The sequence below is a fragment of the Monodelphis domestica genome, chromosome 2 (genome assembly GCF_027887165.1).
Source record: "Monodelphis domestica isolate mMonDom1 chromosome 2, mMonDom1.pri, whole genome shotgun sequence".
In the NCBI taxonomy this organism is placed as follows: domain Eukaryota; kingdom Metazoa; phylum Chordata; class Mammalia; order Didelphimorphia; family Didelphidae; genus Monodelphis; species Monodelphis domestica.
The window spans coordinates 183,760,565-183,832,653 of NC_077228.1; positions in this window are offsets into that span (position 1 = coordinate 183,760,565).

Below are 72,089 nucleotides of genomic sequence, written 5' to 3' on the forward strand. Positions count from 1 at the left end.
CTGTTGTTAGGGGGTATAGTCTAGGGGTTGCTGGGTAGATATAGTTGGCTAACTGATGAATCTCTGGTGAGGATTTTGCTCCAGGGCTCTAGTGCGTATGAAGTGAGTCATGGTTCATTTGTTCTTTCTGATTTTGAAGGCTACAAGTCTTGGGTGAAAATTTGTGCTCTATTGTTGTCAGGTAGTAACATTGAGTAAATCACTTCATTTTTCTGGGCTTCAGTTATATCATGTGGAAGTAAAAGGATTGGATTAAGGGATCTCTTAAAGCTTTTTCCAACTTGAAAAATGTATGATCTCTGCAAAGAGGCTATTACATATGTTCTTCATTCATAGGGAGTGTCAAGGAGTGAGACCTCCCAGGGCCCTTTCTTTTCTTGTAACTCCAACTGCCTTTCCTATATTTGGTAAATTAATTGGTTCTGACTTATGCAGTTTCATCCTCATGCCTGTGCATTAGTTTTGAGAGGCATAAGAATACTCACCTTGGGAGTAAAAGGACTAGACTCAAGTCTCTGCTTTGCTCTCCACTATGTGGAATTTTACTTTCTACCTCTTTGTTTAGTCATCTATAAAATGGGATGATTACTCATCCTACCTTCCTCACAGCACTGTTGTGAGAAAATCCCTTTGTAAAATGTAAAGTGTTATAGAAATATGAGTTATTACTAGGGTTTAAGTAAGAATAATCTTATAGCCTCTGTGTTAACATTTGTTAAAGGTCTAATATATTATAGACCATGTGATAAATGCTAGAGATGTAAAGAAAGGCAAAAGGCAGTTTGCCTTTGATGAGCTTACAGTTTAAGGGAGGAAAGAATGAGAACAAATGCGTGTAAACAAGTTACATGCGGGATAAGCAGGATATATAAAATTTCCTTCACACAGATCAGTTCACAACTCCACTAGCAATGTATTAGTATCCCAATTTTGCTACCTTTTATCGTTTTCCTTTTTATCATTTTCCTTTACTGTCATATTGGCTAATCTGATAGATGTGAGATGGTACCTCAGAGTTGTTTTAATTTGCATTTCTTTAATCAAGAAGTATTTAGAATGTTTTTTCATATGATTATTGATAGCTTTGATTACTTCATCTGAAAACTATCTATTCAATGTTCTTTTACCATTTATCAATAGGGGAATGAGTTGGATTCTTTCAAATTTGACTTTGTTATATATTTGAGAAAGGAGACTTTTATGAGAGAGATTTGCTATTAAAATTTCTCAGTATTTTGTTTTCTTTCTAATCTTGGTTGCATTAGTTTTATTTATATAAAATCCTTTTAATTTAATATAATCAAAATTATTCATTTTATATTTTGTAATGTTCTTTATCTCTTGTTTGATCATAAATTCTTCCCTTCTCCATAGATCTGACAGGTAAACTAGTCTATGTTTCCCTAATTTACTTATAATATCACTCTTTAAATTTAAATCATATACCCATTTTGACCTTATCTTGGTACAGGGTGTGAAATACTGATCTAAACCTAATTTTTGCCATCATGTTTTCCATTTTTCCCAGCAGTTTTTGTCAAATAGTGAGTTCTTATCCCCCAAACTAGGATCTTTGGCTTTCTCAAACCCAAATTGTTGAGATAATTTATCCCTAGTCTATTTCATTGATCTACCCTTCTATTTCCTAGCCAGTACCAGATTGTTTTGATGATTGCTGCTTTTTAGAACAATTTAAGATCCAGTACTGCTAGGCCACCATCCTTCACATTGTCATTTTTTTCCCTCATTACTCCCCTTGATATTCTTGACCTTTTGTTCTTCCAGATGAATAGTTTTTTAGTAGTCAGATTAGTATGGCACTGAATAAGTAAATTAATTTAGGTAAGATTGCCATTTTTATTATATTAGCTCTGCCTACCTATGAGCAATTAATGTTTTCCCAATTGTTTAAATTTCATTTTATTTGTATGAAAAATGTTTTGTAATTGTGTTTATATAATTTCTGCATTTTCTTGGCAGATTCCCAAATATTTTATATTGTCTAGAATGATTTTAAATGGAATTTCTCTTTCTATCTCTTGTGCTGAGTTTTGTTGGAAATACATAGAGATGCTGATGATTTATGTGGGTTTATTTTGCATCCTTCAACTTTGCTAAAGTTGTTAATTATTTCAACTAGTTTGTATGTTGATTTTTCAGGATTCTCTAAGTATGCCATCATATTATTTGCAAAGAGTAATGGTTTAGTTTTCTTTTTGACTATTTTAATTCTTTCAATTTATTTTCCTTCTCTAATTGCTAAAGTTAGCATCTCTAGTGCAATATTAAATAATAGTGGTGATAATATGTATCCTTGCCTTGCTTCACTTTTGACCTTATTGAGAAGCTGTTTAACTTTTTCCCTGTTGTGAATACTTGCTGATGGTTTTAAATAAATACTACTTATTTTAAGTAAAGATCATTTTATTCCTATGCTTTCTAGTGTTTTCAATAGGAATGCAGGTCATATTTTGTCAAAGCTTTTTTCTACATCTATTGAGATAATCATATGATTTCTGTTGGTTTGATTATTGATATTGTCACATGAACTGATAGTTTTCCTAATATTAAGCTAGCCTTGCCTTCCTGGTATAAATCCCACTTGGTTATAGTGAAAACCCTTGTGCTAGATTGCTAGTATTTTATTTAAGATTTTTGCATTAATTTTCATTAAAGAAATTGATCTGTAATTTTATTTCTCTGTTTTTGGTCTTCCTCATTTAGGTATCAGTATCATATTTGTGTCATTAAGAATTTGGTAGGACTCCTTTGCTTATTTTGCCAAATAATTTGTATAGTACTGGGATTAGTTATTCTTTAAATTTTGATAGAATTCAGTTGTGAATCCATATAGCCCTGGAGATTTTTTCTTGGGGTGTTCATTGATGGTTTGTTCAATTTCTTTTTCTGAGATGGGTTTTAGTAGCCTATTTCCTCTTTTGTTAATCTAGTAAACTTATATTTTTGTAAGTATTCATTCATTTCACCTGGATTATTAGATTTATTGTCATATAATTAGGCAAAATAGTTCCTAATGATTGTTTTCATTTGCTCTTCTTTAGAGGTGAAATCACCCTTTTCATTTTTAATACTGGTAATTTTATTATCTCCTTTATTTTTAAAAATAAAATTAACCAATACTCTATCCATTTCCCCCCATAGAACCAGCTTCAAGTATTATTTATTAGCTAGCTCAATAGTTATTTTACTTTCAATTTTATAAATTTCTACTTTGATTTTTTGGATTTCCAATTTATTCTTTAATTGGGGATTTTAGATTTCTAGTTCTAATTCTTTTTCTTTCTTTCTAGGTTTTTTAGTTGTATACCCAATTCACTGATCTGCTTTTCTTTATTTTATTGATATAAGCATTTAGAAATAGAAATTTTTCCTTGAGTACTGCTTTGGCTGCTTCCCATATATTTTGATGTTGTTTCCTCATCATCATTCTCTTTAGTGAAATCAGTGATTGTTTCTGTGATTTGTTCTTTGACCCCCTGTTTTGAAGAATTAGATCATTGTTTCCAGTTAATTTTAAATTTGCCTTTCCATGAAACCTTATTGATTTTATTATTGCATTATTATCTGAAAAAGCTTCATTTATTATTTCTACTTTTCTGCATTTGATTGTGAAGTTTTTATGCTCTAATACATAGTCACTTGTATTAGGGTCACACAGCTAGGAAGTGTCTGAGGTCAGATTTGAACCCAGGACCTCCCATCTTGGGACCTGGCTATCAAACTACTGAGCTAACTAGCTGTCCCCTTAAATCTAACTTTCCTAAAATTTCATTCATCTTCTTTGATTCTTTCTTATTTATTTTTTGGTTAGATTTATCTAGTTCTGATAGGGGAAGGTTGAGGTCCCCTAGAATCATAGTTTTACTGTCTATTTCCTCCTTAAGGTCCTTTAGTTTTTCCTTTAAAAATATGGATGTTATTCCATTTGGTGCATATATGTTAAGTACTGATACTTCTTCATTGTGTATTTTATAAAGATACTTCCTTATCTCTTTTAATCAGATCTAGTTTTGCTTCAGCTTTGTCTAAGTTCATGATTGCTACTTCTGCATTTTTTTTGTCCCAGCTGAAGCCCAACAGATTCTGCTCCATCCTCTTACCTTTGCTCTGTGTGTGTCTACCTGCCTTAAATGTGTTTTTTGTAAACAACATATGGAAGGATTCTTTTTTTTATCCACTCTGTTATCTGTTTCTGTTTTATGAGTACATTCATCACATTTACATTCACAGTTATGATTATCAACTGAGTAATACCCTACATCTTAATTTTCTCGTTTAATCCTGCCCTTTCTCCTTCACTCTTTCCTTCCATACCTGTGTTTTGCTTTTAATCACTCCCCTTTCCCTGCTCCCTTATATTACTCCTTTTCCCACTGCCACCTTTCTTATTCCTCTCCTACTTTTCTATAGGGTTATTCAATAACCCCTTCCAACTTCTCCCTCCCTTGTATTTCTTCTTTCCCCACCACTCCCTTTCTTATTCCTCTTCTACTTCTTTATAGGGTAAAATAAGGTATAGTACCTCAGTGAATCTGGTTATTCTTCCCTCTCTGAGCCAATTCCAATGAGAGTAAGATTTAAGTATTACCCATCACTACCCTCATTCTCCCCTCCATTGTAATAGTATCCCCCTACATCATTATGTGATATAATTTACTCCATTTTACTTCTCTCTTTCTATTTCTCTTAGTACAATCCTCATTTTTACCCTTAGACTAAAAAAATTATTTAAAAATATTTTCCACGTTCACAATTCATTTTCTTTCCTTCCCCTCTTCCCTCCCCCCTCCTAAAGCCAACAAGCAATTCCACTGGATTTTACGAATGTTATCACTTGATACCTATTTTCATATCATTAATTTTTGCCATAGGGAGATATTTTAAAGCCTAAACCCCAAATTACACTCATATATATATATATATATATATATATATATATATATATATATATACATATATATATGTGTGTGTGTGTGTGTGTGTGTGTGTGTGTGTGTGTGATAAGTGATATCATATGTTCCTCTTTTGCATTTATACTCCCATGATTCTTTCTCCCAATGTGGTTAGCATTTTTTCTCCAATAAGTCCTCCAGGAGTGTCCTGGTTTGTTGCATTGCTACTAGTAGCAAAGCCCATTACAGTGGAGTGTTCCGCAATGTTTTACTTTCTGTGTACAATGTTCCCCCTGAGTCTGCTCATTTCACTCTGCATCAGTTCATGGAGGTTCTCTCAGTTCATATAGAAATCCTCCAGATCATCAATCCTTATAGCACAATAGTATTCCATCACCATCAGGTACCATAATTTGTTCACCCATTCCCTAATTGAGGGACAACCACTCATTTTCCAATATTTTGCCACCACAAAGAATGTGGCTTTGAATATTTTTGTATAAATATTTTTCCTTATTATCTCTTTGGTATACAAACCTAGTAGTGGTATTGCTGGATCAAAGGGTATGCATTCTTTTAAAGCCCTTTGGGCATGGTTCCAAATTGCCTTCCAGAATGACTGAATTAATTCACAACTCCACCAGCAATGCATTAGTGTCCTGATTTTGCCACAAGTTCTCCAACATTTATTATTTTCATTTACTGTCATATTGTCCAATCTGTTCAGTGTGAGGTGGTACCTCAGAGTTGTTTTGATTTGCATTTCTCTGATTATGAGAGATTTAGAACACTTTTTCATGTGCTTATTGATAGTTTTGATTTCTTATCTGAAAACTGCCTTTTCATGTTCCTTGACCATTTATCATTTGGGGAATGCTTGATTTTTCGTACAATTGACTTAGTTCCTTAAAAATTTGAGAGATTAGACCTTTGTCAGAGATTTTTGTTATAAAATTTACCCCCCAAATTTTTGCTTCCTTTCTAATTTTGGTCTCATTGGTTTTGTTTGTACAGAGAATTTTGAATTTATTATAATCAAAATTATTCATTTTACATTTTGTAGTGTTCTTTATTTCCTGCTTGGTCTTAATTTCCTTCATTTTCCATAGATCTGACATCTATACTATCCTATGTTCACCTACCTAGATTTTTAAAAAAATATATCATCCTAAACAGCTTACTACCACACCCATTGTCTATGTATACTTCTAAATACTATGATAATGATAACAATTTTTAAGAGTTATAGATACCAGCTTTTCATAAAGAAATATAAACAATTTGTTATTGAGGCCCTTAAAATTTTCTCTCTTTCTTATTTACCTTTTTATGCTTCTCTTGAATTTTCTTTTTGGACATCAAATTTTCTGTTTAAGTTTGATCTTTTCTTCAGGACTGCTTAATATCTTCTATTTTATTAAATTCCTATACTTTCCCCTGAAAGAATATAGTCAGTTTTGATGTATAGGTGATTCTTGCTTGTAAATCCAGTTCCCTTGCCTTCCAGAATATCATATTCTTTTTTTTTAAACATTATTTTATTTGGTCATTTTCACACATTATTCATTGGAAACAAAGATCATTTTCCTTTCCTCCCCCCCTCTCACCACCCCTCCCATAGCCGATGCATGATTCTACTGGGTGTCACATTTGTCTTTGATTCAAACCCATTTCCATGTTGTTGGTATTTCTACCAGGTTGTTCATTCAGAGTCTCTCCTCAGTCATGTCCCCTAAATCCCTGTAGTTAAGCAGTTGCTTTTCCTCGGTGTTTTTACTCCCACAATTTGTCCTCTGCCTGTGGCTAGTGCTCTTTCTTCTGGATCCCTGCAGAATGTTCAGGGATGTTGTATTGACACTAATAGAGAAGTCCATTACATTCGATTGTACCACAGTGTTTCAGTCTCTGTGTACAATGTTTTCCTGGTTCTGCTCCTTTCACACTGCATCACTTACTGGAGGTTGTTCCAGTCTCCATGGAATTCCTCCACTTTATTTATAGTATTCCATCACCAACATATACAATTTGTTCAGCCATTCCCCAATTGAAGGGCATCCCCTCATTGTCCAATTATTTGCCACCACAAAGAGCACAACTATGAATATTCTTGTACAAGTCTTTTTCCTTATTATCTCTTTGGGGTACAAACCCAGCGATGCTATGGCTGAGTCAAAGGGCAGACAGTCTTTTATCACCCTTTGGGCATAGTTCCAAATTACCCTCTAGAATGGCTGGATCCATTCATGACTCCATCAGCAATGAATTAATGTCCCAACTTTGCCACATCCCCTCCAGCATTCATTACTTTCCTTTTCTGTCATGTTAGCCAGTCTACCAGGTGTGAGGTGATACCTCAGAGTTGTTTTCATTTGCATCTCTCTGATTATAAGAGATGTAGAGCACTTTTTCATGTGCTTATTAATAGTTTTGATTTCTTTGGCTGAGAACTGCCTGTTCATGTCCCTTGCCCATTTATCAATTGGAGAATGGCTCGATTTTTTGTACAATTGATTTAGCTCTTTGTAAATTTGAGTAATTAAACCTTTGTCAGAGGTTTTTATGAAGATTGTTTCCCAATTTGTTGCTTCCCTTCTGATTTTAGTTACATTGATTTTCTTTGTACAAAAGCTTTTTAATTTGATGTAATCAAAATTGTTTATTTTACATTTTGTGACTCTTTCTATATCTTGCTTGGTTTTAAAGTCTTTCTTTTCCCAAAGGTCTGACATGTATACTATTCTGTGTTCACCCAATTTACTTATGGTTTCCTTCTTTATGTTCAAGTCATTCACCCATTCTGAGTTTATCTTGGTGTAGGGTGTGAGGTGTTGATCCAAACCTAATCTCTCCCACACTGTCTTCCAGTTTTCTCAGCAGTTTTTGTCAAATAGTGGGTTTTTGTCCCAGAAGCTGGGGGTCTTTGGGTTTGTCATAGACTGTCTTGCTGAGGTCATTTACCTCAAGTCTATTCCACTGATCCTCCTTTCTGTCTCTTAGCCAGTACCAAATTGTTTTGATGACCACTGCTTTATAGTATAGTTTGAGATCTGGGACTGTAAGGCCACCTTCCTTTGTATTTTTTTTTTTATTATTTCCCCGGATATCCTTGATCCTTTATTCTTCCAAATGAACTTTGTTATGGTTTTTTCTAAATCAGTAAAAAATGTTTTTGGAAGTTCAAGGGGTATAGCACTAAATAGCTAAATAAGTTTGGGTAGGATGATCATTTTTATTATATTGGCTTGTCCTACTTGTAGTTGTGTTCATATAGTTCCTGTGTTTGTCTCAGGAGATAGATTCCTAAGTATTTTATTTTATCTAAGGTGATTTTGAATGGGATTTCTCTTTCTAATTCTCACTGCTGAGCTGTGTTGGAAATATATAGAAATGCTGATAACTTATGTGGGTTTATTTTGTATCCTGCAACTTTGCTAAAGTTGTTGATTATTTCAATTAGCTTTTTGGTTGAATCTCTAGGATTCTTTAAGTAGACCATCATGTCATCTGCAAAGAGTGATAATTTGGTCTCCTCCTTGCCTATTTTAATGCCTTCAATTTCTTTTTCTTCTCTAATTGCTACTGCTAGTGTTTCTAGTACAATGTTAAATAATAGAGGTGATAATGGGCATCCTTGTTTCATTCCTGATCTTATTGGGAATGCATATAGTTTGTCCCCATTGCAGATGATGTTAGCTGATGGTTTTAGATATGTACTGTTTATTATTTTTAGGAAAGACCCTTCTATTCCTATGCTTTCTAGAGTTTTCAATAGGAATGAGTGTTGGAGTTTGTCAAAGGCTTTTTCTGTACCTATTGAGATAATCATGTGATTTTTGTTGGTTTGCTTGTTGATATGGTCAATTATGTGGATGGTTTTCCTAATATTGAACCAGCCCTGCATTCCTGGTATAAATCCTACTTGATTATAGTGAATGACCCTCCTGATCACTTGCTGGAGTCTTTTTGCTAGTATCCTATTTAAGATTTTTTCATCTATATTCATTAGGGAGATTGGTCTATAGTTTTCTTTCTCCATTTTTGACCTACCTAGCTTTAGAATCAGTACCATGTTTGTGTCATAAAAGGAATTTGGTAGGACTCCCTCTTTGCTTATTATGTCAAATAATTTGTATTGTATTGGGATTAGCTGTTCTTTGAATATTTGATAGAATTCACTGGTGAATCCATCAGGCCCTGGGGATTTTCTCTTAGGGAGTTCTTTGATGGCCTGTTGGATTTCTTTTTCTGATATGGGATTATTTAAGAATTTGATTTCTTCTTCTGTTAGTCTAGGTAATTTATATTTTTGTAAATATTCATCCATATCACCTAGGTTGGTATATTTATTGCCTTATAGTTGGGCAAAGTAGTTTTTAATGATTGCCTTAATTTCCTCTTCATTGGAGGTGAGATCCCCCTTTTCATCCTTGATGCTGTTAATTTGCCTTTCTTCTTTCCTTTTTTTAATTAGATTGACCAGTACTTTGTCTATTTTGTCAAAGTACCAGCTTCTAGTCTTATTTATTAGTTCAATAGTTCTATCACTTTCAATTTTATTAATTTCTCCCTTAGTTTTTAGGATCTCTAGTTTGGTTTTCTTCTGGGGGTTTTTAATTTGTTTGCTTTAAAGTTTTTTGATTTGCATTTCCAATTCCTTGATCTCTGTCCTCCCTAATTTGTTAATATATTCACTCAGGGATATGAATTTTCCTCAGAGTACTGCTTTGGCTGTATCCCAAAAGTTTTGAAAGGATGTCTCATCATTGTCATTTTCCTCAATCGAATTATTAATTGTTTCTATGATTTGTTCTCTAACTAACCAATTTTGGAGTATCATATTATTTAATTTCCAATTAATATTTGCTTTGACTCTCCATGTACCCTTCCTGATCATTATTTTTATTGCCTTATGATCTGAAAAGGTTGCATTTATTATTTCTGCTTTTCTGCATTTGTATGCCATGTTTCTGTGACATAGTGTATGGTCAATCTTTGTGAATGTGCCATGTGGTGCTGAGAAGAAGGTGTATTCCTTTTTGTCCCTATTTATTTTTCTCCATATGTCTGTTAACTCTAATTTTTCTAAGATTTCATTCACTTCTTTTATTACTTTCTTATTTATTTTTTTAATTTGATTTATCTAAATTTGATAGTGGTTGGTCCAGATCTCCCACTAATATGGTTTTACTGTCTTTTTCCTCCTTCAATTCGCCTAGTTTCTCCATTAGAAATTTGGGTGCTATACCATTTGGTGCATACATGTTGATTAGTGATATTTCCTCATTGTCTATACTCCCTTTTAACAAAATATTTTCCCTTCCCTATCCCTTTTAATCAGGTCTATTTTTGCTTTGGCTTTGTCAGATATCATGATTTCAACTCCTACCTTCTTTCTATCAATTGAGGCCCAAAAGGTCTTACTCCAACCTTTAATTCTGACCTTGTGTGTATCTACCAGCCTCATATATGTTTCTTGAAGACAACATATGGTAGGGTTTTGGATTATAATCCATTCTGGTATTCATCTATGTTTTATGGGTGAGTTCATCCCATTCATGTTCAAAGTTATGATGGTCACTTGTGGATTCCCTGGCTTTTTGATATCCTCCCCTAATTATGACCTTCCTTCTTTAGCTATAACCTTTTAACACCAGTGATTTACTTTAAATTAGTCCCCCTAGTCCCCTCACTTGATATGCTTCCCTTTCTAGCCCCTCCCTTTATGTTCCCTTCCCCTCCCCCCTCTTCTTCCCTCCCTTTATGTGTTCCCTCCCCTCCTACCCCCTTGGTTTTCCCTTCTCCCTTACCCTGTTGGATAAGATAGAATTAAAGATCCCAATGGATCTAGATGCTCTTCCCTCTCAGAGTTGATTTCACTGAGAGTAAAGTTCAAGTAAGAACTCTCTTCCTCTCCTTGTTATAGGCGAATTATTCCCCTCCCTTTCCCATGTGTATCTTTGTGTGAGAAAGATTATTCTATTTAGTTTTTTTCTATTTCTTGGAGTATATGTTAGTACCATTAAAGATTCCCCCCTCCCTTTTTTTCAACCCCCCTTTCTCCATATCGTCTTGATGCCCCAAACTTTCCCTATGTGTGATTCTTCTTACTACTCTAATGATGCATACAATTTTTGAGAGTTACACATTACATTTTCCCACATATTAATATATATATATATATATATATATATATAGTCCTTATAGAAGAGAGTTTGAATAAAAGAAATAGATAACATTTTTCTCCTTTTCCCCTTTCCTTCATATTTACCTTTTCATGTTTCTCTTGCTCTTTGTGTTTGGATGTCAAACTTTCCACAGAGTTCTGGTCTTTTCTTTACAAATACTTGGAAATCTTGTATTTTGTTGAATGCCCATACTTTCCCCTGGAAGTATATAGTCAGTTTTGATGGATAGCTGATTCTTGGTTGAAGACCCAGCTCTCTTGTCTTTCTGAATGTCATGTTCCAGTCCTTATGGTCATTCAGAGTGTAAATTGCTAGGTCCTATGTGACCCTGATTGGCATTCCTTTATATCTAAATTGTCTTTTTCTGGCTTCTTGTAAGATTTTTTCTTTTGATTGGAAGCTTTGGAATTTGGCAATTACATTCCTGGGAGTTGTCTTTTGGGGATTTAGTGTAGAGGGTGTTCTGTGAACTTTTTCCAATGCCTATTTTGTCCCCTTGTTCTAGAATCTCTGGGCAGTTTTCTTGGATGATATCTTGTATTATGATGTCAAGATTACTGTTTATTTCTGGCTTTTCTGATAGACCAATGATTCTCAGATTGTCTCTCCTTCCTCTGTTTTCCAGGTCTGTCACCTTGTCAGTGAGATATTTTATGTTATCTTCTAATTCCTTAGTCTTTTGACTTTGCTTCATTAATTCTTGTTCTTTTGCAAGATCACTGTCTTACAGTTGCCTGATTCTGACCTTTAATGACTTGTTTTCCTTTTCAGTTTGTCTGTGCTGCTTTTTCAGGCTTCTATTTGTTTCTGCATTTGCGTATTTTGGTCCTTCAGATTGCTGAGTTCCTTTTGCATTATGTCCCACTTTTCCTGCCAGAAGGCTTCCTTCTTTTTGATAATTTCCAATTTAAATTCTTGAAGAGCTTGTGGACAATTTCCATTTTTGGGGGGATGTTTTAGAGCATTTGTTTGTGTTTCCTCTTCTATTTCCTCTGTATCCTGTATTTTCACTCCATAAAATGTGTCCAAAGTCACCCCCTTCTTCTTGCTTTTCTTGGTGTTGGGAGGCTGACCCTGAGCACTGTTTGCCATCTCTATGGTTTTTTTTCTCCCCTTTCCAGTCAGAAATCTGAGTGATGAGGTTTAATGTGTAAGTGTTTAATGTGTAACGGTTTAATGATCAAGGCTTTAGCCTCAGTCAAATCCTCGGTTCTCCACAGCTTCTCTGTCTTCCTGGGGTAGCCCAGGGTCTGTCCTCCACTTCCTGCCAGTGTTTCTGGTATTACTGCTCTTAGGTGTAGGTCTTTGGTGGTCTTAGTTAACTCCTAAGACCTGTGGGTGCCCCTTACTCACTTCAGGGGATCCCTTTGTGTACTCGTTGATTATAGTGCACTAGTTCTGGGAGCCTGAGATCTGAGTTCCCCTTGCCCGCCTGCTGGGGTTTCGGGTTTTACTACTCACAGGAGTGGGTCCTTGGTATTTTCAGTCAGGTCCCCAGACCTGGAGCTGCCCGTTGTTCAGTCCTGAGGTGTCCCTCCCTCACTTGTTGATTCTGGTCAGTGCTGACTTAAACTCTGTCTCCATCGATGTGGTGCGTGGGGGTGGGTGGGTCAGCTTTTTGTTTTCTTATATTGTGGAAATGCTAGAGTCCCACCTACCTTCAGTGCCGTGCCTTGGTGTGAGGTCTCTCCATTCTTATGAGGATGGTTGTTTTTTTTTTGGGGGGGAGGGTCTTTTGAGGTCGTCTGTGTCATTGGGTCTGAGGAGAGAAATCCAGCCGCGTCTACTCTGTAGCCATGCTTACCCAGAAGTCCTCCAGAATATCATATTCTAAGCCTTCTGGTCATTCAATCTATAAGCTTCCAGATCCTGTGTAATCCTGAATGGGGCTCCATGATATTTGGATTGTTTCTTTCTTGTTCCTTGAAATATTTTCTCCTTGACCTGGAAACTCTTGCAATTGGCTATAACATTCCTGGGAGTTGTCATTTGGGGATTTATTGTAGAAGGTGATCTGTGGATTCTTTCAATATCTAGTTTACCCTCTTGTTCAAGAATATCAGGACAGTTTTCTTGGATAATTCCTTGTAATATGATGTCTAGGCTTTTTTATTTTTGCTTATGATTTTTTAGGTTGTCCAATAATTCTTAAATTGTCTCTCCTGGATCTATTTTCCAGGTCATTTGGTTTTTTTCAATGAAATATTTCATATTTTCTTCTGTTTTTCATTCTTTTGCTTTTATTTTATTGTTTCTTCATGATGTCTCATGGAATCATTAGCTTCTATTTGTCCAATTCTAATTTTTAAAGACTGAATTTCTTCCTTAACCTTTTGATCCTCCTTTTTTATTTGATTCATGCTACTTTTCATAGAACTCTTATCTTCATCAGATTTTTGTGCCTCTTTTCCCAGGTGACCAATTTTGCTTTTTAAGCTATTATTTTCTTTTTGAATTAGTTTTATTTCTTTCCCCCATTTTTCTTCCCATTTTCCTTTGATGTGTCTTATATGATTTTTAAATTTCTTTTTGAGTTCTTATAGGGCTTGAGACCATTTTCCATTTTTCTTTGAAGTTTTGCATGTGAATGCTGGGTTCTCACAGTCCTTTATTGACTCTGTGGTTTGCTCTTTGTCTCCAAAGAAATTTTCTAGGGTTAGATGTTTCTTTTGCTGTTTGCTTATTTTCCCAGTCTTTTTTGTTTTACCTGTAGACTGGGAATTTGGAAAGGTGATGGTTCTGTTTCCTCTGCTGTTGGCTTGCAGGGCTTGGCACAGTGAGTATTTTACCTGGGGGCTATATCTTCACCACATATAGGCTTGAAAGAGCCAAGCACTGTAGACTTCCAGACCTTACTGTGAACTGGTCTCAGGGCTTGGGATGTCAAAGGGTAGGTCATTAGTTCTCTATTTACCTCAGTTCCCTTATTTGTAAAAATGAGCTGGAGAAGGAAATTGTACATTATTCCAGGATCAATATTGCAAAACCCTCAAATAGGGTCATGAAAAATCAGACATAAGTGAAAATGACTTAACAACAACAAAGATGAGGTGAAACTTCTGAAGTACCTCCCAGCTCTAAATTTATGATCTTACAACCCTGCTAGCCTCAGTTTCCTTATCTGCAAAAATGAGCTAGAAAAGAAAACAGTAAACTACTCTAGTATCATTGCTAGGAAAACCCCAAATAGGATCATGAAGAATCAAACATGACTGAAAACTACTAAGAAAAAACAAAGATGAGGTGACTTCTGAGGTCTCTCCTAGTTCTAAATTTATGTTCTCACAATCCAATAATACTTTACTAAAATATACAATTTGTAAGGAATGCCAAGCCCTCCACACCCTCATTGCATAGTTGAATTTGGCCTTGGTACTACTCCTCAGTCAGTCAGTTTGGGGGCATTGCTGGACCACTGCCCAAGGAGCCATACCTGTGTTGCTGTGAAGAGTATTTACTGAAGGGTATTCTTTCAAAACCACTCCCTTTGCCTTGACCACTTTCGAGCATCCCTTCTCAGAACAGGAGCTCAGTTGCAGCCCTCTCTTATGCTTGGCTCAAAGACAACTCTTCCACTGTCACAGCCCTGTCTCCTCCATTGGCACAGAAATCCCCCAAGTAAATGAACTTGTTGTAAATCAGAAGAAAATATTGTGTCCTGGCTGGGCTTCTGTTGATTGCAACTCAGTGGTTTGATGATTACCACTGTTAGAGCCTGCATATTTCTCTACACAACCCCAGCAGCTGAGAAGGCCAGGCTGGGCTCCCGGCAGCCTTTTCATTCAGAATGCCCTTTAGTCCCTTCAGGGTGCTCTGTTGCTGACAAAGTACTGTTGATCAGCTTCTCTGATCCCAGAGAAGAGTTTAGTGGATGGCAAGTCTCCTTGGAGCAAGGAGGCCTCAGTAAGACAAGACACACCAGTATTCTATCTGAGAAAGCTTTGCAATTACCACAGACTGATGATAAATATTTGGCAGAAACAGCACCTGAGAGAAACTCAGAGATGGCACAGCATGCAGCCCCGTGCCTGGGCCTTGGCCTTGTGTGCTGATCACTGCTGGCATGAGTTGGTCTGTGGCTAGATTGGTACGCTGTGCCCAGCACTATGAAGGCTCTGAGGAAGACCACTCTGTGGAGGCATCTGATCAAAGAACTAATGATGCTTCTTCTGAGGCCCATGGAGGAATTTGTTGCTAGAGCTTTGGCCTGGGCACCATGTTGGTGCTTGACTGTGGGCATTAAAAGACCGGGGGGTGGGGTTTGAAAAATTTGTAGCCTAGAGTTCTATTTGTAGGGCAACTAGAGTAAGTACAACTAAATTTCTGGTTTGGACTCAGTGACCTTGAAGGTCCCCTTTAACGTTAGCCCAGGAATTCTTAATTTATTTTATGTTATGAATCTTTTGTCAAAGTCCATGAAGTATTCTCTCAGAATAATGTTTTTGAATACATAAAATGAATTACAAACAATTACAAAGGAAACTGGTAATATAGAAATATGGTTATCAAATTAAAAACAAACAAGTTCAGGGACCTCAGGTTAAGAATCTCTGATTTAGACCTATGAAACCATCAATAAAACACGTTTTGACATGGTGTCCAAGGAAGGTCTCAGGACTGAGTTGACCATTACCAGGTTTTTCCCAGGGTTTTTCCAAGTTCTAGGGCTGAGGTTGAATTTCCCTCCAGGTAGTGAGACATATGCCTACTGGTGTCTGGGGTAGCCCATGTTCTCTTTTTACAGTTGAACAGCAGGAGCCTGAAGGATATAGCCTTGTGGTCTGGCTTCCTGGATTAGCCTAGCTTGGTCTGGAGAAGGTCATCCAGTCTGGGATGAAAAGGAGACAGAGGTGGGTGGGTGTTTTAGAAGTGAAGAGAAACTTCCAGGTGAGACTTTGAGGCTAATTAATTTGACATGTAATTTAATTGAGGCAGCCAGATGGTGCAGTAGATAGAATGCTTGGTCTGAGTTCAAATCTGACTTTGGACCAATTGTGTGACCCTGGGCAGAACACCTGACCTCTGCCTGCCTTAATTTCTTCTGTAACATGGAGATAATAATAGCACCTACCACTAAGGGTTGTTGTGACGATCAAATGGTATGATATTTGCAAAGTGTTGGTATGTAGCAGGAGTTATATAAATGCTATCATTATTTATGGTGTCATTATTATTTATATTATTATCCTCCTAATAGTAGTACAAGAAGTAGTAACTCCTAGGATTTATTTAAATTCTTTAAATTCAATTTATTAAATTGATTAAAATTATTTAAACAAAATCTGAAATTAAATCCAAACTTTGTCACAGTCTCTAAATTTCACAAACTATATACCAAACATTATTTCATTTGTTCTTCACAATATCCTTTGAGGTAGAGTCTCTTGTACCCATTTTGCAGGATAATGAGGAAGCTGAGACTGGGGATAAAATTAATTTAAGCCTAGGGCCAAATAGTCAGTGAATGGCTGAGGCAGGATTCAAACTCAGGCACACCTTTATGGAGGAAAATGAGCTCTAGAGATAGAAGAACTGTGTTCAAATCCTATATCTGTTACTTGCCACGGTGTTGGAACCATAGAGGATTGAATTAACCTCTATACTCCCATACTGCTAATCAGGGCTGCTGTGAGCCAAGACAGTAGTGGAGCAATTATGAGACAATTTCATTTATGGAAGTGGATTGACTTGAGACCCATCTATAGGTCATTTGGGTAGGAAATATTTTTTATTTAAAAAATTAAGAAAAAACTCCTTTACCTTCTGTCTTAGTATCAATTCTAAGACAGAAGAGTGGCATAGGATAGGCAGTTGGAGTTAAATGACTTGGCCAAGGTCACATAGGTAGGAAGTATCTGAGGTCAGGTTTAAACCCAGGTCCTCTCAACTCCAGGTCTGGTGCACTGTGCTACTTTGCTGCCCCAAAAGTATTTAAAAACAGCCCTAGGACTGATAAGGAGTTTCTGAGACCTCAAGAACCTGCGTCATGGGCTGCCTTTTATCATTTAAAGTTTTCTTTTATGTCCTTGTGGACTTTTACTTGGGTGGTTGCTGAAAGTTTTTATTAAATAAATTACATATCTGAATTAATTCTCAGGCTTTGAGTGGTCCACTGCAATAGATATGAAACTATGACTGGAATACATTTGCTACCCATGTGGCCATGGACAAGTCACTTAACTTTCCTGGACTTCAGTTTTATCATCTAAGATGAAGAGGTTGGACAACAGGCCTTTAAGGTCCCTTCCAGCTCTAGAGGAAAGATCTAGAATCCAAGCACTGTCCAAGTGCCTAAGGCTCAAGGAAATATTCAGATCTAGGCATCAAGGAGGATTAATCCAGGTGAGAAGGGGGCAATTTTACCCAATCCAATCTGCACTAACCACATTGCTTGGACTCATATAGCTGCCATCCACACAGGGGTCGGATTAGAGTAAGGAGATGAGAAATTTTCATGGAAGCATCTCGGCACTTCTGAACACCTTCTCCTAGTGCATGGAGTGAGTGCACTTGCAGATGGAGAGAAGCCCAGATATAAAATAATCTGCACTGTGTTATAGTAGCACAAGCTAAGTAGTCAGTCTGCTTGCTTTTCCCTGATCTTCACATTCCATCTCCAATCTGTCTTTACATAGATTATATGCTAGAACGCATTCTCTCTGGTCCTCCTGCTAAGAATCCTTTTCTTTCAAGACCCAGGTTAGGTTAGGTATCACCTTTTCTGTAAAGTTTTCCTCATCTCCCCTATTCTCTCACAGTTTTGGGTTCTCTTCCTCCTCAAAAATTGTTCAGCATTTACTTATTTGGGTTCTCCTTGTATCTCCCAAAGTAAAACGGAAGGTCCTTGAGGGCAAGCACTATTTCAGTGTCTTTTTTGCTTTTCTTAGTATAGTGCTTAGTATATCATTGATGCTTCAGAAATTGGGGTTAGATTGAGTTGAATTAGATGGAACTACACACATATGGTGAAGCAGGATCGATTTCATTGATTCTTGGAGCTTGGTGACAACATCCTAAAGAATCATAGATTTTTCCAAGACCATTGATTTGGACCAGTTCCTCAATGTGAATCTCTTAGACAGTATCCTTGACCAGTGGAGATCTGGTCTTTGCTTGAAGATCCCAAGTGAGGGGGAATTTGGCTGCCTCTCCAGTAAGATCATTTTACATCAAGATAATGCCTATTGACTAAACATTCCTAGCTCCTTCAATCAATTCACACGTGGAATATTGAGTCCGCTTCATATTTCAGCTTCAACTCTCTCATTTTAAAAAGAAAGAAATAGAACTTGGGGAGGAGGTAAAGGTTGCTGTAACTTTGTGGACAAGTTAGGACTAGGATCCAGGACCCATTCCTTCCTCTCTCCTCTTTCTTCCCATTAAACCAATATACTTCTTCCTGTTTGGGATAAAAACTGGCTATGTTAGGTCAATAGTATAAGGAGATTCTACCACTGCAGATTGGCACTTTCTCTATAACGTGAGTCTTGTAGTTGCCTAGGACGCTGATTTGCCTAAGCTCATATAGCCAGTATTCATTAGGGGAAGGACTTGAACTCAGGTCTCCATGGAATTGAAGTCATCTCTTTATCCATTTTACCACACTGCTTCTCTATAGCAATTAATATTGCTATTGGAGGACTAAACTTTAATTTAAAAAAATGAATTAATTTTCTCCTGTTTTGATAGAGGGAGGTTGGAAGTGATCTCATAAAGGAAGTGAGATTTTAAGAGCTTTTAAGATTTTAAGAGATTTTAAGAACTTAGGTGGCAAGTGACTTTGGTCTTTATTCTTGTCACTTCTCTTTTGGCCTCCCCCTTTTTGGTTCTTAGGATCCATATGCTTTCTTCCCACAACTGATCAAACCTTAGTCATCCTTGATTCTTTTCTAAAAAAAATTGTTTACTTATTTGTTTCTTACATTAAAATTCCTAGGTATCTTCCTCTCCCCTCCTTCCTAAATAAGGCTTATTTGACAATGTATATATATATATATATTCAAATATATTTTGATGTATATCTATCTATCTATCTATCTATCTATCTATCTATCTATCTATCTATCTATCTATCTATATAAAATAGTCAACTATACCTTGCTTATTTCTATTTATCAATACTTCCTCTGGAAGTGGACATACACAAATCATTCTTCCAAAAATAATTCTGTTGCTGTTTGTTTCACTCTTCATAATTTCATGTCTTTCTACCTTTTTTTTAAACCCTTACCTTCCATCTTAAAATGAATATTATGTATTAGTTCTAAGGCAGAAGAGTGGTAAGGGCTAGCTTTCCACGTTTTAAAAAAATTAGCCCCTTACCACTTAAATGTATTATATTATATTATAATTTATATATTATATATTGACCTGTAATCATTTCTTACAGCACAGTAGTGTTTCCTCACAATCATGTACCACAACTTATTTGACGTCTCCTCAGTGGATGGGTATCCCCCTCAATTTACTGTGTATGTCTTTTGACCTAGATTTTTAAAAATCAAAACTCTGTTTTCTGCTAATAACATAAGTAGAATTAACTGGCTAGCATGTCACCTCTTTGAGGTGACACATTTTCATGTTAAAAGGAGTGCCATAAATTAAATGAATACTCCTAATGGCACCATAGCAGATAAGTGAAGAAGGAACTTTGGAGTAGTTTATTTGAAGCTTCTTGAGTCACATCACTTAGGCGGCTATCTCTTTTGCCTTACTCTCCAGATATGTAGACAGGAATCTCATAGCAAATGAGGAGGTGGGAACCCATCCAACTGGATGGATGGAAGAGAGAGGGTTTGAAGTCAATGCTCCTATTACTTTTTTCCACAAAGATGTAGTCACTGATTTCTTCTTGTCTAGAATCAATCCCAGTCTGAACCTGGAAATGGGATTTAAACCAGGACTGCTAATCTAAGAGACTGACCCTCACCAGTCAGAGATCCATAGAAACCTGGAACATTAAAGATGGAAAGGATCTTGTGGACTATCTATTCAACTTTTCATTTTATGGATATAGGAGATGAGGAATTGAGAGATTAAAAACCTTTCCAGCATCCTTGAATGCCTCTCCATTACCTATTACATAAAGTCTATACAAAACAGTCTAGTGTTCAATGTCTTCACAATCTTGGTCCAATCTAACTTTACCTCACCCTGTTCCTCCTTCCCTCCATGATCTGAGCAAATTAATCTATTTACTACTCCTTGAATCATGCCCATGACAGTTATGACTAGCAATTCTGACAACTGTGGCATAATGATGGGGGCTAGTGGGATCTGAGACCCTGTTCCTCCTACAGAACCTGATATGCCCCTCATAAAAAATTATTTGTTTTTTTTACGTTAAAGTTCCCAGGCATCTCCCTCCCATCTCTTCCCTACCCATATTAGAGAAGGTATTTCTTGACATTTATATATAATATATATACATCTATACACACATACATGTGTGTATATATGTATATCTAAAATTATCTTGCATATTTCTATTTATCAGTTCTTTCTCTGGAAGTGGACATATAGAGTTATTTTATAAATAGTTTTTATATTTTATAAATATATATATTATATAATATTTTATAAATATTTTTGTTGTATATAATGTTCTCTTGGTTTTATTGATTTCATTATTCCTCCTTTCATATAGATCTTTCCATTTTTTTAAAAAATCAACCTGCTCACCGTTTCTTACTGAGCAATATTCTACCACAATCACATGCTACAACTTGTTCAGTCATTCTCTGATTGATACCACAAAGAGAGCTGTTATAAATATTTTAGAACATATAGGATATTTTTCCCCCTGATCACCTTGGGAGACACACTTAAGAGAAGTATTAGTGGGTCAAAGGGTATACACCTTTTATAGGAAGAACTGTTGAAATCAGATGGATGTGAATCAAAACATATTGTCTTCATATCAGTGTATTTATGATTTTATTTTGGGGTTTTGGTTTTGTGAGAGTGTGCTCTTACAATAAGAATCAATATGGATGTGTGTTTTGCATGAAAATAAAGTAAAATTTAAAAGAAGAAGAAGAGATCTTAGGGGAAATGCAGGATCTGGAATGTAATCACTGAAAATCTGAGTAGTATTTAATACCTTCCAGAAAGTATTTTCGAAGTTGTAATTAAAAAAAACAATCACTACATATCTATAAAAATTTCTTCCTTAATTTGTACTAACTTACCATACTGTTTTCTTAATACAAACATATTTTGTTCAGGATATTAGGGGAACCTGGTGTTTTCTTCTTTAGATAAAAATTTTAAAACTTTTTGAGATCAATGTGAAATGTCCTCAATTATCTTTTTTTTTTTTAGAAAAAAAATCTGTGTAAAAATAGGGTATACATCTAATATCCTCTTTGAATTATTCCTTCTCCTCTAAGCTCTGCCTGTCTAATTATTGTCTTAAATTCAAGGTCCAATTCAGGGGTTACCTCTTTTCTGAAGGCTTCTTTACTCCTTCTAGCCAGGCAGTGAATACTGTCTTTCTCTTCTCTCATCTCCCATGGTAATCTCCAGCCTCCCTTCCTATTGCATGAACACATCTTTCTTTGGAGTTATGCATCTTGTACTTCATATCTCACTCTTTTCTCTATTATCCTGTAAGTTTCATGAGACACCTCTTCTTTGTCCCCTCTGAACCAAGAACAGAGCTTTGTACTCAATAAGTATTTGTTAACTGATTGACTGAAGTGACTTGCTCAAGGTCATATTGTTAGTGATAGATTGAGACTAGAATCTAACTCTCCTGAATGTTCTTTCCACAATATCACACTGTCTACTTGTATTTTGTGCTATATACATATTTCTCTCCCATCCCCTCAAATCTCACCTCCTCCAGGAAAACTCAGAGGGAACTATTGGCTTCCCCCCACTTCCACTCCTTTTATTTTTACCCTGCTGGGCAAGGAAAATTCTGCCAAATGAAACAACTTGCAGTACCCCATATATAATGTCCCCTTGCCTGCCCTTGAGTCTCTTCTCAGTTCATACCTTCTTCTACCTTTTGGAAATTGCTAGCTCCCTTCAAGGTTAATGTTCCCCATGAATTCTAGCAACTTCTTGGCTTGTCCTTTAAAATCTATGTTGATTAACTATACGGGTATCCCTTCCATATCATGGTGATTTAGGGGTATGACATCCCTATGATCTGAAAAAATCTGTATAAAAATTTTTGCCCTCTCTTTGTGCCAGAGAAGAAGACTAGTTTTCTATCTTTTTTCTTTTATGGGATGTTTACAATAAAAGAAATTGTGTATATTTATGTTTTTAAAGATAAAATATGTTGATTTAATACAGTGCTATACATATATTCTTTGCATTTCCGAGTTTCTCATTTTTTTCTGTGTCACCTACTGGTCCTCAAATGTTGTCTTCAGCTTCTGCAAAACGACTCCAAAATTCCCATTTAATTCTTATGTCTCTCCACAATATAATGAAACCATGATGGGGAAAGTTGTGATGTGGAAGAGTTAGCAGTCTAGACCTATATAGTCAAGATAAAGTGCTAACTCTTACATTAAGGTCTTTCTTGACTCTTCTCCCAATGGTTAGTGCTATCCTCTCAAATTATTTTGTGAAAGGAGAGGTTACTAAGATAGCCTCTAATTAACTTAATGAGATAATAGGATATGGACTTTTACTTGAAGAGTACTTCTATGTATGTAGGCATGCATCCTGGCTCTTAGACAAGTGGGCATAGGGAGCCATTATGATTGGGTTTTCAGTGACTGGGGCTACGTCCAGGTTGACTGTCAACTGAGAGTCAGGGGAGAAAAACTCTCATTAGAAGAGTTGATTTTCCCCCTATAAGTATATAAAAGTGAACTGAGATAGCACTTTGGGGCCTTTGGAGTTTCAGACAACAGGGGGAGGTGGTAGTAGAGGAGGATGTCTCTCTTTTCCCCTTCCCCCCAATCAAGGGCCCAAAATGGTAATTTTCAGGAGAAGCATATGGTCACTCTGAAAGGTAGAATTTCTAGACTTTCAGCTCCTGCTTTGCCTTTATGTTTCTTTTTCTGAACACAGGTCAGATTAAAGTTCCTGCAAATGAATTGTACCAGTCTTGGGTGTGACCTTTCGGGTAATTGAGGGTTAGAGAAATCCCAAGTTCTAGAGTTCCAGTTTGAGCATTTGGGCATCTGACATTTAAGTGGGAAAACATTTCCTCAATAGGGTATACCTTGGAAAAGTAAGAGGATCTGTTGAAGGACTAGAGCTACATCAGGGCAGAGCTAGAATATCTGTATTTTCCCAATCCTCCAAGGAATTGCTATGAATTGCTAAAATAATGCAGGTGGAAGGTGAAGGGGCTGTGTTCATTGAGCAGCTCAAAAGTGTATTTATCTTTTAAGGAGAGTCTACAGGGTGACTTAAGTGCTTGATATAGTTGTTCATTGACTCCTGGGAATCTTTTTGTGTTTTGTGAATTTTCTGTTGTGGGAGAGAAAAAGACTGTCCCATGCCCTCTGCCATTTTGGAAATCATGTGCCTATGTAGAAGCTGGAAACCCTATTAACCCACACATAAGCTATACCTAAACTTTAATCCAGAGATTTCCCTGGAGTAAAACTCTAGGATAGGATAAAGAATCAGACATACTGACCTTTTGGAGTTAACCTTCAGGATTGAATCTAATCTATGTGAAGCCAACGTTCTTGAGGAGAGTTTCTAGGGGAAAAGATCCTAGGTCATGGTTACACCTACATGTACTTTTTTTTTAATTTATATTTTAAACCTTTACCTTCTATCTTAGAATTGATATGAAGTATTGGCTCCAAGGCAAAAGAGGAGTAAGAGCTAAACAGCTGGGGTTAGGTGATGTGCTCCAGGTCACAAAGCTAAGAAGTGTCTGGGGTCAGATTTGAACCCAGGACCTCCTATCTCCAGGCTTGGCTCTCTGTCCACTGGGCTATCTAGCTGCCCCCTATATTTGCTTTCTATATCTTTTGTTTTTAATTATCTAACTTACTAGCTCTGTGACATTGGGCAAATTATGTGACCTTTTTGGGCATCTGTTAAATGAGAGGATTATATTAAATGCCTTTGAAGGACTCTTTCAACTCTAAATCTTTGATCCTTTGATCTGTATATATTGCTCCCCTCCTCCCGTTGGAATATAAGCTTCTTGAGGGCAAGGAAGATTATTTTTGGTCTTTGACTCGCCAGTGCTTGGCTTCTGTGCCTGGAGCATAGTAGGCATTTAATAAAATGTTTCTTGAATTAACTCCTTCCTATAGTGGCTTTCTTTGTTCCTCTCCCCATTAGTTAGTCACCCTGCCTCCACTCAAAAAGTGTACTTCTTTCTGACCTGTGCAAATCAAAAATACTTCCTTATCCATCCATCCATCCATCCATCCATCCATCCATCCATCCATCCATCCATCCTTTTCCTCTTTTTCCTCTTCTTCCTCCTCTTCCCCTTCCCCTTCCCCTTCCAAGTTGCCCTAATCAGGCAGAAATCTGTTCTGGACAGCTTTCTTTGGACAGTGGCAAACACAGTACTAGGCTTATCTAAAAATTTACTAAATGTTCTGTGGTAAATGCTTCTTAACCAACTGACTAATGATGCTGCTATTGTAAAATGGTGTCATTCACTTTGTGGCATCTATACCACTGTTTTTTAGACTTTGCAAGGGATATGAGAATATTTTTTATGTCAAAATATTCCCACTAACACTAATATGTTAACAATTATATTGTTAGTTTCTCTTGATTTGAGAAAATCAAATTGGTACAAGGCTAGTTTAGAGCCAGTGATTTTTTTTTTTTGCAACAGCATAGTGCTGGAGACTATATTAATTAGATTCTTGAACCCTTGGACTATATTTCCCACAATCCATTATCCCTTTGGGTTGACAAATGTAAATTAAAAATGAATATTCAATACTACGAGTATTATATTTCATTACATTTTTTTGTATTCTAGTGGGTGTGACTCCTCCCTTTCACTTTAAACATATTTAATAATATTTACTAATATTTAACTTGAAGCAAAGGGAAAGTAAAAGGCTAGAGAAACCAAAAGAGCTCACCAGCTTTCCATGTGGAAAAAAAAGCAAGAGGGAGGATCCACATCCATTATAATGCAAACATTGTAATGATGCATGTACATGAAAGGGAAAAGGAATTGTGGGAAACATGGTCCAAGGTCCAAGGGTTCAAGATTCTAATTAATACAAGACAGATATGAATAACACTGCAAATACTCAGTAGCTGTGTTACTCTAGGCAGGCCACTGATATCCATGAGCCTCAATTTCCTTCTCTATAAAATGGGATCAGTAATCACACATACAGGCCCCAATGAGATGTATATATGATGCTTTGTCAACTTTAAAGCACTACATAAATGTGATTGAGGGTGATTATGATTTCCTTTGAAAAATAATAATGCATATATTGCAACACATAATTTATTTGTTTTCCAAAGGGATGTTTGCTTATTCTTTATATTGAATCATGCTGCGTAATTTGTTTGAATTAGATAAAGGCCAATGGTCACTCAGGTGCTTAGAGCTTTTGCTATAATAAATCCATGGCTCATTGGGGATCCTTGGCTCCCAGGCTAGACTTTAGGTCATAGAGTCTTGCCTAGTTTCCAGATATGATGCTGTTAATCTCTCAGGATCTGTAGTCTCTTAAGACATCCACAGATTTGGAAAGCCTAGGTTGGTGAATGCCTCTATTTCACTTCTCATGGGTTATAATTTATATATATGTGCATATATATATATATATACACATACATATATACATGCACAGTAGCAGAGGCCATAACATGCTATAAGGTCTTGGTCTGTGGTTAGAAGATCTTAATTTAAAATAAAGATTTTAGTCTGTAGAGTATGAAATAGAGGAGTAGGAGAAAGAATAACTCTCTATAAGCCAATGGAAGTCTATACCCTGTCCCTCCTCCCCAATTCCCCCTTCCCCCCTCCCCATTTAATTCTCCACTCCTTCCTGGGCAGGGAAGTGGCTTTTGCTTTTTTTTTTCAGAGATCATTCACTTTATTGCAGTCATAGGTCTAATTCATACACACAGAACATATGTTTCATACATACAACTCATATCTGGGACCCAAATGGGGTCATGAACCGTTGGACTGAAAAATGGCTGAAAGATGTTCTTATCCTGGGGTCCATGGACTCCCAAGTCTGCAAATTGATTTCAGTGGGTTTATAAATTTGGATTGGAAACAATATTCTGATAACTGTAATTTGATATAGTTAATTTCATTTGTAATCCTCATTATTTTATTTTATGCATTAAAATTATTTTGAGAAGTGGTCCACAGGCTTGATCCAATGGACAAAGATACCTAGGATGCAAAAAATAAGAACCCTTGTTTTAGAGGAAACTGTTAGGCAGGGGAGTGGATGGGAGTTAGTTAGTCAGCAAACATTTGTTAAGCATCTATTATGGGTCAGGCGCTGTGCTAAGAATGGGGATAGAAATGATAACAGCTCCCAATGTTATAGCATTTTAAGGCTTGCAAAGCACCTTAGAAATATTTTCTTATGAAGAAAAGTAAGGGTGGGAAAGTGGGTATGGCAAAGACAAATGGGGTGTGCTTGAAGGTGAGATGGAAAGGTATAAATGGAGTTGAGGAGTAAATGGGATTTGATAACAAAACAATGAAATGTGGACAATTCATCAGTGGCTCACCTCACCTTTCCCCATCTCTTCTTCAGGGACTGAGCTAACAGTATACCCTACCTACCACAATACAACAGCCATTCTTATCTACTGTGAGTAGTCTGTACTAAGTGTTGGGAGTGGGGATTGGACACAAGATCAAAATAGAACTCAGCTTTTGCCTTCAGGGACCTTATTTGTTAGTAGGGAGATAAGATACCTACACATGCAACCATTATTAAACAATATCACATGGTAAATGTATTATAGAACTATAAAATGGAGGGCAATATGAATGAGATCAAGGGGAGAAGTTTATAAATCAGGAGAATGAGGGAAGGATTCATGGAGGTGTTTGAGTTGTCCTAAAAGACTGACTTCATTTCACTCTTTGCCTATTCTACTCCAACAGATTGGTAATCTCACAAATATCAGAACCCCTTCCAACAATGAAGATCAAAACTCATCCATGACCGATTGTGGAGAAGGGTCTTCTGTCGCTGATACTACTAATATCAAATAGTGACTTGCAGCCACCAATGATCAGATAAGCCCAAGAGGACTGAGCATAGCAATTTTCTCCTCAAAGTCTCCACCCCCAAATCTGCTTCCAGCTTGGAAGCTGAAGGCATTTTTGAAGGGAGAACTCTTATAATGAGGAAGTCTGCTTTCTCTTCCACTATTAATACCAACTGTTGATCAACTATGACCAATGAATGGGATCCTTGGGAGTAGTAATATCCCAATTCAGATTTTTGGACTAATTTCAGCCCAGCCACCATCTCTCCCCAAAATTCCTGACAGTCATCATCCAAAGAAGCAAGAATTGGGAATCTGAGACCTGGTAACTGCCTCTGCAGTGGCTGCAGTCACAGCCACTGAAGACCTGGGAAATATAAACTTCTCATCACCCATATCCCTGAAATTGCTAAATTTTTGACATCAGAAATAGAAGTAGTTTTCATCAGAGCCAATGACATTAAAGAAGATGCATTACCGTCTGATTTGATGCTGTGCCTTAAAGACCGCTGGGCCCAAGTGATAAATGATTAAGGATATGAAATAATTCTATGATGAAGAAATCAAAACTATTTATAGTCATATTAAAGGTGCTCCAAATCAATACTGATTAGAGAAATGCATTTTAAAACAATTCTGAGATATTACCTCACACCTATCAGATTGTCTAATAAGACAAAAAAGGAAAATGATAAATTTTAGTTAGGATTTGGAAAATTTGGGACATTAATATGCTGTTTGTTGTGAATGGATACAACCATTATGGAGAGCACTTTGAACCATGCCTAAAGGGCCATAAAACTGTGTATACCATTGACCCAGCAATACCATTATTGGGTTTTTATTCTGAAGAAATAAGAGGTAGGGAAGAAAGGACTTACTTGCACAAAAATATTTCTAGCAGTTCTTTTTGTGGTGGCAAAAAGAATTAGAAATTGAGGAGACGTTCATCAATTGGAGAATCTCTGAATAAGTTGTGGTATATGGTCGTAATGGAATACGTAAGAAATGATGAGTAGGATGAGTTCAGAAAAACCTGGGAGACTTATATGAACTGATACAAAAGGCAGTGAGCAGAGACAGGAGAACATGGCATACAGTAAAAAATATTGTATGTTGATCAACTGTGATGAACTAAACTATTATCAGCAATGCAAGATTCCAAAACAAACCTAAGGATTCAATATGAAATGTTATCTACGCCAAAAAAAATGTTGCAGCCTGATTACAGATCAAAGCCTTCTATTTTTCACTTTCCTTCATGAGTTTTTTATTTTATGTGTGATATGTGTCTTCTTTCACAGCATGAGGAATATGGAAATATGTATTTCATGACAGCTTTGGTATAATCTATATTAGACTATTTACTGCCTTGGGGAGGGTAGAGGGGAGGAAAGAAGGGAGAAAATCTGAGTTGCAAAATGTCATATAACAATTATTAAGATTATTTCTACATGTAATTGAAAAATTTTAATTCAATTAAAAAATACTGGAGCTTTCCATCTGGCTTACAACTTAGAGATCCTATATGGGTTATCTATCTTTCCCTATTAGAATTTGACATCCTGAAAGCAGAGACTATACTGCTTTTCTACCGTTATCCCTGGGCTTAGCAGATATAGTAAATATTTAGTATTTTTTTCATTCATTCATTCATTCATTCATTCATTCATTCATACATTCAGTCCTTCAATTCTGCTCATCCTGTGCAATTCTCTTGCATGTCTTCCTATAAATAATCCATACAACTGGGAGTCTTCCTTGAGTTCTCTTGACATTAAATATAGGCTATTGACTCTTCCCTGGTTCTCTTACCACTATGTGCTATACCAATGTCTATTTGTAGCATGGAGTTAATCTTGAGTTTTCTAAAGTTTTGCCAATGGAGTACAAGTTCTACCATGCTGGGAAGTCTTTTAAAATTGTCACAGCAACAGATATGCCTATATTCTTGAGGACCAGCCTATTTAAGCACTGAGTTTTATCACCAGGAAGATGACTACTTAGTGGAGAATTCTTTGGATATAGCAAATCACTTTACATACCAGGTAAATTAGCATATTAGCTGGTTCTTGAAATCAGCATTCCATCTCCCATGACTTGCAATGTCACTCTCTTCACTTCTTTTTTTTTTAAACATTATTTTATTTGGTCATTTCCAAGCATTATTCATTGGAAACAAAGATCATTTTCTTTTCTTCCCTACCCCCCACCCCCCTTCCACCACCTCTCCCATAGCCGATGCGCGATTTCACTGGGTATCACATGTTTTCTTGATTCGAACCCATTTCCATGTTGTTGGTAACTGCATCTGAGTGTTCATTTAGAGTCTCTCCTCAGTCATATCTCCTCCACCCCTGCAGTCAAGCAGTTGCTTTTCATCGGTATTTTTACTCCCATAGTTTATCCTCTGCTTGTGGATAGTGTTTTTTAGATCCCTGCAGATTGTTCAGGGACACTGCATTGACACTAATGGAGAAGTCCATTACCTTCAATTGTACCACAGTGTATCAGTCTCTGTGTACAATGTTTTCCTGGTTCTGCTCCTCTCGCTCTGCATCACTTCCTGGAGGTTGTTCCAGTCTCCATGAAATTCCTCCACTTTATTATTCCTTTGAGCACAATAGTATTCCATCACCAACATATACCACAATTTGTTCAGCCATTCCCCAATTGAAGGGCATCCCCTCATTTTCCAATTTTTGGCCACCACAAAGAGTGCAGCTATGAATATTCTTGTACAAGTCCTTTTCCTTATTATCTCTTTGGGGTACAAACCCAGCAGTGCTATGGGTGGATCAAAGGGAAGACAGTCTTTTTTTTTTAATAATTGTTTTATTTATTTATTTATTTATTTATTTATTTATTTATTAACATTATTTTATTTGGTCATTTCCAAACATTATTCACTGGAAACAAAGACCATTTTCTTCCCCCCCCCCCTTTCCCTCTCCCATAGCTGATGCACAATTCCACTGGTTATCACATGTGTTCCTGTTTCTAACCCATTTCCATGTTGTTGGTATTTGCATTAGAGTATTCATTTAGAGTCTCTCCTCAGTCCTATCACCTACATCCCTGTAGTCAGGCAGTTGCTTTTCATTGGTGTTTTTACTCCCACAGTTTATCCTCTGCTTGTGGATAGTGTTTTTTAGATCCCTGCAGATTGTTCAGGGACATTGAATTGACACTAATGGAGAAGTCCATTACCTTCAATTGTACCACAGTGTATCAGTCTCTGTGTATAATGATTTCCCGGTTCTGCTCCTTTCGCTCTGCATCACTTCTTGGAGGTTATTCCAGTCTCCATATTTTATTATTCCTTTGAGCACAATAGTATTCCATCACCAACATATACCACAATTTGTTCAGCCATTCCCCAATTGATGGGCATCCCCTCGTTTTCCAATTTTTGGCCACCACAAAGAGTGCAGCTATGAATATTCTTGTACAAGTTTTTTTCTTATTATCTCTTTGGGATACAAACCCAGCAGTGCTATAGCTGGGTCAAAGGGCAGACAGTCTTTTATCACCCTTTGGACATAGTTCCAAATTGCCCTCCAGAATGGTTGAACCAATTCACAACTCCACCAGCAATGAATTAGTGTCCCTACTTTGCCACATCACCTCCAGCATTCATTACTTTCCATAGCTGTCATGTTTGCCAATCTGCTAGGTGTGAGGTGATACCTCAGAGTTGTTTTGACTTGCATCTCTCTGATTATAAGAGATGTAGAGCACTTTTTCATGTGCTTATTAATAGTTTTGATTTCTTTGGCTGAGAACTGCCTGTTCATGTCCCTTGCCCATTTATCAATTGGAGAATGGCTTGATTTTTTGTACAATTGATTTAGCTCTTTGTAAATTTGAGTAATTAAACTTTTGTCAGAGGTTTTTATGAAGATTGTTTCCCAATTTGTTGCTTCCCTTCTGATTTTCGTTACATTGGTTTTGTTTGTACAAAAACTTTTTAATTTGATGTATTCCATGTTATTTTGCATTTTGTAACTCTTTCTAAGTCTTGTTTGGTTTTAAAGTCTTTCCCTTCCCAAAGGTCTGACATGTATGCTATTCTGTGTTCGCCTAATTTTCTTATAGTTTCCTTTTTTATGTTCAAGTCATTCACCCATTTTGAATTTATCTTGGTGTAGGGTGTGAGGTGTTGATCTAAACCTAATCTTTCCCACACTGTCCTCCAATTGTCCCAGCAGTTTTTATGAAATAGTGGATTTTTGTCCCAAAAGTTGGGATCTTTGGGTTTGTCATATACTGTCTTGCTGAGGTTACTTAGCCCGAGTCTATTCCACTGATCCTCCTTTCTGTCTCTTAGCCAGGACCAGATTGTTTTGATGACCTCTGCTTTATAATATAGTCTGAGATCTGGGACTGCAAGGCTCCCTTCCTTTGTATTTTTTTCATTATTTCCCTGGATATCCTTGATCCTTTGTTCTTCCAAATGAACTTTGTTATGGTTTTTTCTAAATCAGTAAAAATTTTTTTGGAAGTTCCATGGGTATGGCACTAAATAGATAGATGAGTTTGGGTAGGATGGTCATTTTTATTATATTGGCTTGTCCTACCCATGAGCAGTTAATGTTTTTCCAATTGTTCAAGTCTAGTTTTAGTTGTGTGGAAAGTGTTTTGTAGTTGTGTTCATATAGTTCCTGTGTTTGTCTCGGGAGATAGATTCCTAAGTATTTTATTTTGTCTAAGGTAATTTTGAATGGGATTTCTCTTTCTAGTTCTTGCTGCTGAGCTGTGTTGGAATTATATAGAAATGCTGATGACTTATGTGGGTTTATTTTGTATCCTGCAACTTTGCTGAAGTTGTTGATTATTTGGATTAGCTTTTTGGTTGAATCTCTAGGATTCTTTAAGTAGACCATCATGTCATCTGCAAAGAGTGATAATTTGGTCTCCTCCTTGCCTATTTTAATGCCTTCAATTTCTTTTTCTTCTCTAATTGCTACTGCTAGTGTTTCTAGTACAATGTCAAATAATAGAGGTGATAATGGGCATCCTTGTTTAACTCCTGATCTTAATGGGAATGGATCTAGTTTATCCTTATTGCAGATGATATTAGTTGATGGTTTTAGATATATACTATTTATTATTTTTAGGAATGGCCCTTCTATTCCTATGCTTTCTAGTGTTTTTAATAGGAATGGGTGTTGTATTTTATCAAAGGCTTTTTCTGCGTCTATTGAAATAATCATGTAATTTTTGTTGGTTTGCTTGTTGATGTGGTCAATTATGTGGATGGTTTTCTTAATATTGAACCAGCCCTGCATCCCTGGTATGAATGCTACTTGATCATGGTGAATGATTCTTCTGATCACTTGCTGGAGTCTTTTTGCTAGTATCCTATTTAAGATTTTTGTATCTATATTCATTAGGGAGATTGGTCTATAATTTTCTTTCTCTGTTTTAGGTCTGCCTGGCTTTGGAATTAGTACCATATTTGTGTCATAAAAGGAATTTGGTAGAACTCCCTCTTTGCTTATTATGTCAAATAGTTTGTATAGTATTGGAGTTAGCTGTTCTTTGAATGTTTGATAGAATTCACTTGTGAATCCATCAGGCCCAGGGGATTTTTTCTTAGGAAGTTCTTTGATGGCCTGTTGGATTTCTTTTTCTGATATGGGATTATTTAAGAAATCTATTTCTTCTTTTGTTAGTCTAGGCAATTTATATTTTTGTAAATATTCATCCATATCACCTAGGTTGGTATATTTATTGCCATATAGTTTGGCAAAGTAGTTTTTGATGATTGCCTTAATTTCCTCTTCATTGGAGGTGAGATCCCCCTTTTCATCCTTGATGCTGTTAATTTGCCTTTCTTCTTTCCTTTTTTAAATTAGATTGACCAGTACTTTGTCTATTTTGTCTGTTTTTTCAAAGTACCAGCTTCTAGTCTTGTTTATTAGCTCAACAGTTCTATCACTTTCGATTTTATTAATTTCTCCCTTAATTTTTAGGATCTCTAGTTTGGTTTTCTTCTGGGGTTTTTTAATTTGTTCGTTCTCAAGTTTTTTAGTTTGCATTTCCAATTCCTTGATCTCTGTCCTCCCTAATTTGTTAATATATGCACTCAGGGATATGAATTTTCCTCTAAGTACTGCCTTGGCTGCATCACATAAGGTTTAAAAGGATGTCTCACCATTGTCATTTTCCTCAATGAAATTATTAATTGTTTCTATGATTTCTTCTCTAACTGATTTTGGAGTATCATATTATTTAATTTCCAATTAATTTTTGATTTGGCTCTCCATGTACCCTTACCGATCAATATTTTTATTGCCTTGTGATCTGAAAAGGCTGCATTTATTATTTCTGCTTTTCTGCATTTGAGTGCCATGTTTCTGTGACCTAGTGTATGATCTATTTTTGTGAATGTGCCATGTGGTGCTGAAAAGAAGGTGTATTCTTTTTTGTCCCTATTTATTTTTCTCCATATGTCTATTAACTCTAATTTTTCTAAGATTTCATTCACCTCTTTTACCTCTTTCTTGTTTATTTTTTGGTTTGATTTATCTAAATTTGATAGTGGTTGGTTCAAGTATCCCACTAATATGGTTTTACTGTCCATTTCCTCCTTCAATTCTCCAAGTTTCTCCATTAAAAATTTGGATGCTATACCATTTGGTGCATACATGTTGATCAGTGATATTTCCTCATCGCCTATACTCCCTTTTAACAGAATATATTTACCTTCCCTATCCCTTTTGATCAGGTCTATTTTTGCTTTGGCTTTGTCAGATATCATGATTTCAACTCCTACCTTCTTTCTATCAATTGAGGCCCAAAAGGTCTTACTCCAACCTTTAATTCTAACCTTGTGAGTATCAACCCACCTCATATGTGTTTCTTGAAGACAACAAATGGTAGGGTTTTGGATTCTAATCCAATCTGCTATTTGTCTACATTTTATGGGTGAGTTCATCCCATTCACGTTCAAGGTTATGATTGTCACTTGTGGATTCGCTGGCATTTTGATATCTTTCCCTAGTTCTGACCTTTCTTCTTTAGCTATATCCTTTTGAACCAGTGATTTTCTTTAGGTCAGTCCTCCTAGTCCCCTCCCTTGATATGCTTCCCTTTCTAGCCCCTCCATTTTTATGCTCCCTTCCCCTTCCCCCTCTCTTTCCCTCCCTTTTTATACTCCCTCCCCTCTCCCCTCCTTAATTTTGGTTTCTTTCTTGCCCTGTTGGATAAGATAGAATTCAGGATCCCACTGGATCTAGATGTTCTTCCCTCTCAGATTTGATTTCACTGAGAGTAAGGTTTAAGTAATTCCAGTTCACGCTCTCTTCCTCTCCTTCTTATATGAGAGTTCTTCCCCTCCCCTTCCCATGTGTATCTTTATATGGGAAAGATTATTCTATTAAATCTCCCCCTATTTCTTGAAGTAAATCTTAGTATTATTGACGGTTCCCCTCTTTTCCTTTCTTTGCTCCTACTTTCACCAAATCTTCTTGATGCCCCAATCTTTCCCTATGCATGTTTCTTCTAACTACTCTTATGATGCATACAATTTTTGAGAGTTACACAAAACATTTTCCCCACATATTAACATATATAATTTGATGTAAATGTAGTCCTTATAGAAGAGAGTTTGACTTAAAGAAAAAGATAAGATTCATCTCCTTTTCCCTTTCTTTCATATTTGCCTTTTCATGTTTCTCTTGCTTTCTGTGCTTGGATATCAAATTTTCCACTAAGTTCTGGTCTTTTCTTAGCAAATGCTGGGAAATCTTCTATTTTGTTGAATGCCCATACTTTCCCCTGGAAGTATATAGTCAGTTTTGCTGGGTAGTTGATTCTTGGTTGGAGACCCAGCTCTCTTGCCTTTCTAAATATCGTGTTCCATGCTTTGCGGTCTCTTAGTGTGTTAGCCACTAAGTCATGTGTAATCTTTATGGGAGCCCCCCTATATCTGAAGCTCCTCTTCTTGGCTTCTTGTAGGATTTTCTCCTTTTTTTGGAAGCTCTTGAATTTGGCAATTACATTCCTGGGGGTAGTTTTTGGGGATTTAGTATAGAGGGTGTTCTATGAACCCTTTCTATTTCTATTTTGTCCCCTTGCTCCAGAACATGTGGGCAATTTTCTTCTATTATCTCCTGTAGAATAAGATCAAGGTTATTGTTTATCTCTGGTTTTTCGGGGAGACCGATAATTTGTAGGTTGTCTCTTCTTCCTCTGTTTTCCAAGTCTGTGACCTTTTCAGTGAGATATTTTATGTTTTCTTCTAATTCATTAATTTTTTGGCTTTGCTTTATTGATTCTTGCTGTTTTATGATCTCACTTTCTTCAAGTTGCTTAATTCTGGTCGTTAGGGACTGGTTTTGCTTTTCAGCTTTGTCTGCCCTTCTATTGGATGCTTCCAGCTCTTTCTCCAATTGTGCAGTCTTATCTATCAGACTACTGATCTCTTTCTCCCATTTTTCTTTCCAGAAGGTTTCCATCTTTTGGGTAAGATCCAGTTTGAGATCTTCCAGAGCTTGTTGATAGTTTCCATTTTAGGAGGCATGTTCTGATTTTTTTGGATTTCATCCTCATTCTCTTCTTTTCCTTGGGTACTCCCACCATAAAAGTTTTTAATAGTCACCTTTATCCCTTTCTTCCTGGAGGCTTGATTTTGGGCCATGTGAGCCATCCCTTTGGTGGTTTTATTCCCCTTTCCTTTTTGGTCTGGGGTCTGGGTGATATGGGTGGGTTTTCTGTGAATTTAGGTTGCCTCAGACTAGTTCTTTCCAGCCTCTGAGGTTTCTTAGCACACAGGGTCCCTGATCACAGCCAAACTGCCCAGGTGTTCAGCTCCGCCCAGATAATCAGCGCGTGGTCTGCCCTTGGTGTTTAGCTCCACCCAGGTGCTCAGCGCAACTGCCCTGAGTACAGCTCCGCAGGCCCCCTGTTCTCAGCGCAGGATTCTCCCGTGAAACCGCCCTGAGATGTTGTTTCCTGGCAGTCCCCAGATCTCAAGGACCCTGGAGTGGCCCCCCCCCCCCAGACAGAGATCTTCCCCACTCACTCGCTGTCCTGGTGAGCGCTCAGGTAGCTCACTCTGATTTGGTGGGGGAGGTGGTGGGGGGGAAGGGCAGCTCAGTTCATGTATCTGTGCAAGCTTTTCCTCCTTCGTATTATAGTGTGGAAATGTTCAAACCCCATGTACCTTTGCCTCTGTGGGGTACTGGGGAGTCCTTCTGTTCCTCCAAAGGTGATTTTTATGCTCCTTTGATGTAGTCTATTTCGTTTGATGCCGGGGAGAGGAAGCGTGTTGCGTCTAGATTGCAGCCATGTTTACCCGGAAGCCTCTCTCTTCACTTCTGCCTTCTATAATCCATACCTTCTTCCAAGGCTCAGCTTGAATTTATGGGAAGCCATTCCTAATCCATCTCTAGTTGTTCATGCTTGTTCCCTCCTCAAATTAACATGTGTTTACTTGTATACATCAATTAATATTTATTAAATACTTGCTATAAGTCAGGGATAGGGCTGGGCCTGAGGAATACAAGTGTAAAGAATGAAAAAGTCCCCTCTCACAAAGGATTCCAATGGGGAGACAACAAATTCATATACAAATAGAGCATAAATATAGGGTGAAAAATACAAATATATACATGGTAATTGAATAAAATGCATTTTGGAAAAGAGGACTCTAGCAATTAGGGGAAGTATGAAAGACTTCCTGTAGAAAATGGTATTTGAGGTACTTATTTTTATTTTTTAAAAATAATATTTTATTTTTTCCTTAACTTCATATAATTTTGACTTTCATGTTAAAAAAAAAAGGTTTAGCCAAATTCTTTCCTTCCTTCCCTCTCTCCCTCCTTTCTCTCTTCCTTTCCTGAGATTGCAGGCAATCTGATATAGATTTTGCATGTATGATAATGTAAAATATTTTTCCATATTAATCATTTTATGGAAGAAAACTCCAAAAAAGGTGAAGAAAGAAAGTGAAATATAGCATTTCCCAGTCTGTATTCAGGCTCCATCAATTCTTTCTCCAAAGGTGTATGAGCCTCCAGTTTTTCCCAATGCCTTTGGTTCCTATCATTTGGGGGCTTCTTAAAGGAAGAGAGGGATTTTAGAAGATGGAGATAAGGAGAAAGTGTAGTCTAGGTGTGGAATATAGCTAATACAAAGGCATAAAGATGGCAGATAGAGTATCATATATGAGGAACAGAGAGTAAGCCAGTTTGACTTACTGCATCACCAAGTATGGGAAGAGAACTCAAAAGACAGGTTGGGGCCACATTGAGTAGGGCTTTAAAAGCTAAACAGAAGAGCTTATATTTGGTCATAGGGACAATAGAAAGTCATTGAGATTTATGAGAAGAATCACATGGCTGAATGTGCACTGAAGAAATGTTACTTTGGTAACAATATGTGTGAATGCCTGGATTGAGGAGAGGCTAGAAGACTGATGAGGCAGGCATTGCAATATTCTAGTTGAGGGGGGATAAGGACATGAACTCTAAGTGATGGCTATTTGAGTGGAAAGAAGGAAAAGGTATGAAGGTATAGAATATATGAAAGATATTTGGCCATTGACTGGATATGTGGGGTAAGCGAGAAGTGAAGAACTGAGGATAATGTCAGAATTATGAACCTGGGATATTGGAAGGATAGTGGTACCATTGACAGAAATAGGCAAATTTTTAAGAGGGGAAAAGTAATAAGTTCAGTTTTGAATCTGTTGCATTTGAGATGTCTATGGGATATTCCATTGGAAATATCCAATAGGTAATTGGTAATTCAGGATTAAAGTCCAGAGGAGAGACTAGGACTCGATATATAGAGACATCTGCTTAGAGATAATAGGAAAGTCTATAGGAGCTGATTGCTTTGCCAAGAGAGTGTAGAGGGAGAAGAAAATTAAGGTAGAGGACAGAAAGGGCTTCAGGGCTCATCTAGTCTCTTTTTCTCATTTTATGAATGAGGAAACTAAGGTCCAGGGAAGTCAAGAGATATCAACCATAGGTAGTCAACAAGCAATTATTCAGCAGTGACTATATACCAGGACATCTTGTTCAGTCATTTTTCAGATGTTTCTGACTCTTCATGACCCAACTTTAAGGTTTTGGTTTCTTTTTTTTTAGTTGTTGTTTATTTTTGCAAAGATGCTGAAATGGGTTGCCATTTTCTTCTCCAACTCATTTTACAGATGAAGAAACTGAGGCAAACAGGATAAAGTGAATTGCCCAAGGTCACCTAGCTAAGAAGTGTCTGAAGCCAGATGGGGAATCAGGAAGATGGATTTTCTTGACTCCAGACCTGGCACTCTACCCACTGTGCCACCTACTTGCCAGTACATCAATTTGTCAATAAACATTTATCCAGGAAAATGCTTAGCACATAGTAAGTGTACAGTAAAGTGCTTGATGACTAACTACTTGACCATGAATATCACTTAAACTCCTGGGGCCTCAGTTTCCTCCTCCATAAAATTAGAGAATTTAGTTAAGGATGGGGTTATAAAGATAGAAATGCTGATATCAAGGTGTTTACAGCCCAGGATGGATTGGAACACGAATACTGGGGCTCTTCTGAGACTGTTCCCTTACGATGACAGTGCATGCAAGGGAAGTATAAAGTGCTGTGAGATCAAAAGAGAGCGATCATTTCCAGCTGTTGGCCCCTGAGAGAACCAGGCAGATTTGTGTGTGCATAGCACTGATTTCCTGGAGAGCATTTTTTTGGCTGCTGTTATGATGGGGAGTTGTTTTGGTCTGGGTTCTTGAGAAGGAAAAGCAATTTTTCTTCTTAAAGGATTGAGAAAATGATGAGATCTAGGAAGAGAGGCATGAGCTCTGTGCTCCTGCCAGACAGACTGACTTTGAGGGGAAAGGTAGGCTCAAATAGAACAAAGAAATTTCAGAATACTCACTGTCAAACCGAGCTAATCAGGAAAGAGGGAATTCAGAAATATTCAGAATATAAGCATGAGAAGAATTCACATTTATATGGCACTTTAAAGTTTGCAGGGATTGGGGATTTTGGGAAGAATGCAAGCTTTGGAGTTAGAGAAACTGAGTTCAAATGATCTATTTTATCTATGTGACAATGGATGAATCACTTAACTTTTCTGTTCTTTAGCTTTCTAGTCTGTAAAGTGAGGGGGTTGGAGTTGGTGGCCTTGGAGATCCCTTCCAGCTCCAGAGCTTTGTTCTTCACAATAACCTCAGAAGGGATAGAGTCAGTGTCATCACTCTCATTTTAGAGATGACTAAAATGAGGTTCAGGCAGTTAGGTGACACAGAGGATAAAGTGTGGGGCCTGGAATCAAGGAAGATGAGTTCAAATTTGGCCTCAGCTACTCACTAGTTATATGACCCTGGACAAGTCTCTTAATTCTGTTTTCCTCAATTTCCTCACCCATAAAATGAGCTGAAGAAGGAAATAGAGAACAATTCCAGCATCTTTGCTAAGAAAATCCTAAATGGGCTTGTGAAGAGTTGGGCATAATTAAAATGACGAAGCAATAACAACAACAAATGAATGATTGGAGAGATTTACTGACTTGCCTATGGTCATATAGTGTCCAAGGAAAGATTTGAATGTAAGCCTTCCTCTTCACATCCTATATAAAGTTTTATTCAGTATACAGATAGATGGGAAAAAATTTAAGCACTCAAATCAAATTAAAGCCCTTGATAATTACATTTCAACATTTCTCTACCACTGTTTACTCTGGTCTTGGTTTTTTATAAGAATAATATTAATAATAATAGCTAACATTTATATGTCAGTTTAGATTTTGTAAAGTTCTCTGAAATATCTTGTTTTATAATCACAATGATCCTGGGAGATAGATTGCTGTTAATATTCCCATTTTTTAATTTATCGCTCAGTCACTTTCAGTCCTATCTAACTCTTTCTGACTCCATTTGGGTTGTTTTCAGCAAAGATATTAAAGTGGCTTGGCATTTCCTTCTCCAGCTCATTTTACAGATAAGGAAACTAAGGGAGGTAAATTCTAAGTGACTTGCCCAGAGTCACCTAGGAAGTGTCTGAGGCTAGATTTGAACTCTTATCTCTCTGAATCCAGAGATTAAATTAATTTATTAATTAAATATTCAGAATTAAACAGCACTTACTTTTGTCACATTTATGCTTCTGGCGTTCAAAAGCTTTTTGGTAGTCTCCTATTTTCCTTTTTCAAATAGATCAATTCTTCAGGACCTCAGAGAGTCTTAGCATCAAAAGTCCTTAATTCCTGCTTGCATTTTATCATAGGAAATGATTCATTTTGCTTAGTATGTTAAAAATTTGATGTCAAACCTGAGGATCCAAGAACTCATGTAAACTATTTCGTTTACTTCTTGTCTAACTGTGTGGTCTCCTTAACCCTTAGCCAGGGGCTCTCGAAACTGTTCTAAGTTGTCATTTTTCTCCCATGCTACTCCCCCCAGATAAGGAGACTTATGAGATAGGCTTTGGGTAGCATGGAGGGGGACAATTTCAACCTGAAATCTGGACCCAGATTGATTCAAACTCCCATCATCAGTGACCAAAGGAACTGTGAGAGAGACCTTTCCCAGGGTGAGGGCTTAGAGGGAAGAATGAATCAGGAACGAGAAGTGGAAACGATTATGAAAGTCCAATCCTATTAATCAATTGATCAACAAACATTTATTAAATAACTGCCATGTGCCAGACCCTTGATAATAATACAAAGGAAACTTAAAAAAACAGTCCCTGCCCTCTTACTTTCTAATGGAGGATGCAACATATATGTATGTAGCTGGAGAGGGGAGGGTTGAACTGGTTCAATGTTCCTTGGAGAATATTTGGAATAGAGTGGTGGGAACTATCCTATTGAGCATTTCCTGAATTGTCCTGGCAATTCTGAGAAGAAAAAAGCTTTTTTAGAAATAACTGGGTCCAAGTGGTAAAGAGAATTCTTTAATTTTTTTCTTAAAATTTTTTTTCTTGCTGTCTTTTGTTTTTGCATCATTTAGATTCCCTTCTGTCCCCCTCCTCCCTGACTCCCAATATAAAAGAGAAGGAAAAAAAGGAAGAAAATAAAATTCATCAAAAGCAACTAACACATTGGAAAATTGTGATATTAGGCGCAGTGTTACACATGTATCTTCCCTCACTTCTGCAAAGAAGCAGAGGAGGAAGTCTTTTCTCTTATTTTTTCTTTGGGGACCAAGCTTGGCCATTATAATTCTGCAGGAGTCACTTTCAATTGTTTTGTTGTTTTTTCCATTGTCACTGTTGCAGTCATTTTGATATTGTTTTGCTGGTTCTGCCTTAGTTCATATTACTCATTCTGTCCTTTGCTGCATGTATCACATTCATCATTTCTAACAGCACAGTCATATTCCATTATGTTCAATGTACCACAGTTTGTTTAGCTATTTCCCAATTAATGGGCATTTACTTTGTTTCAGTTTTTGTAATCACAAAAAGTGCTGCTACACATGTTTTTGTATGTAAGGGACTTTCCAGTTGTCATTGATCTTCTTGATGCATATGCCAGTCAGTGGAATATCTGAGCCAAAGGATATGGACATTTTAATGATTCTCTTTAGATATTTCCAAACTGCTTTCCAGAATGATTTGGACCAACGATGCATTATTGTGTTCATCTTTTCACAACTACTCCAGCATTGACTATTCCCTTATATTTTGCCATCTTTGCCCATTTTCTGGTGTGAAGGCTGTTTTGACTTGCATTTTTCTTCTCCTCATAATCCACCCCCCTTTCTAACTGAATCTGACAACACTGATAATAGCATCTACCTTTTAGGATTGCTATGAGGATCAAATAAGATAATTATTTTTTCTCAAAAAGTGCTTAGCACAATGCTTAGTACATAGTAGACACTATATAAATGCTTAGTCCTTGTCCTCCCTTCCCCTTTTCAGAATTTAATTTTTAAATGCATGAATAAAATACATAGGATTATGAAGGAAGTCAAATATATGGCAATAAATATTTTTTTCGATAATTTATTTTCCCATCCACATTCTTGGACCCATTGAAATCTATCTGAAAGTCCCTTAGGGGTTTGTGAACCCCAAGTTAAGAATTCTTGCTCTGGAGTAAAAAAGGTAGACATTAGTGGCAGAGAAGCTCTTGGACTGTTATGCTTTTTGAACATGGTAGTGATGCTTTTGACCCACCATCAGTAGAAAACACCTTTGGAGTTGTATTTTAACTTCAGTAGTAAGGATTAATTTGCAATGAGTTTGTGCCGATCTAGATCTTATATCAGGGAATAGAAAAATAACCTTACATTCCTTCTAACTAACCATAGGGTTTATTGATAATATGTAAGGCCCCCCCCCAGTGGTATGCATGTATGAAACAGGATACACAGATATATGCATGTGCCAATTAGCTTCTCCAACCATCCGTTTTCTCTGCTGTCCATTTTGATCCTGTATAGACAAAGTAGCATATATAGTCATAACAGGAAAACTGCTTCTGTTCAGAACTTCATGCTAAGTCTGAGTGGCCATAGTAGTTAGGGGTAGCATTGTTTTATACTCATGGAGTGAAGGGAATTGGAACTTTCTAGAGTAAAGAGACCTCAGGTAGCTTTCAGTACTCTAATTATGAGTAAACTAGCTAAGGATACATGCAAGAGTTTGGGAAAATCACTTTGGTATCCTACTGCATTAGTTATTCTAACTATTTTTCTTCACCTTTTTCTACCTCCTCCTTTGTGGATCAGGTTTCATCATACAACACACTGGAGTCATCTCTGCTCTCTTACCTAATCTTCCTCCTGATGGTAACCCACACTGGTGAGATGCTTGGCAGAGTTGGGAATGAAGTACATGACTAGAGACCAGATTTTCTTCTATGTGGAGCTAATTGATTTAGCTGGGGATCAAACATGTGACCTTGGCCTCATTAGCCTCATGTTTTACCCACTTGAGGTCGTTATACTAGACAAAAATGTCTATAGAAAACAGCACTAACTACACCTGGGCCAACAGGTACAAATGACAGAGATCCTTAAACCTTGGTGAAGCTGGTCCACTGCATTGGTTAGGACAGGGAGGAACTCTACCTCAATCATTATCAGATGCTTTCCTCATTTATTTATTTTGACATTAAGAATTTAAACATTTCCTCCATCCCATTCCCCCTTTCAGAGTAATTTAAACTTCCTAACTAATTAACTAATTATTCCTGCAAATTTAGAACTAAGAAACATTGTTTGATGCATTGTTCCTTGAAAGGAGAAACTATTTCCCTATTTGTCCTTGTGTCTTTGGTCCCTAGTACAAAGCCTGGGGCATAGCATATATTTAAAGGGCTTATCAAATTGCCCAGATACATTGCTAGTGCTCTTTAAATTTGGTGCCATAGGGCAAAGCTCAGTTGTCTTACCTTAGTTACAGCTCTAGGGAGACACTTAGTTGCTTCTTAGTCCTTTCTTAGGTTTAAGCCCTTTCTTTGGGAGAGACCCTAGTCAAGCAGCTTCTAATACCCTTCTATCCAGGATCCCAGGAGTTTTTGTATATCTTCTCCTCTAGTCAAGACCTCATTTTTCTAGGCTTCACCTTAGTGGCTGTTGATTAAATGCAGTCTTAGAAAATCCATGTTCTGGCCAGTCTGAATGCATATTAAAGCATTTCAAAATGTTGGAAGAGGAAGTCTGCATACTTAATATGTAATTTAGCTGAAAGAACTGGAACAACTTGCATTTCAGTATGTTCCTCATTTTGCAAATGAATGTTATTTTCGTAATGGACCATAATGGTTCCCTCAGAGTTATTCTGGTCTGTCATGTTAATGTGGATGATGGTGCTTTAATACAAGTTGACTTTTGACTCCCTGGGCTGTACACCATACCCGCCTGGCTCCTGAACACCACATCCCCAAGTTAGTTTTTGCCTTTATCAATTGATTTTTATTCCTCATTTCACTTCTTTCCCCAAGATGAGAAAGTATATGAATAATACATCAACAGGCTGTGAGCCACGTAAATAGGACTGAAGTGACAAAGAGCTGGTTTGAAAGTCTTGATGAAACTGGGATGGAGGGAAACAGTGTCCTTCCTGTCTGCTCCTGTCTCTGCCTTTCTTCTTGTCTCTTTGGAGATGGAACCAGAAAGAACTCCCAGGCCTGCAATTTCTCCCACAGATTTGTTCTGTTTCAAAACAAGAGATGTTCATGTGGCAAAAGAATTGTTATCCTATGATAAGATTTCCTGGAGAGAGCTTTTTGGCTGTTATTGTTACAGAGAGTGGTTTTTGGTCTCAGTTCCTGGAAAGAAATTATAACCCTATTTCCTTCTTAAGAGATGATCTACTCTTATAATCAGAGAAATGCAAATCAAAACAACTCTGAGGTACCACCTCACACCTAGCAGATTGGCTAATATGACAGCAAAGGAAACTAAGAAATGTTGGAGGGGATGCGGCTAAATTGGGACATTAATACATTGCCGATGGAGTTGTTAACTGATCCAACCATTCTAGATGGCAATTTGGAATTATGCCCAAAGGGTGCTAAAATACTGTCTGCCCTTTGATACAGTCATAATACTGCTGGGTTTGTCCCCCAAAGAGATAATAAGGAAAAAGACCTGTACAAGAATATTTATAGCTGTGCTCTTTGTGGTGGCAAAAAATTGGTCAATGAGGGGATGCCCTTCTCTTGGGGAATGGCTGAACAAATTGTGGTATCTGTTGGTGACGGAATACTATTGTGCTCAAAGGAATAATGAACTGGAGGAATCTCATGTGAACTGAAACGACCTCCAGGAATTGATGCAGAGTGAAAGGAGCAGAACCAGGAGGACATTGTACACAGAGATGAATACACTGTGGTACAATTGAATGTAATGGACTTCTCTACTAGCAGCAATGCAATGATCCAGGACAATTCTGAGGGACTTATGAGAAAGAACACTAGCCACATCCAGAGAAAGAACTGTGGGAGTAGAAACACTAAAGATAGCACAACTGCTTGATCATATGGGTTGATGGTGATATAATTGGGGATGTAGACTCTAAACTATCACCCTAGTGCAAGCAATAATATGGAAATAGGTCTTGATCAGTGACACATGTAAAATCCAGTAGAATTGCTTGTTGGCTACAGGAGGGTGGTGGGTGGAGGGGAAGGAAAACATGAATCATGTAACCATGGAAAAAAATTCTAAATTAATTAATTAAGTAAATAAACATACGAGATGATCCAGAAATATCTTTTTTTTTTTTGCCTTAGACTAGGAAAATGGCACTACTGGAAGGTGTGGCAATGAGAGTATCCTCAGATAACTTCCCACCCATCCCCCCACCATGAGGACATTTCCCTATGGGAGATAAGAATCAATAAATCTTCCTTAGATTCAATAGCGTCATTTTTGCTTCTTAGACAAGATTCTCTCTTCTACTAGGCTTACTCTCTTTTGCCAGACTTTTAATTCTCTGTTTCCGGGCAACTGTTAATGGACTTGCCCTCTATTCTGGTCCCACTTGATACCTTTCTTTCTCCTTCCCACTCTCAGGCCCTATTCAGTCTATGGCAATTTCCTCCTCCCCCTATTCCTCACTAGTTCTCCTCATCACTGCTAGTCAATCCCCATTTGCTGTGCTGAGTATTTATTTGTAAAGCACTTTAGAGAGACAGGAATGGGGTCTAATTTGCTGAGGATCCTGATGTCTTTCTTCTTCTCCTTCCAGCCTTTTCCCGAGGTCTCTCTGGTCTCATCCCCCCAATTTTCTTTTCAGTTCTACTCATAACCTGGAGAAGATAGAATTATTTGTTTTGAGACAATTCAACATTTATATCCAGAAAAGCCAACTTCTGAAATGAAATATGGTCTATTATTACTTGAGCATCACTTTTGAACAAAGCCTTTCAGTTTCAACTGAAAATTACTATCCTGCAGGGAGGCATCAACTGGAGGACCCCCAGTGCGTAAAAGAAGGAGGAAATTCAGTAGCTAGCAGGGAAAGAAGAGTCAAGTCATATTTTCACTGTTTGTTTATTCATTCAATTCTGAAATTGGCAAGTTTGCCAAAAAACAAACCCATGCTGGGTACAAGTAAATACAAAGGCATAGAGATTTATTAGAGTATAGGAGAACTCCAAAGGCAAGGGTGACTCCATAATGGAGTAGAAAAGACACCAATTAAGTAATGTGGGTTTCACACTATAAGCCAGAGGGAGAATAGGCAGGTTGGATCTCACGGTATGTGGATACATTTCTAGAGATGCTTAATGGAAGCCTCAGAAATCACCTCTTACTTTCATCATAAGATTCATATAATAAACATGCAGTGGCTCAGCTGGCAGTTTCTATGCAATTCATCCCCAACTGTTATTAACTCTACTGGAAATAGGGATTTGGAGCCAAGTATCCTAGATTTGAATATGGCTCTACCACTTGGGCAAATCACAAAGTCTTCTTCATCTTCTCCATCATACATTGACCTCCATTTTCTTGCATTCTTTCCTGCTGCATTCAGAGATAGCACCAAAATTAATTAATTAATTAATTAAAACCCCTTATTTTCTGTATCTTTGAATTGATACTAAGTATCAATTACAAGTTAGAAGAGTGGTAAGGGCTAGGCAATTGGGGTTGCGACTTGCCGAAAGTCACAAAGCTAAAAAGTGTCTTGAAGTAAGATCTGAACCCAGGACCTCCTGTCACCAAGCCTGGCTCCCTATCCACTGAGCTACCTGGCTCCCCCAGTACCATAATTTATTTAACTGTGTCCTGGGCCTTGGTCTGTTTTTTAGTAAGCATTCATTAAATGTCTTCTGCATGTCTGGTTCTGTGTTAGGTAATGGGGAAACAAAGTCAAAAATGGAAGTCTCTGCATTCAAAGAGAATGTATGCATTCTACTGGGGAAGAAAGATGAGATATATACATCTAGTTCTTGATTAGGGTGAGTAATGAATCCCCTGAAGTGTTCCTGCATCACATGAACTATTTGTTTCCATTGGTCTGGAACCAATGACCACATTCTATAGAATTATAACTTCAAATAATATGAATTCAAATACACATGACTATATCAAGGACTTAATTATTATTAATTATCCTTAATACTGTGTATTCAGATACAGATTTCATATAAGTTTTTTTTTTCTTTTTCATTTTTAAAAATTAATTAATTAAGAATATTTTTCCATGATAATATGATTCATGTTCTTTCCCTTCCCTCTTCCCTTCCTACCTTGAGTTGATGAGCAATTCCAATTGGTTATACATATATCATTGTTCAAAACCTATTTCCATATTATTAATATCTGCAATAGAGTGATCTTTTAAAGTCTAAATTGCCAATCATATCCTCTTTGAACCACATGATCAAGCATATGTTTTTCTTCTGCATTTCTGTTCCCACAGCTCTTTCTCTGGATGTGGATAGCATTCTTTCCCACAAGTTCCTCAGGATTTTCTTGGGTCATTGCATTGCTATTAGTAGAAAAGTCTGATGCATTTGATTGTGCCACAGTGTCTCAGTCTCCTGGTTCTGCTCCTTTTGCTCTACATCGATTCTTGGAGGTCTTTCCAGTTCACATAGAAATCCTCCATTTCATCATTCCTTTCAGTATAACAATATTCCATCACCATCAGGTACCATGATTTGTCTAGCCATTTCTCAATCAATGGACACCCCCCCCTTTTCCATTTTTTTTTTGCCACCACAAAGAGCACAGCTACAAATATTTTTGTACAATTATTTATCCTTATTATCTCTTTGGGACACATACCTAGTAGTGGTATTGCTGGATCAAAGGGAATGCATTCTTTGGGCATGGTTCAAAATTGCCTTCCAGAATGACTGGATTAATTCACAACTCTACCAGCAATGTATATGTCCCAATTTTGCCACATCGCTTCCAACATTTATTATTTTCCTTTACTGCCATATTGGCCAATCTGCTAGGTGTGAGGTGGTACCTCAAAGTTGTTTTTTTTTTGTATTTCTCTAATTATGAGAGATTTAGAACACTTTTTTATGTGTGTAAGAGAAGTTACAAAAAAGGAGAAAAAATCAGATCCAGCAATGCAAATGAACAGTCCAAGCCAGGAAAGGCAAGGAAGACTCAAGATTCCAGGAAGGAATAGAGGACCTGAGAGAATTCAAAACTGCCAGCTTACTTCTGGTCAGCTCTCTGCTGGAATGGACAGTCTGAGAGGAGGATCTCTGAGGGGGAGGAACCTTCTGGACATTGATTACCTTCCAGTGAACCCCTAAATCTCTATGGTTCAAGCTAAAGACAAAAGTAGAGTGGGACTTCATAGGAAGCAGTCTCCTGAGAAGATCTTTCTTTCCCCAAATAGTCCTGAACTTCAGCTTATAGCAAGATTATCTCAGGAGGAAGGACAACCAGCAACTGACCAAAAGGAGATCAGGCTGATAGCCTGAACCCCTCAGGATATGGGCGAGGGGAAGGTCAGTTTCCTGTTTCCCACTTTCCTCACCCAACACCCTCACTTTCCCAGCCTTGTATGTCCTCAAAAATAAGGTGTTACCATTTAGATCAGTTCTGCGTGCCTTCTGACATCAAAGAAGGTAACTGAAGATTTGGGGAGAACCATACCTTTCCCAAAAGAGGAGAATTAACTCAAGGCCAGGGCTGAGGATTGAACTCAGGTCTCAAAAGTGAAAAGTGGCAGTTGGGATATTGGGAGGATCTAGAGGCAGGAAATTTACTCTGCCACTCAACAACAGCTAATATCAAGAAGGGAGGCCATGGGTCATTTCTCTAAAACCTCCTCCAGTCTTTAACCTCCACCTCCTAAACCCAGTCTCTGAGGGGGCATATTCTGTTCATCTGGAAGACAAATTGTGCTATCTTTCCCAAAGGGAAGATCAATTTCTTCCCTCTTTCTGATTCTCTTTCACCTCCTCTCTCCAGTTCCCATGTGTGTGTGTGTGTGTGTGTGTGTGTGTGTGTGTGTGACCTCTTTCTGGTCATACATTACAGATGCTTATTGATAGTTTTGATTTCTTTATCTGAAAACTGCTTATTCATGTCTTTTGCCATTTATTAATTAAGGAACAGTTTAATTTTTTTTTTGTACAATTGACTTAGCGCCTTATAAATTTAAGAAATTATACCTTTGTCAGAGGTTTTTGCTATGAAGATTTCCCCCAATTTGTTGCTTCCCTTCTAATTTTCATTGTATTGATTTTTTTGTACAAAAACCTTTTTAATTTAATGTAATCAAAATTATTAATTTTACATTTTGTAATACTCTATCTCTTGCTTGGTCTTAAATTCTTTCCTTTCCCATAGATCTGACAAGTATACTATTCTATGGTCACCTAATTTACTTATAATTTCCCTCTTTATATTTGTCAGTTACCCATTCTGAATTTATCTTGGTATAGGGTGTGAGATGTTGATATAGATCTGATTTTCCCCATACTGTTTTCTAATTTTCCCAGCAGTTTTTATCACATAGTGATTTTTTATCCCCAAAGCTAGGATCTTTGGGTTTATTGAACACTAGCTTGCTGAGGTCATTTACCCCAAGTCTATTCTACTGATTTTCCCTTCTGTCTCTTAGCCGGTACCATATTGTTTTGATGATCACCATTTTATAGTACAGTTTCAGATCTGGTACTGCTAGGCCTCCATTCTTCACATTTTTTCATTAGTTCCCTTGATATGCTTGATCTTTTGTTCTTCCAAATAAACTTTGTTATAATTTTTCTAATTCAGTAAAAAAGTTTCTTGGTAGTTTGATAGGCATGGCACTGAATAAGTGAATTAATTTGGTAGGATTGTCATTTTTATTATGTTAGTTCATCCTACCCATGAGCAATTAATGTTTTTTCATCACCAACAGATACCACAATTTGTTCAGCCATTCCTCAATCTAAGGGTATCCCCTCATTTTCCAATTTTTTTGCCACCACAAAGTTCCTGATGATTTTAAATAAATACTGCTCATTATTTTGAGGAAAATAAATTTATTCCTATGCTTTCTAGTGTTTCCAATAGGAATGGTGTTGTATTCTGTCAAAGGCTTTTTCTGAATCTATTGAAATAATCATGTGATTTCTGTTGGTTTGGTTATTGATATGGTCTATTATATAGATGGTTTTTCCTAATATTAAACCATCTTTTCATTCCTGGTATAAATTCTACCTGGTTATAATGAATAATCCTTGTGATGACTTGCTGTAGTCTTTTTGCTAGTATTCCATTTGAGATTTTTTACATATATGTTCATTAAGGAGATTGGTCTGCAGTTTTCTTTCTCTGTTTTTGACCTGTCTGGCTTTGGAGTCAGTACTATATTTGTGTCATAAAAGGAATTTGGTAGAAATCCTTCTTTGCTTATTTTGTCAAGTAGTTTGTATAGTATTGGGAATAGTTGTTCTTGAAATGTTTGATAGAATTCACTTGTGAATCCATATGGCCCTGAGTATTTTTTCTTGGGAAGTTCCTTAATGGCTTGTTCAATTTCTTTTTTTTGAGATAGGATTGTTTAGGTATTCTATTTACTCTTTTGTTAATCTAGGTAGTTTATATTTTTGTAAATATTCACCGATTTCCCCTAGGTTGCCTTATTTATTGCCATGTAATTGGGTGAAATAGTTCTTAATAATTACCTTAATTTCCTTTTCATTAGAGGTGAGGTCATCCTTTTCATCTTTGATACTGTTAATTTAATTTTCTTCTTTTTTATTAGATTAACTAGTACTTTATTTATTTTATTTGTTTTTTTAAAGTACAAGTTCCTAGTCTTATTTATTAGCTCAATAGTTATTTTACTTTCAATTTTATTAATTTCTCCTTTGATTTTTAGGATTTCCAATTTATTTTTTATCTTGGGATTTTTAATTTGTTCTCTTTCTAGTTTTTTAAGTTGCATGCCCAATTCATTGACCTCTTCCCTCTATGATTTGTTGATATAAGCATTCATGGATATAATTTTTCTCCTGAGTACTGCTTTGGTTGCATCCCATAGATTTTGATATGTTGTTTCCTCATTGTCATTCTCTTCAATGAAATTGGTAATTTGATTTATTATTTGACCCACCAGTTTTGTAGAATTAGATTATTTATTTTCCAATTAATTTTAAATTTGACTTTCCATAGACCCTTATTGTTTATGATTTTTATTGCATTATGATCTGAATAAATTTCACTTATTTTTTCTGCTTTCCTACATTTGTTTACAATGTTTTTATACCCTAGTACATGGTCAGTCTTTGGGTATATGCCATGTGCTGTTGAAAAAAAAGGTATATTCCTTTTGATCCCTATTTATTTTTCTCCAGATATCTATTATGTCTAATTTTTATAACATTTCATTCAGTTCCCTTACTTTTTTCTTATTTATTTTTTGGTTCAGTTTATCTAGTTCTTATAGGGAAAGTTTAAAATCCTCCACTAGTATGGTTTTATTATTTCCTCCTTAAACTCCTTTAGTTTCTCCTTTAGAGATCTGAATGCTATACCATTTTGTGTATATATGTTGAGTACTGATATTTCTTCATTATTCATACTGACTTTCATCAAAATACAATTGCCTTCCTTATCTATTTTAATCAGATCTATTTTTGCTTTAGCTTTGTCTGAGATCATAATTGCTACTCCTGTCTTCTTTGTCTCAGTTGCAGTGTTCCAGAAGTTTAAGCAAAGTTTTCAAATATAATGGCATAAAACAGACAATATACAGAATATAGTAGAAGTCAGTGCAGTTTAAAGTTTTCATAACTTATGTAACCAACCTGTTTCTGGATATACAATATGAGGAATTAGTATGAATGATGAAGATGGTCCCAGAAGTCTTAGATGAGTTTTAGGCATTAATGAGGGACATCTTGTACAAAGCAAATTTAGTAGGGTTGCACTAATATCTGGGCAGATCTGGAATGATCTCCTGTTTGAGGTAGCACTTAAGACAAGTTTTGAAGGAAGCTCATTTCTTGGAACCTCAGGGGAAGAGGAAAGACATTTAGGAATGGATGAGAACTTATGTAAAGGTGGAGAAAAGAGGAATGGAATGTCACATGTGAAGACTAACAAGAAAACTAATGGTTAGAATGTAGAGCATAGGAAGGAGAGTAATATGTCATAAATCTGAAAATCAAGACTAGAGCCAGGCTGTGAAGGGCTATCACCTCCCAACAGAGGAATTTTTATTTTATCCTAGGGAAAGTAAGGAACTATTAGAATTTTTTTTGAGTCAAGGATGATAAAACTGTACTTTAGAAATATTATTTGGGAAGCCAAGAAGCACAGTGGATGGAGTGCCAGACCTGGAGTCAGGAAGACCCAAGTTCAAATCTAACTTCAGACACTGTGTGTGACCCTGGGTAAGTCACTTGACCCTGTTTGCTTCAGTTTCCTCATCTGTCAAATGATCTGGGGAAGGAAATGACAAACCATTAAAGTACCTTTGCCAAGAAAACCCCAAATGGGCCATGAAAAGTTTGACATGACTGAAATGACTGAACAACAGCAATGTTAAGAATGGATAAGAGAAGAGTGAGACTGAAGGCAAAGTGTCCTATTAGGCTACAGATCCAAAAATAGGCATCAAGGATCATGAACTAGCATGGTAACAATATAAGTGGAGAGAAAGGTTAAGATGGGAAAGAGTTTAAGGCATCTAATTTCCTACAAACGCAAACCTACAGTTCTCTAATGCTAAAGTGGTGCTTGTCAAATTCTTTCTGTATATGTAACATACAGACATAATTAGGTTAATTAAATTAAAATAATTAAATAATTAAAACTTCCCTAAGAAGGGCAATTAAAATCTGACCTCAGCCACTTCCTAACTGTATGATGATTCTGGACAAGTCACTTCACCTCTATTGCTTAGGCCTTAATTCTTTTCTGTTATAGAACTGATAGCAGTATTGTTTCTATGATGGAAGGTTAAGATTTAAAAAAACCCACAATGACTCACTAAGACTTTTAGGATGCCTCAGATAAGCATGCAGGTAAATGAAGATAGATATTTTACACAAGCATGATGTGTGTATATATATAAACTATATTACATATGTAATATATACACTTACATGATGAGTGATGTCCTGTAAAAATAGTAAACTATCTCTCAAGCTGAACTGTCAAGCCTTCAAATGAAGAAAAGTAGTGAAACTTTGATCGGTTGGCCATGAAGCCTGAGTGCCTAACACACATGTGCTTAAAAGACTATTTTACATAGAAATTGCAGAAGTCAAGCACTGACACGGAGGTTGGAAGATTTTAAATTTTTATTGGTTCGTGAAGCTATAGGGTTTGCAAAAATGAGAAGGAATCAGTCCTTTTCAACTCTACCCCTTTCCCCTCTGGTGAAAGCAATGAGTTGAACTAGGAGAGATTTGAGACCTTTCCCATTCTCCCCATTCCCCTAAATGCTCATTTTTAAATTCTTTTACAGATTTTTGTCATTAAAAGCTAAACTAACTAAATTAAGAGGGGGAAAAAGTCTGGACTGAATCTCATCTAACTCTCAAGCATAATCAACAGGGCAATGAGGGGATTTTAAAATGAGGAGATAAGTAGTAGAATTTTTGGATTGTCTCTACAAAACATCCTAGAATCATATGGATAGGGTCAAGGAAATGAGAGGGTAAATAGCCAAGGTCTTGGGTCAAAGGGGAAAGGAAAATATAAGAACTTTAAAAGGCTCCTTGTTTTCAGAACCCTTGAAGCCCTGTTCCCCAAGAATATAAGTATTGGGGGCACTAAGGTGGCTCAACGGATTGAAAGCCAAGCCTAGAGATGGGAGGTCCTGGGTTCAAATGTGACTTTAGACACATCCTAGCTGTGTGACCCTGGGCAAGTCATTCAACCCCAAATGCCTAGCCCTTACCCCTCTTCCGCCTTGGAACCAATATACAATATTGGTCTTTAAAATAAAAATATTTTATTTTTCCAATTACATATAATAACAATGTTAAACATATTTTCCAAAATTCTGAAATCCAAATTATCTGCCTCTCTCCCTTCCCTCTCCTCTTCTGGAGATTGTATGCAATTTGATCTGCATTATGCATGTATTATCATGCAAAACTTACTTTCATATTGGTTATTGTTATAAAAGAATTTTTATATAAAACCAAATCTTAAAATAAAAACACAAGCTAAAATAAAAAAAAAAAACTGAACTCCCACAGTTCTTTCTCTGGTGATGGCTTGCTTGCATTCTTTATCACAAGTAATTCAGAATTATTCTGTATCATTATATTGCTGAGTAGCTAAGTCTTTCACAGCTGATCACTATACAATATTGCTGTTACTGTGTACAATGTTCTAACAGTTCTGCTTATCTTGCTATCAATTCATGTAGATCTTTCCATCTTTTTCTGAAATCATCTTGCTCATCATTTCTTTTTTATTCAAAGATATTTTCTTTTCCCAATTACATGCAATAACAATTTTCAATATGCATTTTCCAAAATTTTAAGATTCAAATTGTCTCCCTCCTTCCCTTCCCTCCCCCTTCCTGGAGATGGTAATTTGATCTGGGGTGTACATGTATTATCATGTAAAACATACTTCCATGTTGGTCATTATTGCAAGAGAATACTCATATAAAACCCCATCCCCCAAATAAGACCACAAATCATGTAAAAATAGTATGCTTTGATCTGAATTCCTACTCCAGTAGTTCTTTCTCTGGAGGTGGATAACATTCTTTGTCATAAGTTCTTCAGAACTATTTTGCATCATTGTATTTCTGAAAGTAGCTAAGTCTTTCACAGTTCATCATCATACAATATTGCTATTATTGTGTACAATGTTCTCCCAGTTTTGCTTATTTCACTCTACAACAGTTCCCACAGATCCTTCCAGCTTTTTTTGAAATTATTTTGTTCATCATTTCTTATAGCACAATAGCATCCCATCACCAACATGTACCACAATCCATTCATCCATCCCCCAATTGATGGACATCCCTTCAATTTCCAATTCTTTGCCACCACAAAAAGAGCCATAAATATTTTTGTACAAGTAGGTCCTTTCCCCCCTTTTTGATCTCTGGTATATAGACCTAGTAGTGGTATTATTGCATCAAAGGTATGCACAGTTTTATAGCCCGTTGGGCATAGTTCCAAATTGCCCTCCAGAATGGCTGGATTGGTTTACAACTCCTCCAAAAATACATTAGTGTCTCCATTTTGCCACATCCCCTTCAACATTTATCATGTTCTTTGATTGTCATGCTGGCCAATCTGACAGGTGTGAAGTATACCTCAGAGTCACAGTATTGGTTTTAAGATGGAAGGTAAGCATTAAAAAAAAGAGTGCAAGTGCAATTGTAGGACTGAAAGATGGGGCATCCCTAGTTTTGGTTAAAGGTTTTCTTCCTCCCACACATTCACCCTTCTCAAACTCAAATGAGCTTGAGAGATTAAAACAGGGCACACGCCTTCATACCTAGAATACTAGAGAGACAGAAAGTCTCTCTGAAGAACTTTAGTATCAGTTGTGAGATATTGGAGATGCTGGCACAGGCCTGCCTAGCATGGAGCCCCTGCATCAAAGAAGGTGCTGTACTCTCTGAGCAAAGCTTATTCGTAGTAGCACAAAGGAAATGTGAGTTGCACAAATCTCCATCCTAAATGTTCTAAGGGACTGATCAAGCCTGAACTAATATTGGACTGATCAGTCACAGCTGAACACACTGTACCTTCATCCCAGCATCACAATGCCATCGGTCCTCTTGGAGTACAAAGGTCAAACAATAATAACAATGACACACAGATAGAGGCGATTATGTGGAAAGCAGAGAAACCTTAGCCCAGGCTTGATAGCTGTCGTCTAGTATTTGGAAGACTCTTCAGGAAGAGAGATTAGGCTTGCTTGATTTGGCTCCATCAGGCAGAACTAGGAGCCGTGTCCTGAACAAAATAAAACACATAGAATTACACATAAAACCAATTATATTAATAATGAGCATTTATAAAGCATCTATTATGTGCTAGCTTAATGTAAAGAAAAACTTCCTGATAACTAGAACTCTTCCTAAGAAGATTGAGCTACCTCAGAAGGTAGGTAGTGAGCTCCCCTTCCCTGGAGGTTTTCCATCAGAGGCTGTTAAGGATGTTAATAGAGAGAATTATTTTTTTTGGTACAGATGGTCCTTCTTTGAGATTCCGTGATATTATAGCTTCACCTAACCTATACATCTGTATCTCAGGAGACAAATACTTACTATCAATCATTCAATCAATCAATTACCAAATATTTATCCAGAACATATTATATGCCAGAAGCAGTGTGACTAGGGCCTTAGGACCAGGAAGATATGTATGTTAATCTGTCTCTGACATATAGTGAGTGACTGTGTGATCTTGGACAAATAGTTTAACCTTTTAGTGCTCTAGGCAATGCTCCAAGACTATAAATTTCTGAGAAAGGTTGCAAAGAAAATTTCTTCATCCAGGAGTTCCCTATACCACTGAACTTATAGGTCTATTCCTTATCCTTGTTTACTACATGCCACGCACTGTGTTAGGTACTCAGGATGCAAAGGCAAACATGAAACAGCCTTTACCCTCCATGAGCTTACATCCTCTCTGGAGAAACAACATATACATCTATAACTACGTAATGGGTGTTGTTGGGAATTTCAACTGCTGTGGAAAATACCAGGAGCTGGGCTCTGTCCAATGATACATTTCCCTTGGTCCTTCCCAGTGGGCTTCATGGGCTGACTCTGCTGAAATATTTGGTGCTTTGGGTCAATACATCAAGTCTTGAAGGGTCTCTTTGTTCCTGACATGGCTGCTTCAGAAAGGACTGGCCACTGAGCCAGGAAGAGATTCTCACTGAGCAGATCCAAAAGATAAGTGATCTTGGCCTCTAGATCTGGGATTCTTAACTGTTTTTGTCTCATGGACCTCTTTGTCAGTCTGGCAAAATCTGTGGACACCTTCTTGGTTTTAACACAAAATAAAACACATAGAATTACACATAAAACCAATTATATTAATAATGAGCATTTATAAAGCATCTATTATGTGCCAGGCACTGTGAAAAATGCTATACAAATATTATCTCATTTGATCCTCACAACAACCCTGTGAGATATGTGCCATCATTGTCCCCATTTTACAGTTGAAGAAACTAAGGCAAATGGCTGTGAAGTGACTTGACCAAGGGCACCTAATTAGTGTCTGAGGTTGAACTCAAGTCTTCTTGACTCCACACCCAGAGATCCATCCACTGTTTCATCTATTGTCTAATTATATTAAAATTTAATTAATCAAAATACTTAAAAAATTTATAACCCAATTTAAGAACTCTTGCTCTAAGAACAACAATAGCTGAAAATAATCCAGGTGAGTGATGTTGAGAACCTGTACTAGAGGTGTATGATGACCATATAAGAAGAAAGGGATCAGTCAGGGAAGGGAGAAGCAGTTAGGCAGCACAGTAGATAGAATGCCAAGGAGGACCTGCATTCAAATTTGACCTGAGATGCTTCCTAGCTTCCCAGCAGGTTAACCCCAATTCCCTACCTCTTGCCACTCTTCTGTCTTAGAATCCAATACCGAGACAGAAGACAGAGGTTTAAAAAAGAAGAAAGAAGGAGAAGAGAGGAAATAGATACCAAAAGTGGTGTGTAGATAGAATTGGCAACTTTTTTTTTAATTCATGTCTACTATGTGTCTAGTACTTCCCTAGATTCTGTGAGGGATATACAAGAGATCCAAGACTTGGTTTTGACTTGCCAGAAAGTTTACAGTCTACTAGAGAGACAAAACACACACACACACATACATACACACACACAGGGAAATGTTAGTATACAATTGAGTTCTCCATTGTATGATGATAACTGAGTGCAACATGAAGGAATACAGCAAAGTGAGAGGTTCATGTGGGATGGCAGTGTTGGGTAAGACTTCATGCAAGATGGAAAATTGGAAGTAGGCCTTGAAGGTAGTGCAAGATGTAGGTAAGTGGAGGGACTTAATGAAGGGTTGATTAATTAATTAATTAAAAATATTTTATTTTTCCCCAATTGTATGTAAAAACAATTTTTAATATTCTTTTATAAAATCCATTTTGAGTTTCAATTCTCTCCCTCCATTCTTTTCCCCATCCCCAAGATTATAAACAATTTGATATATTATATATGTGCAATCTTGCAAAACATATTTCCATATGAATCATGTTGTGAAAGAAAACACAGACCCAAGGAAAAAAAATCAATGAAAAAAGTATTCTTCAATCTGCATTCATATTCCATTAGTTCTTTATCTGGAAGTGGATAGCATTTTTCATCATGAATTCTTTGGAACTGTCTTGGATTGCTGTATTGCTGAGATTAGCTAAGTCTTTTGCAGTTGATCATCGTAGTATATTGCTATTACTGTGTACAATGTTCTCCTGGTTCTGTTCACTTCACTTTGTATCAGTTCATATAAACCTTTCCAGGTTTTTTGTGCAAGGCTTTTTAAAACAAAGCTATAGTGTGAGGCAAATGATACTTTGGGGAGATTAGTCTGGGAGTTAGTGTGCAAGATAAATAATGAGGAAGAGACTAGAGATAGGAATATTGGGTATTAGCCTGTACCAGCATACCAGATATGAAGTGATGAGGAGCTCATTAGGGTGGCAGAAGTAGAAATGAAGAGAAGAAATATTTTTAAAGAAAAATATTCGAGGACTTCTAGACAGATTGACTAGAGGGGATAAAGGAAAGGGATATCCATATCTGCATAGAGCTATATCTATATTTATCTGATAAATAGTGATGTTTGTTTTTTCCTAATGTGTTTACATCTACTAGTTGTTTGGAATATACAATTAATTCAAAGCAATAGTGTTTAATAAAAAACATTGTAAAAAAAACTAGCAATAAAGCATTTCCCTCACAAAACTGGGGGATACTTTCTCAACTGTACTCACTGTTAGTAACAGGAATCAATACATCTAAGGAATAGATATAACGCTGGGCATATGTGTGGAAGGGTAACACACCTCCAACATGATAAAACTGCCAATGTTCTCTAATAACATAGTGACATGTTTATTAACTGAAAGGAAATGCTCAGGGTATTCCCCTTTCCTGAGTCCTTTGGTTCTAGGATGTCAGTAAAAGTTTCATAGCAGGAAACTAAATGCTAGACTCAAAGTTCTAGGGTCATAGATTTAGAACTAAGAGGGAGCTTATAGGTCTGTGATGGTGGACCTATGGCACATGTGCCAAAGATGGCATGCAGAGACCTCTCTGTGGGCATGTGTTAGTTACTAGAAAGGCAAGAGGGACACAGACAGAGCTGCTCCCTTGCCCCTCTTCACTATGCCTCCCTGCCCCTCTGCCCTGCAGCCCGATGGAAGTGCTTACTCCCTCCTCTGAGTGGAGTGCCTGGACCACTCCCTTCTTTTTCTCCCTCCCCTGTTTAGGGAGGGCATGACCCTTGGTCTCTGCAGGCAAAGCACATGGTCTCTAAAAGGTTCACCATCACTGTTATAGGTCATCTAGTCTACATTCCCCTCTCATATTTTATAGTTAAGAGAAGTATGATCCAGAGAGAAGTAACTTGTTCAAGATTATATATGGTAATAAGAAACTGAGCTGTGATTCATATCTAGAGGTTCTAATTCCAAATCCAAGGTACTTTCCACTCTACTATACTGCCTTTCTAACTTAGGAAGTCAGTTCAATAGTTTTTCATTGGTCTTGGGCTCTGGTGACCCTGTTTGGGGTTGTTTGCAAAAAAATATTAAAGTGGCTTACCATTCCTTTTTCCAGTTTCTTTTCCAGATGAAGAAACTGAGGTAAATAGTATTAAGTGACTTGTCCAGGGCCACACAACTAGTAAGTGTCTGAGGATGATTCAAAATCATGAAGGTTAGTCTGTCTGATTCCAGAGCTGGTGTTCTATCCACTATGCCATCTAGCTCAGGGAGATCTGAGTTCAAATCTTGTCTTACTAGCTGTGAGGGCCTGGGTAATTTGTTTCATATTCCTAAGCCCGAGTTTCTTCTTTGGTAAAATAAGCATAATAATAGCATGTAAGTTGTCATATATATATATATATATATATATATATCTATGCACAGATATGTGTATATAGGTACAGATATATGTGTATATATGTGTGTCTATATTACAGGGGTTTCCTGGAACCAGCTTGAACCAGCACTCAAGAGATGATTGTTAAATTTTATAAGCATTTATACCTTAGAAATCTGAGATGTGGGTTGAATTTCTGTTTTTTTCTCTTAGTAGCCACATGACCTTAGGCAAATCACCTCACTTGTCTTGTGTATATACTTTCATTCAATATATAGTAAATGCTTTATACTTAGTATATACTTATATACAATGTATTTAGTTTTATAAAATGAGGTTGGACTCATTGACCTCTAAAATCCTTTCTGCTTCTAATCCATGATTTCACAATCATGGTATTATGATCAAATGAATTGATTTCATTAAAATACTTTTTAAACATTAAAGCATTATTCAGGGTGTCTCAGTTGTAAAAGACTTGGGACATCCTATAACGATGTTAAATATGAGTACTTTGATGATAGTGGTGTGAAATGATGATTAATTATTGATACAATATTAATAGTAAATTATTAATCCACAATTACATGCTTAACTCAAATAGAATCAAATATAAGTTATATATCTATGCAGGAGACTACCTTTTCCCAAATAGGGAATCACATTATTTATTGTTCAGTCTTCTCAATCATTTCTGGCTCTTCCTGACTCCTTTTGTGGTTTTCTTGGCAAAGATACTGGAGTGACTTGTTATTTCCTTCTCCAGTTCATTTTACAGATGAGGAAACTGAGGCAAATAGGATTGTTGATGTTAAGTGACATCACGGTATACCTTAGGCAAAACGGTTCTGAGATGTAGGACCTTCAATGAGTCAGTCAACAAGCATTTATTAAACGTTGGGGACACAAGGAGAAAGAATGAAACAATCCTTACCCTGAAGGGGCTTACATTCTAATGGAAGGCCATTTCCTAGTCTAAGTCCCTCATTTTAAAGTTGAGGAAACTCTGGCTCAGAGGTGAAAGTGGAATCTGATAAAATGTAAGCTCTCAAGGGCAGGGACTGGTGTATGTTTGACTTAGTAAGTGCTTAATAGATCTTGTTGACTAATTGGCTGATCTAGGTTGACTGAATCTCCAGCAAATGGTACATGATGCTCTGAGGACAAGGGCTTTATGTTTTCAGATAGAAGGTTCAGATTTGGGGACCTCATTTAGGCCTCTCTATAAGGTGAGGGTGTCACCCAATACTTTTTCATTCCCTCCTGTGGTCTGCTAGGTGATCTTGTGGGCAAGTCAACATAACCCCAACTCAACTACCACCATGACCTTTTGCTCATGCTTAAATATTGACAAAGTCTTTTAAGCTCACTATTTCTTTAAATATTCTCAATACTCTTGTGAATGACAGATATTATTATTTCCATTTTATAGATTAGGAGACTGAGGCTCAGAAATGGAAGGTAATCTGTCCTATAAATGTCAGAGGTGGGATTGAAATTTATGTTTCTTCAAAAACAAAGTCCATGTTCTTCCCTATACCATGCTTACTTCATTGGGAATGGAGTGGATTTGTACAAAGTAGTTAAAAGGGCTACAGCTAAGGGTAGATGGGTAGCACAGTCAGTGGGTTTGCCTAGCCCTTGCCCTTTTTTCTTAGAGTTGCTACCAGGACAGAAAGTAAAGGGTTAAAAAAATTAAAAAAAAGAGTTTAGGGCTAAGTTTTCTTGGGTTATCTTCTTATGATTCATGTCCCTTTTGGGAAGACTAAACTGCATTGTTAGTAGTAGTTTTTAAGAGGATAGTTTCATTTCTTGTTCCCTTTGTATAGTTTTCTGCTTGTACTTATGCTCCTTTAACAATCTGAGCCTTTGACCATTTGGAAAGCAATAAATTTCATTACATGCATGAGTTGCCAACCAACCAACTAAGCAGAGATTAATTTGTAAAGCTCACTTCTCTTTGTGTAATCAACTCTTGGAGAAGAGGGAAGCCAAAGGAGCTTGAATTATAATCCTAGCTCTGCCATTGGCTATGATACTTTGGGCAAACTGTCTCCTTTCTTTGGATCTCAGTTTCTCCATTTGTTAAATGAGATGATAGGATTAGGGGATCTCTCAAGGCAGCAGTAGGTGGCACATTATATAGAGTGCCAGATTTGGAGTTAGGAGGAATTGGATTCAAATCTAGCCTCAGATACTTTCCATTTGTGTGACCCTGGGCAAGTGCCTTCACTCCAATTGCCTAGCCCTTGTCCTTCTGCCTTGGAGTTATTATGACAGACAATTAGGGTTTAAATTTTTTTCTATTAGTTTTTTAAAACAGCCTTTACCTTCCATCTTAGAATCAATGCTTTGTATTGGTTTCAAGGCAGAAGAGCAGTAAAGTAAAAAAAAATGGGGGTTGAGTGACTTGCCCAGGGTCACACAGCTGGGAAGTATCCGAGGCCAGACTTTTCCATCAATTTTAAGTCCTTTGATCTCCGTGATTTCAGAATAATGACTAAAGTGCTAGACTTGATTTAGGAAGAACTGATTCATGCAGAATCATGCCTCAAACCTTTACTAACTGTATGACCCTTGCCTCTCTGACCCTCTTTTTCCTTGCATAAAATGGCATCTAGTTGACTTAGTGGATAGAGGGAGGAGCCTGGAGTCAGGAAGACCTGAGTTCAGTTTTAGCCTCAGAAACTGCCTAGTTGTGTGACCCTGGACAAGTCACTTAACCATATTTTCCTCAGTTTTCTCATGTGTAAAATGAGCAGGATAAGAAAAGGGCAAACCACTCCATCATCTTTGCCAAGAATACCCTAAATGGGTCATGCAGTCAGACATGAGTGAACAACAAAATGGCATTTACCTTGGAATTTTTTGGTAAGGCTTAAATGAGAGAATGTAGTTAAAGTACTTTGCAAATCTTAAAACCTACCAAAGTGTGAATTGTTGCTTTTAAAAGTTAGAGAGGCAGCATGAAACAGAGTGGATGGAGAAATGATTTTGATGTCATGAGAACCTTGTTTCAAATCCTGCCTTTGCTGTGTGACCCTGGGCAAATCCTTTAAATTCTCAGGTCCCAGGCAATTTTCTAAGACTAAAAGTTTCCAAGAAGATGCCATCTGCATTGGCAGAAGGAATTTCCTTTCTAGGGAGCTCTGAACACCCAGTTGAAATCATGGCCCCAGTACAATATGAAACATTAACTTCCCATTATTTCCCTGTTCTCCTCTATTATATTACTATACCCAGGAATCAAGTATTAAGGAACTGATATGAGCATTTGCCCAATTACCTTCCTCCTCACTTTTAGCAACTTGGTTTTCAAGCATGGGATTTCTCCAGACCATGTAGTAGAAAGAGGATCTGTTTGAGAGTCAGAGGAGATGAGTTCAAACTTTGGCTCCACTGTGTCCTATTTCCATAACTTTGCATGAAACACCTGCCTTCTCTGCACCTCAGTTTCCCCCTCCTTACAGTGAAGGGAGCTAGATCAGACCATCTCTGAGGTCCTTCTTATTCTCAAAACATGAGCCCATGACTAATAGGTGGAAGAGACTTTTACTCTAAAAAGGTCCATTTCTTCAAGGTGTCATCCATGTTTCTGAAATGTTGCTGAGTGGCAAATATACAAGCAAAAGTCATTAGTGCAGGGGGGAATGGGGAATAAGTACAGGTGCCATTGCCACTTCATAGAAATCATTTCTTTCTCCACTTACAGAATCCACTATTTCACTACCTCTCTCCTTGCAGCTGCATCCAGTGGGCAGAAGTTCTGGGACCTGATAAAGATTTATATGGTTTAACTTTTCTCCCTGAGCCTCTGAAGATCAACCATGGAGGTCATTTTTCTGGCCAATTTGCTCACAAGCTGGCTCTCCTGGGACTTCTTCACCAGCTGAGGTTGGTGATTCCTGGATGGTTTCTATTGGCCAAAGGCAGCAGGAATTTGAGCTTTGCCAACAGCAAAGTAGAACTGGCTGTCCAAGGCTTGCTCTAATCCAGCATTGGAAACACTTTCCATGCCGACCTCTGGAGGTTTGTTCACCACAAACATCGTCATTGCATTGAGACACCCCCACCAGGAAAGGAAAAAACCCATTTTATCCTACGGGGGAGGAAACTCAAGAAAATGAGAGTCAGGAGGAAATGCATCAGGGATGCTCCTTGAAAAAAGGTCAAATCAAATAGGACAAAATTAGATTCCACTCTAGGCTCGCTTATTCCAGTCTGGTGGACCCAGAGGACAGGGTTCTTTGCAATGAACGACGTTAAAGAAAAAAAAAACAACCACACATCTTATTTTCCCTAATGAAACTACCCCCAATTTATTTATCCAAATAGTAACATTTTCCTGATATTGATGCCATGAGTCATAGGTCATAGGATGAGAGGATTCAGAAGGGAAGAGGTTTTATAGAACCTCTAGTTGAACCCCATCATTTTGCATCAAAGGAAACTGAGGTTTAGAGAAGAGAAGTGTGACAGAAGTCTTATAGTATTATTGGTTTTAGAACTGGTAAGGACCTATAGATTTTCTAGTCTAGGCATTCTTAACTGTGCATGTGTGTGTGTGTGTGTGTGTGTGTGTGTGTGTGTGTGTGTGTATGATGAATCCCTTTGAGAGTCTGACAGATCCATTCTCAGAATAATTTTTAAAAATTCATAATTAAAGGAAATGATAGTTTCATCTAGCAGTTAGAGAAGAAAATAATTTTTTTTTTGCTATCTAAGTTCTTGGACATCCTAAGGCTTGTCGATCCATTTTGGGGTCCATGGTATCCAAGTTAAGAACCAATGATGGAATTGAAATCCCCTACTTCCCCCCATACCCTACTATATATATATATATATTTTTTTTTTTTTAACAGAGGAGGACACTGAAGGCCAAAGAGAAGCCTTACTGAATCACATAGAACTTAAGGGAAAGTACTGGTATTTCAGTCAAGGCCTTCTGCCACCAGATAGATCCATCACTCAGGTGTTGTTCAGTCATTTTTAGTTATTTCCTACTTTTCACAACTCCATTTGGGGGTTTTCTTGGCAGAGGTACTAGAGTGGTTTGCCATTTCCATCTCTACCTCATTTTACAGATGAGGAAACCAAGGCAAACAGGGTGAAGTGACTTGCCCAGGGTTACACAGTTGGTGTCTAAGGCCAGATTTGAATTCAGGAAGAGGAGTCTTCCTGATTCCAGGTCTGGCACTCTATCCACTGTGCCGCTTATCTGCCCCAATTACTCTAGAGTATTAACTCTATTAACTGGACTATCTAACTAAGTGAAACATTGCATTCGCCAATAATAGAGCATTCTGAGCAAGTGTGTGCCTGTGTGTCATACTGTGTATGGGAAATATTTAACTAATGGAGTTTGGTTACCCAGTGTAAGCCATAATGTCATAATTCAGAACTGGAAAGGGCCTCAGAGGGCCAATCTTCTACTTTTATAGAGGAGGTAACCATGACCCAAAGAGAAAAAGTAACTTAGAAGACTTTGGGATCTACTACTGGTAGGAATCTTCTAGGTTCTCAGGTCTAATTTGCCTTATCTTTACATACCAGGGAGGAAATTAAGGCCTAGAGGAGAAGCCATTTGTCCTGGGAAGTTTTCCTGAGGTTGTTGGTGGGGAGACCATTCTTTCAATTTCTAAGACTCATGAAAACTCTGCATGCCACACAGTGCTTTTCAGTCCTTTATAAAAAATAACGAATCCATTTGTTCTCTTTGCATACATTTTCCCTTCTACACACTCCTGGCTTATGATTCCCACCAAACTATCTAGCTTCCTGAGAGAACATGGAAACAGTCCATATTGTTGGAAGACTCTTGGGTCACTAGCTATTGTTGGAAGACTCTTGGGTCACTAGCTTAAAGAAGGGAGAAGTTCAAGTTTGTTGACATAAGGAATAATTTCTCTGACTTGGGCTCATCCTAAATTTCTGGTCCTGGTGACCGTGGATTGTCTCTCCACCTTCATGTTTGTCTTCATTTGGTACTTGAGGGAAAAAATGGGAATTCAGGACAGCTGGCTAGGCGACTCAGCAAACTCCAATGGCTTCCTGTTAGTGCCTTTATCAAATATAAAACGGACTATTTGGCTTTTACAAGCCTTCACAACGTGATCCCTTTCTACCTTTAAAGCTTTCTGATGCTTTCCGCCCCTCCACACACTCTGTGAGCCACTCTATGATCCTGGTCTGTTTGCTTTTCCTCACAGTCTTCCATTGCCCAACTCCATACATTTGCAATGACTATTTCCCATATCTGGAATGCTCTCCCTATTTATCTGTGCTTTATAGCTTTTCTGGTTTCCTTCAACATTCAGTTAGATGCCCACCTTCTGTAGGATGCCTCCTCCCTCTTTCTTCCTTCTGAGATTACCTTCCATTTATGCCATAGACATCTTGAATGCACATAGTTATTATTTGCATTTTGAATGCACATATTTATTATTTTCATCTTTCCCCCTCATTAGATGGTAGTTCCCTTGAGAGTAAGGATTGTTTTCCCTACCACACACACACTTTTCTTTTCATTTGTAGCTCTTAGCACAGTGTCTGACACTAGGAAATGCCAAATAACGTTTGTTGACTGAATGGCATTTAGATCCTCATGATAATAGACCTGGAAGGGATAGGAAGAGTTGTCTTGTCCAACTCCCTCATTTAAAGATGTTCTATGTCCCACTCCTTCCCCTCTGACTCCTCTTCACCTAAGCAAGCACCCTTCTCCCAGTGCTTAGCCTTGGGACCAAGACTTCTGCTCAAATCAAATGCTAAAGAAAAAGGCAATTTGAACTGAAGTCAAATAGAAAATTCCTATGAAGATGGAGTTCCGTGATGTGCTCGGTTGCCTTGTGCCATGTGGTTTACACAAATCGGTTCAGTTGATCGGTGCAGAGCTGGAAATGTATAGGCTAACAAGATGACCTCATCGGGAGCAGGCCAGACGTTGGCATCCATAAACGGCCATTGAAGCGGCCAGTTCAGCGACCGACCAGAGTGTGAGCCCCACATGGGGCAGGTAAGCTAGGGAAAGAGAGATCTAATTGTTCAGTCCTGCAGGAGAGGCCCATTGAACAAAACCCCCACACAGTCCTTACTCATAACTTCCACTTGCTGAGAACTTTTTTTTTTCCAAGCAGGTTCAGCAGGTTTTCCATGGAAAGGTGTGGAACCTACCCAAAGCAAGACAATTACAAAATTTTCCTATTCACAGAGCCTTCTTCCTTGCTGGCTAGTGCCTTGGTCCCATCCCCCAGCTCCTTCCACCTCCTCTACCTCTTCCCTTCTCAAATCTATCATAGCCTCAATAATTCTACCACAGAAGAAATTAGTTAAAGTCACAAATTGGGTTGACTCAGCTGAATAAAGGCATTCTCTTCTCCAAAGTGCTAAATATTCCCTTTTAAAAATATATAAAATGTTTATTAAAAGAAAAAAAAGATTCAAATGTTATTGTAGGAGTTGGCAAAACTCAGAGCCAGAATGAAAGAAAAAATACTCCTGAGGTGGTGGTTTTCTCTTCAGGTGCCATTTAAAACACTGACACAGAAATCCATGCCACCTGTAGAATCTGCATGTTCACTGAATAAGGTTTCCATACACACCCACACCATCGGCTTGTGATCAGGTGATTGATTGTCCCAACTCTAGGCCAGAGAGCTTGTTTTCTCAAACCTTTTATTTTCATTTCAATGCACCTGCACCCTCCTCCCAAGCTTTGGCCATGACTACATTACCCTGATCTGGCTGTCGACATGGGAAAGTGAGTCTTGGAGTTGACTTGGCATTAGGCAATCTGGTTTCCTAAGGCAGTGGTGTGGAATTTAAATAGAAATGGGGGTCACTAAACCCTACATAAGCATCCAAGTGGGCAGCATATTGACTTAGAAAACCACACATTATCATTATCTCTGTTTTATTGCATTTTTACTTGTTTTCTTAAATATTTCTCAATCGTGTTTTAATCTGTTTCCAGACAAACCAAGTAGTGCTGTGGGGTCTTGTCCGCAGCTGTGTATTTGACAATCACTGTCCCAGAGGATTTGGGAAGAAAACAGAATCTTGGTGAATTGAGTTTAATTTCATTTTCAGGTTCTTGATAGTGTTTCACCAGTCTTTGGTTTGTTCTAGAGGCCCTCTCATACTTAGGGAGGATCATTGATCTAAGGCTGGTAGCTTTGCCTCCTCAAGAATTCCCAACCCCCAAGACGGGTACCAGCTAGTTTTTGCAAAGGACTGAGATGAATATTAGGAAGGCTGGAGGTGAATTGTGGGTGGCAAGTTTGGTTTTGGCTTCCCAGCATTCTAGTCTGTTTGCTTGAATGATGGGGTGCCGGTGGTCTCAGTTTTGATGAAAGCTATTTCATTTATTCAACGTCTACATGCTAAAGAATCCTATTTGCAAGTGCTAAGTAACCTAGCAAATATGGTCTGAATTATCAACCACAGCAGGGGGATATTTACAGTATGCATCTTGAGTTTAGAAGAGATTAGTGTCCCTCTGGGTCCAATCCATTGCCATTGATGTCATTAATCCAGCTCTTATTATGTGGATCCCCATCTCAGGGCAGTTAGAATTGCTCACGAGAGGCCGGGCAAGTGTTCCTTAAATGTGGACAGCTTACTCGGACCCTCTAAAGGAAAATCCCCAGGAGGAAGTGAGCTCCTATGACTCAAGGTTTGCATTAAAGTTGTGGGAACCCCATCTTTCTATGTTAGCCCAGGCATGTATGGTGGAGATGTCACTGTTGGCCAGGTATCGAGGAGGATGCCTATAGTCCATAGTGGCAATTCGATAAAACTCAAGATAAAAAATCTAAGCTCAGCTGCCAGTATTTATGTTCTTTTTCAGTTTGTACCTTTATTTTTTGCAATAGGAATCAAACAGGCTCAGAGATGGAAAGGACCCCAGAGGGCATAGGACCCAGTTTTCCTTCCAATTTAGTTTCATTCTCCATTGACAACCAGGACTAGAAGAGAAGCACACATCATAGGACACTGTTCTATCTTCAGAAAGCCCTGATTGTAGAGAGTTCCTTATTCTAACTAAAATCTGTCTCCTTGTGCTTTTGTCCCATTTCTGACCTTTATAATTACTGAGAACTACATACCCCCAGTTTGTTCAGTGGAGGTATAATTTGGTATTCCTCTGCCATCCTGGTTAGTCCAGATACTCTTCAACTTGGTAGATAGGACAACCAAAACCGAACATAATTGGGTTCTGGTCAGCACGGTGTATAGTGGAACCATTAATTCCTCCAACTGTGGCCATGTACTTTTATCAAAGCAACCTAAAATCTAATTTGCTTTATTAGCAATCACATCATACTATTGGTTTATATGAAGTTTATGATCAATGAAAATACTCAGATCTTTCACTGCAAGGGCTACTCTCTGAACACCATTCAGTTTTTTGAACCTAAGTGCAAGATTGTAAGTTTAATCTTGTTTTTGCTCCTTGTGCCTACCTAGTCGAGTTGATTGTTTAAACCGTAATTTTGTCATCTCACGTTATTAGCTATTTCCAAAATGGTTGGTGTCATTTGCCTTTGATATCTTCACTCAAGTCTGATTAAAAATACTAACACAAATACTTTATGATTGCTCCTATCTTGTATTATGCCTGTAGATGTGCTTTCACTTCCCCAATTAGATTTTGGGCTCTTTGAGGGCAAGAGACTCACATTTTCTAGTTCTTTTATGGCCACCCACTGGTCTTTGTACAGGGCTCTAATCACAGCTGGTGCTCCAATAAAGGCTAACTAGCACAACTAATCTGTTCGAACTGTTTCTAAATTAAAGCCATTCAGACAGATGGGAATCTCACCTCTTGGTAAAGACCTTTAAGGGAAAAAAATTCCATATCCTCCCACAGTCACAAGCTCCTAGAGTCCACCATCTGGAGGTTGGAGAGAAAGGATTGGGGAGGTAGCCACTTGAGAATCATTGCTTTCTGATGCTGAGTTATTTTAAGGAGAGGAAGGACTCAGCATTTTTAGCTGGAACTCAAAGTTTGATCATCCAGCCAAGGCAACCATTCAGGGACTCAAGTGGAGCAAGGCACAAGCTATGCTTTGTGTAATCAATTAGTAATTATTTATTGTTGTTTAGTTGTTTCAGTCATGTCTGACTTTTCATGACCCCATGTAGGGTTTTCTTGGCAAAGATACTAGAGTGGTCTGCCATTTTCTTTTCCAATTCATTAGAGAGATGGGAAAAATTAAAGCAAACAGGGTTAAGTGTCTTGCCCAGGCTCACACATTTAGTAAGTGTCTGAGACCAGATTTGAACTCAGGAAGATACATTTTCCTGACTTCAGGTCCAGTGCTCTATCCACTGAGCCACTTATTTATCAGGCACTTGCCTGACACTGGAAAATGCTGGTGGGATATAGAGATTGCCCTCAACTTACATTTTATTGCAGGAGCCTATATAGTACATATATATGTATGTATGTATGTGTGTGTACATATCTATACATATCCATATATGTGTATACATATATATGTGCACACATCTATCTACCTACTAAATAATATGCAAAAATGTTTTAAAGGAAGGTATCAATTAAAAAACAAACAAACAGTACAAAACACACTTAACAATTTTTTTTTTGCAGTTGATTAGAGAGTTGCCAGTAGTCTTCTTCTCAGCTCTGGACATCAGGGAAGCATTCATGTAGCAAAGAGATTTTTAATCTTTTTTGTGTGCTACATGTGCCCTTTTGGCAGTATGGTAAAGCTTAGAGAGTCTTTCCATGAGAAAAAAATTAAAAACGTCTAAATAAGATACAAAAGATCACAAAGGAAACCAATTTTAATGAAGTACAGTATCAACATACCATTTAAAGGACCCTGGGTTCAAAATCCTAGATGTGTGGGGAGGAGAGAGACACTTTAGAATTAGCTGAAGAAGCTGGGATGAGTGGAGCCTTGGACAGGCTATTACTGAGAAGAGCTGAGGGGAGGAACCTCCAGGTCTTCTGTTTGATTAGATTTTGTTAAACTCCTGGCTCGGTTTTATTTGGTGGTTTTTATTCACCAATGATTCTTGTTTTATACCTCAATAAACACTGTCTTTTCCTTTCCAAACCAACCCCATCTCTAGGCTACCATTTTTATTTTGTCCATTTAGCAGGAGATTTCATAAGACACTCTGTGCTTGGATACAGCAAAGGTAAACAAGGTGGAACCCGGTGCCCCAATGCATCAAGTGCATTGCTTTGGATCACTGGTTAGTCCTAACTCATCCTCAGTGTACTCTCCATTTGTGTGTGTGTGTGTGTGTGTGTGTGTGTGTGTGTGTGTGTTATTAGACACCAGTTTACTTAGCCATCCCTGACAATGCTGTCATGCTGACACTATGCTATTTGGAAGGTGAGGGGGTAGGGAGTACACATAGACTCCCTTTCTCCCCAGGATTAATTAACTAAATTAAATTTTAATTATAATCAATTAAATTTAATTTAAAAAAAGGAAAGAATGATCCCCAATGAGCCCTATTGATGGATTGAGGAATCTGCTTTCTATAAAGGATAGGAGAAGACTACCTTGTTTCAAAGTAATTCTTTTTAATGGAAAAAACAAGCTACAGCTGCTGATATAAGATCTATTGGTGGCTGGTACATGTTGTTGGTTAGTTGACTCAGTTGTGTCTAACTCTTCATGACCCCATGGACCCTATTGGCCATGGGGCTTTGTTGGCAAAGATATTGGAGTGGTTTGCAATCTTCTACACCTTTGTATAAAGGCAAACAGATTAAATGACTTGCCTGGGGTCACATAGGTACTGAGTATCTGAGGCTGGATATGAACACTTTGTGGATTACTAGGCAATTAGAAATTAAGTGAGTTGCTCAAGATTACACATATAATAA